Below are 60,753 nucleotides of genomic sequence, written 5' to 3' on the forward strand. Positions count from 1 at the left end.
TGTCACTGCTTCTACTTTTTCCCCTTCTGTCTGCCATGAAGCGATGGGACTGGATGCCATGATCATTTTTTGAATGTTGAGTTTTAAGCCAACTTTTTCACTCTCCTCTTTCACTTTCCTCAAGAGGCTCTTTAGTTCCTTTACTTCTTATAACTGCATGCAAACCTACAATTATCACAAAATAAAAAGGTTTTTAAATGGGTGAATTAAATCTCAATAAAGCTGTTAAAAAATGCACAACAGAAAATGGGAAGGTGTGTTGATTGTCACCATAGGAGGGGAGCACTTTTAGCAACTAATGGATGAGATTCCCATATTGCATAGGAAAGAATTTCACAACGAAGAATCAGACAGCCTCCCCCACTGAACATGCTGCCAGATATTCAGAGAGATAACACACAGTTGTCCGACTCTTTGTGACCCCATGGACTGCAGCCCGTCAGGCTTCCCTGTCCATCACCAACTCCCAGAACTTGCTCAAACTCATGTCCATTGAGTCAGTGATGTCATCCAACCATCTCATCCTCTGTTATCCCCTTCTCCTCCCACCTTCAATCTTTCCCAGCATCAGGGTCTTTTCCAATGAGTCAGTTCTTTGCATCAGGTGGCCAAAGTATTGGAGTTTCAGCTTCAACATCAGTCCTTCCAATGGATATTCAGGACTGATTTCCTTTAGGATGGACTGGTTGCATCTCCTTGCAGTCCAAGGGACTCTTAAGAGTCTTCTCCAACACCACAGTTCAAAAGCGTCAATTCTTCAGTGCTCAGTTTTATTTATAACACACATACACACACAAACATAAAAACAGTAACAACATGTAAATAACACACACACAAACATAAAAACAGTAACATGTATACTTATCTGAACCTAGACCTTAATCCCATTTACAAATAACTGCAAAGGTAATTTCTGTATGGTTTTAATATACTCTGAATTTTCCAGGAATGCAAATATCCTATTAAAAGAGGAGAGATTATTGTTTTATTTGGAACTTTGCCAAGAATTGTTCATCATTCCAGAAAATTAGCAGTGGCAGTGCTTCAAATAATATTTGAGTCACCAATACATTCCATTAGCCTCCACTTAATATAGTCATTTGCAATATATATGCACATATATAATTATATAAATGCATTTATTATACATACACATTCATGATATATATTTTTGCATGATATATTTTGAAATGTCAAAATAAAAGAAAAAAACATTGACTACATTTGGTTAAATATGTTCTGTGAAATCATTATAAATAGATGCAAGCATCTGACTACATCTTTTTGTATAGTATAGATATGCCGGTGTGCCTGCATATTGTAATACATATTATTTTCTAATAAATTCATTTTATTTCTCCTCTATATTGCCATTAGGGCATACATAGATTATTATAGAGATTATTTTTTGTTTTTGTAGATGATATTATCTATGAATTTCATGCCAGGATAGTAAAGGAGATATTACAAAATATCTGTCTTGAAAAGGGGGTGTTGGGACAGAGGGGAGAACTACTGGTCTAATTTCTATTCAATGAGAGGTCTGCGGAGAATCCTTAGGAAAATTCTTTCTTTGCTTAAAAAAGAGAGGGACTCTGCACGACTTTCCCTCACTCTTTCAGAAGTTCTAGGACAACATGATGCTTTTGTATGAGGCACTCATCTTGCAACCAGGTGGCAACAAGTCTGAGAAATAAAAAACAAAACAAATTGCTGAGGAGCATGGGACCAAAACAAGGAAAGAGCCTGGGTTTTTGATGGTGTCATTGATCTGTTGCACTAATCTTCGAACAGCCACCCGTGGATAATTGTAGGTCTGTATTGTTTAAGCCAGTGTTAGTTGGGTATTCTCTTGCATGCAACTTAAAGTATATATCTAACCAGGATATGAGAATACAGTAAATGGGCAATTACAACGGAGTGTAATAAAGAGATCTAATTGAACTATGGGAAGATAGGGAAGCATTTCATCACATTCCCAACCCAAATTGGGGGTTGCAGGGCTGTGACTATTTCCTGTAGGAAATATTTGGACCAAGACCTGAAGTATGAGTATGGGGTTAGCAGGATAGGGCACAGTAGGGTGTTTCATAAAGAGGGAACAGCAAGTGAGATACTACAGAGTCACATAGAAGTGATTCTGCCTAAAGGAAGTTTTCCAAAAAGGGTATTAACAATAGGTATGAGATACAAGATCAAGTCCTGACTCAGTCACTTGATAACTAACCACTGACCATTCCTAAGTTTTTGGTTTCATCATTATGAAAATGATGATTATGGTAGTACTCATGTCCTAGGCTCTTTTTGAGAGGATAACTGTCATAATCACCTATACAGGAAATGTTCAAATCTAGACTTGGGTGATGGCAGGAGAAATGGTTAGAAAGGTACATAAATGTGTGCCAAGTCGCTTCAGTCGTGTCCGACTCTTTGCAACTCAATGGACTGTAGCCCATCATGCTCCTCTGTCCATGGAATTCTCCAGGCAAGAATACTGGAGTGGGTTGCCATTTCCTCCTCCAGGGAAGCCCATAATAACATGTTAATCTAAAATGGCTGGGTACAGAAAGCCCAGAGTCAGCTTTTAAGCTGTACGTTTGTGCTAAGTAGCTTCAATCGTGTCTCTTTGAGACCTATGGACTCTAGCCCTCCATGCTCCTCTGTCCCTGGGGTTCTCCAGGCAAGAATACTGGAGTGGGTTGTCATGCCCTCTTCCAGGGGATCTTCCAAACCCAGGAATGGAATCCACATCTCTTATATCTCCTGCATTGGCAGGCAGTTTCTTTACCACTAGCTCCACCTGGGAAGCCCCCACATAAATAGAGGACACATAAAGGGGTCTACTTCCACAGGGCTTGTTGCATCAGTGATTAAATGTAGAGGGTACAGTATCAAGAATGATGTGTATCTGGCACAGGTAACTGAGTGGTTGATGTGCCATTCACTGATACAGGCAATACAAAAGGAGCAGTGGAGTTTAAGGAGGAAATGATGAGTTCCATTTTGGCGATTTTGAGTCTGGGTGCCTGTGGGAGGTGGAGGCATGTAGTAGGTACTAAAATATACACCTCTGGGCTCAGGCGCTGTGTTTAAGTTGCAGGTAGACAGGGAAGCAACAGTATACAATCACTGAAGTCAAAGGAGAAGATGGGACGTGCTAGGGAAGAGAAGGAGGGGCCTAAAGAGGAGACTGAGCTGGAGCACCCTTAAAGGATAGGAAGAAAAAAATAACAGTAAGAATAGGCGTCTGAGATCACAAAAGCTGACCGAAGAATATTTCTCAACAAGGGGAGAGGTCAAGTAAAGATTGAGAAACGTGAGATTAGCAAATGGAGTTGTGGCTGACTTTAACCAGAGGTGTTTCTAGGGGGTGAAAGGCAGATTGGAGAGGGATAAGGAGTGGGAGGGCAACGGCAAGCACAAACAGCTCTTTCCGTAAAGTTGGCTGCCAACGGGAGATAAGACAAGATAAGACAAGAACGTAGGGACTTGAGGAGCTGAGGCAGAGGAGGGATAGAGACTTAAGCATGTAGGTGCCACTAGGAAGAAGTCAGTAGAATGGGAGAAATTGAAGCTACAAGAATGTAAGGAAAACTCACTCAACAATTAGTTGAGCGCTTCTTACGTGCCTATCAGTCCTACCACCCTCTCCAGAGACCTACAAGCTACACATGTGACAGATTTAACCTAAAGCTTTATCTTCAGGAGAAAGCGGTTCTCCTTGTTGTTTTTCTTAAGAGTCCCAATTCCGACCTTCCTCCTCCTCCACACATACACCCCACCGGATACCCTGTAGGAGCCCATACACCGCTGGACTTCACAACCTTAACTGGACACTTGAGGCTACAACTATGTAACAGATCTTTAAGACTGCAGAGCCAGTGACGCCTACGCCACCGCCTCTCCAGCCTTTCGCCCCAAATCGCGCGAACAGAAGCTACTGCGCAGACTAGCCTTCCGCCTCGCTCCGCCCCCTTCTCTTTGTTTCCACGTCCTAGGATCTCGCGAGAGTTGGGAGGCAAATCCCGCGAGCTGAGACCTGGGGCCGGCTCTGCGGCTCTCGCGGTGTTTGCGCGAGACTGCTCTTTTCCTTCCTCCCTTGCCGGTCCGCTTGCCTTCCAACCCCCTCTTCCCCGCCCGGCCTCCCCCTCCTTCCCCCGCGGGCCCCCACCCCGCAGGGATAATATGGTCTCCGGCGATGGACGCCCCAAGTGCAGGTTAGTTTCAGTCCGCCAACTGGATCTGGCAGTGGAGACGCGCGCTACCCGGGCTCCGAGTTCTTTGCTTCTGTCGCCCAGAGTCGCTTGGCCGGCGCGGGGGCCCTCCGGGCTCAGGTCCTGCTCCCCAGGGGCCTGCCTGCTGGGCCGCACTCTCTGCGCCTAGGCCGCGAGAGCCCGGCCTCGGAGCCCTCGCCCCTCAGCGTGACCCCGCCGGGGACGTCTGCTCCGCCTCTGGCTTTGACCCTTGGCGTCCTGAGCTTGTTGGCGCCGCTGTTGGCTGCCAGCGCTTCCCGATATTCCTTAGTGGCCCTAGGGTCAAGGAAAGGCCCACCATCTTCTCCCAGCCCTCCCCCGCCCCCATTTGTAAGAGATGAGGATGGGGGCCAGTGTCTCATCGCTTGGGTCTCACGCAGCTAGTTGTTTATTCCGCTGTCCAGGCTCAAGCCCCTCCCTCTCTCTTTGCCTCTAGTAGCAGGGTCGGGGGTGGTCAAGGCCGAACACTGGTCAGCCGGTTCTCTGACCATTAATTATTGCAGAGCTGGGTCTCCTCCCCCACCATCCACCTTCCTCTCTTCCCCCTCAACAGAAAAAGAAAAACATGATGTACTCTCAGAAAGTGGGCTGTGCTTATCACATCTCATTTCAGACCAAGGTCCTAACAGTGTTGGGGGTCCTGCCCACCCACCGCAGTGAGTCTGCACAAAAGATCTCAAGGTTCTGTAACCTCAAGGGTGCCTCTCTGCCACTTCCCCCAAGAACCTTAGAAGCAGGGGTACATTCAAATGAGACCCGTGGGTCCTCGTAGTTAAGCTTCAATTCGTGCATAACCAGAAAGACGGGTCTTTTAGGGAAAATCTGCTATTTTACCCAGATATTTTGTTGTTCACTTTTACCTTTAGGCTTAAAGCCTATTAGGGTCTTATCTGATAAGTTGTTTGGTTTGCTTTTGATTTTGTTCATGTTGTTGAATGCTGTGTAAACGTCTATCTTTTGATTATTTTAAAAAAATCAGTTCTAACATAATTGTGGTGTTCTCAAATTGCCCTGTTTATATTTATGCAATTTTCAGGACATGTCTTCACAAACGTGTGTATACATCATTTAAATCATTCTTACTGTCCCTTTCCAGGTATTCTTTATTATCGCGTTTCAGGAGTTAATTATTTTGCCAGTTTTTATTTGACAGAGTCATGGTTTAGAGTTGTACTGTCCAGTAAAGTGGACACTAGGCACATGTGACTATTTAAATTAATTAAATAAAATTTGAAAGGATTCCTCTGTCACTGTAACCACGTTTTAAGTGGTCAGTGGCCCCATGTGTCTTATGACTACCTTATTGAACAGCTCAGATACAGAACATTTGTGCCATTGGAGAAAATTCTGTTGGACAAATCTGGTTTCTAGGTGTTTTCACTTTGAATAAGGCACTTTGTAACAGTGTATAATGAAAGGTTTTTTCTTTTTTTTTCTTGCCAGGATATGCCTTTGAGTACCTTATTGAAACATTAAATGACAGTTCACATAAGAAGTTCTTCAATGTTCCTAGACTTGGAGGCACCAAGTATGGTAATGTTGCTTACATTTTCTTGGGTTTATTTAGTTTCTAATAATAAAAATGCATTTGTCAAGCTGAGTTGAAGAAATTTAAGTTTATTCCCACCATGTCATAGTAGGCACACCTACACATATCTCTAACATTGGGACAGCTTTCGTGAGAGAAGGATGTAAGCCCATACCGTAGCTTCTTATTTTCAAATCTTAAGTTAGTTTCGTAATGATTTTTTCTTTCCCTGAAGAAACTACTAATACATTTTTAAAAGCAATAAAAACCTGACTGATGATATTCTAGAGCTATTAAATGTATATTTTAATTTTTCAAGTGAACAGTTCCAACAGTTCTTTATCTAGTGTCCTTCTATTAGGAATCATCAATAGGGCCCACTGATTTGAGTTGTTGACCAGGGCATGGTTTGCCCAGGCTTGTGCACCAGCCCTCTTGGCAGACCTTTGCAGGCTCCTGATCAGGGTCAAACCTTTCACTGAAGCCTCAGAAGAGTGAATTTGGCGGAACCCCATAGTATTGGATGAAGCCTTGACTTTATTGACAGCTGAGTAACTTTCTCAACCAGGCCACTAAAGGGAAGACATGTTTGAAAGAGTAATTTAGATTATTCTTTTCTGACTTTTCAGTGAAAAGAGAAATTAAATGCCAAATCTGTTGTAGTTTTGGAAAGTTTTCTTTAACCTTGGGATTTTTTGTTTTTGTTTTTTCCCTTCTTGTGTTGGTTAAGAAGATTGCTTTTGATTTTTCTGTAGGTTTTATACTCTAGACTAGCAGTATTTTCTTGTGTATTCTGAGAAGATTTAGATATTTTAGAGTGTATTTTGGAGAAGATGCCTGTCTGAGAATTAGGTTGCCATTTAAAAATAAACATTTCATCAAAATCTTTTACTCTGCATATTTAGTTGCTGTGATTTGAGAGGTTATCTTTTCTTAGTGCCATGTGTTGTTCATTCACATTTATTTTATCTCTTCACTGATGAGTTTGTATTAATTTTGAAAAGGGAACAGCTAAGTTGATTATATACAAGAAAGATCTTTTTTTTTCCACTGTACTTATCTCAAATATCTGGGCTTCCCTTGTGGTTCAGCTGGTGAATCCACCTGCAATGTGGGAGACCTGGGTTCGATCCCTGGGTTGGGAGGATCCCCTGGAGAAGGGAAACGCTACCCACTCCAGTATTCTGATCTGGGCTGAAGAATTCCATGGACTGTAGTCCATGGGGTCAAAAAGAGTTGGACATGACTGAGTGACTTTCACTTATCTCAAATATCTAGTGATTCTGGCCTGGAAATTTGTTAACCCACATTTTATAGCTTAGTAAAGTAAAAAAACATATGTGGGGATGTTTTTAGTTTTGAGTATAAGTTCTTTCTATGGATAATTTGTGGAAATGTGCCTCCTTGAAGATAGCCTGTATTTCCCAAATGCAGGAAATCAAAACAACTATAAAATACATTGAGAGAATGATCAATAGTGTAAGAGCTATATTATCTCTGGAAAATAAGCTGTTGTGAGCATCTACATAATTGAATTCCAGAGTACCAGGGTTTTTATAACCATGATAAATATAATAATAGAACGCCTGTATATATAAATGCCTTTAAAACAGAAATTTGGGTTTTATTTCTCTGGGGTTAAGATATTGTTGTTGTTTTTTTTAATAGAATGGTTACTATGAGAGGTTTATTGTATAGTTACCAAAATAATTTCTTAATGAGTGTTTAATAGGGAATAAAATTTGGAAGAATCGATATTGAAAGAAAGGAGAACCTTGAGTAGAAAAACAGAAAAATCCTTGTTGGATTTTTGTGGAGGGACCAAATTGAATGGCCTCCCAGACCTGTGCTTAAGAGACATTGCTTTGGTGATCACCCGGAGAAGGCAATGGCAACGCACTCCAGTACTCTTGCCTGGAAAATCCCATGGATGGAGGAGCCTGGTAGGCTGCAGTCCATGGGGTCGCTAAGAGTTGTACTCGATTGAGCGACTTCACTTTCACTTTGGTGATCACGACAGTTCCCGACCACTGTCTTCTCTGCTTCCCACGTTCCGATACCTACCAGGCTGAGAATCATGGTTGTAATGAGTAACTTAATGAAGGGAAAACGTTCTGGCTCTCTTATGTGCTGGGGAGAAAAGATAGTCTAGAACACTCTTCTAAGCTCCCTGCTAACTGTATCAGGAATGCCTGCAGCTGCAAGAACCAGAATCCTCCTTTACAGTGACTCTAACAAATAGGGGTTTATTTTTCTCATCTAATAAGAAGTCTAGGTGTGGACATACTGGGACTGTATAGCACCAACATCAGCAGGGACTTAGGCTTTTCTCTTTTTTTCTGTTTGCTTTCATTTTGGGGGTTGCAAATAGCTGTTGTACCTCCAGGCATTATATACATATTATAAGCAGGTGGAAGGGCAAAACAGGAAGAAAAACCCTCCCCAGGAGCTTATCTCCTTGGCCAAAATTTTCTTACCTCTCTCAACTTTAAAGCCTGAAAGATTTCGTTTTCTGACTTTTGCAATAGAGAAAGACAAGGGAAAAGTGGTTGGGAGTGAGTGGTGAGTGAACTAGCCTAGGCTATCTGACTCACGAACAATGCTTTATTAAGTCTGTTCTTAGATAGAATACAACACAGATTATTTGATTTTTGCTTTTTTTATTGCCATTTTACCTTTTTGCTTCTCTAGTTTATACTCAACGGATCCTTATGGAAGGGCTTCCTTGGGTGGCTCAGTGGTAAAGAATCTGCCTGCCAGTGCAAGAGATTCAGGTTGGATCCCTGGGTCGGGAAGATCCCCATTAGAAGGAAGTGGCAACCCACTCCAGTATGCTTGAGTGGAAAATCCCATTGTCAGAGGAGCCTGGCAGGTTAGTCCTGCCAGGACTAGCAAACGGGGTTGCAAACGAGTTGGACACAACTTGGCGACTACCTTACAGTAGTGGAATATGCACGTCATGCATATTGATCACATTTTAAACTTACATAATCTCACTAGTGGCAAAATGCTGTTTTAACCATCTGGAGCTGTTTACCTGGCACTCGAGTGCACTGACTACAACCTTAGAAATTTTGAGTGACTTTCTTAAGTAGATCTCTGAATTTGAAAATATACCTGTTTCCCAGGAACAGAGAAATCACTGTTGCTTGGAATGGCAGAGGGATTACAGAGGCCAGTTAACACTTGGGGGATTTAGAATGACTGGCAAGCATAATGGAAGACATAAATGAAAATGAGTGAGGAGGAGGGCAGTGAAGACAGTGGCCTGGCTCTAGTGAAACATATTTTAGCAAGTGGCTGTTATTGGGCAAAAGGGCTTTCAGGCTGGTATAAAGCCTCAGGCTGCCTTCTTTATCTCATATTATCTCATTCATCTTTCTCTTTTCCTTCCTAATTGCTTCCTTTTTAACCGTAGTACTGCTCAATCCTGTAGTGGAGCTAGGACTTGGTTTTCCAAATCCTACCTTATAATCTCCAAAAGAAAATCTGTATTTAATTTTTTAGGAGAGTTTTTATTGATTATAAGAAGTTAGGTTGGGATTGAAAATCACAGACAGAAACATTATAAGCAGTGTAGAGACAGTTTCATTTTTATGTGCATATATAAATATATGTAAATGTGCTACTTTAACAAAAATACAGTGTATATTGTTTTATAATCTTTTTTAATTTAATATATCATGAACATCTTTGTTTGTCATTGAATACAAGTATCCCTTGCTCTCTCAATCTGTGTGGTTTATGAACCAGGGAGTGTGAGTTTTGAGTAAAAAGGGTTATATACACTTTTCTACAGCTTCTCAGGGCTGCACAGTATTGTCTATATGAAAGCCTCATGGTTTAGTTACCAGATCTTTGAATATTGAAGTTGTTACCATCTTTTCTGTATTTATAAACAAAGCTGTGTGTGAGGTAGTTAAGTTTTGATGCCAGCTCATTATATAGCATTATTGGATTGACATTATTGTTTCCTCCATCCCCATCAGGTACTTTTCTTTTTCACTTGTACTGTATATGTACTGTCTCTTCCAGTCATTGCCCGTCAGTCAGTATAAGGAACAAAAACTCACTTAACTCAGCATTCAAGAAAGAAGATGCTGTTGCAGTTTCCAGACATCCAATGGCAAAGGAAGAAAGCTCAGTCAGGCCTCATGGGAACTAGAATTTCTAAGCCAGAGGCTGTTTGTTCTGTCATGTGGAAATTGCCTGTTCTCTTTACCCTTGTTTCTTTTTAAATGTCTGCTCTCTAGTCTTCTCTCTCTGTAGCCCACTTTACTTACTGGTATTGTGTAATAGACAGTATTGCCCATGCCCTCTCTGTATGTTATGCTGGGCTTACCTGCCCGCTACGCCTATATCCCTAAATGACTTTTTCACCTATTGTTTTAAGGGCTTCCCTGGTGGCTCAGATGGTAAAGCGTCTGCCTGCAGTGCGGGAGACCCGGGTTTGATCCCTGGGCTGGGAAGATCCCCTGGAGAAGGAAATGGCAACCCACTCCAGTACTCTTGCCTGGAAAATTCCATGGACTGAGAGGCTCCTCAGAGCCTGGTAGGCTACAGTCCATGGGGTCGCAAAGTGTCGGACACAGCTGAGCGACTACAGTTAACCTATAGTTTGACTGGGCAAATCAGACATCTGTTGCTGGTCAGTTATCTTACTGACAGAAGCACAAATCCTTGTTTTCTAATCTTGTCTCTTCCATGGACTCTGGAAAGGGCAGTAAGTTGGGTAAGCAATGAAATAGTTTGCTTATAATGTTTATACACAAGGCATAACTTGCTAAGGCTTACCTTTACCTAATGTGATTCAGGAGAAGGCGATGGCACCCCACTCCAGTACTCTTGCCTGGAAACTCCCATGGACGGAGGAACCTGGTAGGCTGCAGTCCATGGGGTCGCTAAGAGTCGGACACGACTGAGCGACTTCACTTTCATTTTTTCACTTTCATGCATTGGAGAAGGAAATGGCACCCCACTCCAGTACTCTTGCCTGGAAACTCCCATGGATGGAGGAGCCTGGTAGGCTGCAATCCATGGGGTCGCTAAGAGTCGGACACGACTGAGCGACTTCACTTTCACTTTTTCACTTTTATGCATTGGAGAAGGAAATGGCAACCCACTCCAGTGTTCTTGCCTGGAGAATCCCAGGGACGGGGGAGCTTGGTGGGCTGCCGTCTATGGGGTCACACAGAGTCGGACACGACTGAAGCGACTTAGCACAATGTGATTCTATTCCATCTATAACCATGCATTCACCAGCCTTCCATATTTTGTCCAGTGGTCTGTTGGTTTTAACTGTGCTTTTGTAGATAGTTTCTGTTCTAGATTGGGTCCTTTTGGTAGCAGAGAACAGACACCCACTAGCTCAAGTGATGAAAGATTTATTCTGATATTACAGAGCTCCCAGGCAATGAAAGGTGGCTGTATCTCAAGAAAATGGGCAGTGGGCCTGGAATTAAGAGAGCTCTTTAATGTTCCTCTCAGTGCTTCCTGACCCCTCTCCACTCTTCTGCTCCCTCTGCTTCACTGCAGACAAGCTGCCTCTGCTTGCTACACTGATACCTGGCCACAAATGGCAGCCTCTGTCTCTAGCTTAGTGCTTAACAACTTTCTGGTTCAGTCTGTGTCCTGACTGCAAATTCCTGAGAGAGGAATCTAATTGTCCTAGTGTATTTTTTCCACTAGGCCATTGGTCATTGACCTGCCAAGGGGTTGGCTCTTGCTTCAGTGCTATAGCCAGGGAGGTAATGGGACACTGAGCACTCTCCATTCCACAGCTGGCAGTTTGGACAGGCACCATGAAGTCCGCCTGTTGTGTTAGCAGATAGTGCAAGATCACATGCTTACCAGGAGCAGATGAGAAGAGTGAGTTTGCTTGTACCTTTGTCAATAATAGATACTGTTTTGTTTGGTTTTCTCTACCTTTGTCAGTGAGTGCCAAGGAAAAATCTTAAAGAAGCAGGAATCTGTTTTCTCTTTCCGCCTTCTTAGGTGCTCCATAGCAAAATTAAAACAACAGCAGCAAAGGTCAGAGTTGTTTATTGGAAATCAATCCCATCCAGCCTGGTACTGGTTAGGGAGAGAGAAACAATACCTTGACTAATGAGACATGGGGGTGAGTTAATCCTGTTGCAAAATCATTGTTGTTGAACCACCTCTTAGACCTGGGGTTACAGGGCCTTCTAAAACAGTTTCTTAATCTTTTCTCTAGGCTCCTGGCCTTGAACAGGGATTTTAGGTTTAGCCTAAAGCTACTCAAGCAGGTTCTTACCAGTCCCCTTACTCTCTTAGTCTGGACTCCAAAGATACCCTCCATGAGGCTTTAGGCAGGCCTAGAGTGTTTGAGTAATTTCTCCTTGCTTCAGTCTTCAGTATATTACTCTTTCATGTTTAGTTTACCTAAAGCCTATTGTTAATACTGGTATCTTCTATGGGTAATTTCTCCATCTACTGTTTAAACCTGGAATGATCACTTTTGAGATAACAAAACCCTTTTACATTATCTGTCTTCACCACATTGCTTTGTGGTTGGCAGGGGAGATAGTTTTATGCAGATAAAGAAATTAGACTAAAAATCTGAATAAATTGCCTAAGATCACATATCTTCTAAGTGAGAAGATTTAGTCTTAGACTTGTATCTTCTGATTTCAGACCAGTGTCCACCCCCCCTTAATACCATTCTGTTTCCCAATTTAATGGCATTAATAAAGTGCTAGTTAGTGTTTATTATTTACTGTGTTCACTCTAGGATAAGTTCTGTTATTATCCACTTGGCCAAGATACTGCTCCTAAGTATTACGTAATAAGCGGTGGAGGAGAAATTTGAACAGAGACCTGTGAATCCAAAGCCTGTGTGTGTAAAACTGCTGTGCTGGGGGTTGTATGCTCGCGCTTACAGGACTGTAGAGGCACCATATACAAGCGGAGTGGCTCTGGCTGTAATTGTGTTACACTGGAGAGCAGATGCCCTATATAAAGGAGTAAATGCTACTCAGTTCCAGCAAAAATGTGAGATTGGAGTTATAAAATTTTCTCTTTATCTTAAGGAGCCAGAAATTTGGGTTTTCCTGTTTAAAAAAATCTCTAATATTTCAATGTTGGCAGTTGAACTTTAAAATGTTAAAACTCTATGTAAAACAAAACGTATCTGTAGGCCAGTTTCTGAGCCCAGCACTGAGAGATGCATTACATTGCCTAATCTTGGTAGCAGCCACTTAACCTTCAGTGGTAAGATCTGCAGTCCTGGAGATGCTTTTCATCAGCCGCCTCCCATGTAAAACAGCAGGCCTCAGCATCTTTTTTTTAAAGGTTGAACCACCTCTTAGATCTTCTACTGAGTAATTGATCAAAAGAATATCTGTTGTTATCAGTTCATTTCAGAAGTATGATAACACGCATTGTTGTACTTTTTCAGTTTAAGTCACCAGCTTGTTCTGGTTCCCCAGGTGTCTTTTTGATTACCTATCCTTAAAGGATTAGCTTTCCAGATTGATAGGATTCTAGAAATTCCTGGTTAGAACAGGTGGCATTAATCCAGCCCAGTTTTCTGCTTGGTGCATGTATCTCTCAACAACCCTGTTTAATTCATTCAGTTAGCATGGAGTACTGACATGTTCCTGGCGAGTGAAAGATGGCTAAGATGGTATCTTTGTGCTTAAGAAAGCACACAGTTTAGTAATGGAAAGGGAAATTTAATATAAATAATTATTAACTGTGATGCAAGAGTAACTGTAAGATGTTCGGAAATGCTGTATTATATGTTACTGTAAGGCTGACAGAGAATACCCAAGGAACAGCAGATTGGAAGCGAGTCAGAGATCACTGGAGAAGTTGTGGTTTAACTCATTAGATAGCAGAGACGTTTGCTGCTTTGGTCAGGCTGGAGCTGGTCTGGAGTTGCTGCACAAGCAGTAGGCCATCCTCAATCAGGCAGGGGACCGGGCAAGCCGCATCTGGTGGTGTGGAGATGTGTATGGATAACAGATGCTGGTGGGGGCAAGAGTCCTTCAGAGTCATGGGACACATGGGGGCTTGCAGAAGAAGCAGCTGCTCATTGTGTGACCCTGCAGGCAGCTTTCAGGGAGGGTGCAGGCAGTGGCAAGACAAAGGCTGTTCTGTGCGGAGTTTCTTGATCCAGGTACTGGCACAGGCAGGAGTCTTTCAGAGTGCGTAGCTGCCTGGGAGCTCTCGGTGCCCATGTTAAAGGGGGGCTGTGGTGATACTAATAAAGATGTATGTCTGCATTTTTTATATATTGTATAATAAAATGTGTCTGCATTTGACAGATCTGTATAACTCAGTGAAACTTTATTTCTCAAAGATCTTCAGTGCACATAGTGAGTAGACGTTGATGGGACTAGATAAGAGACAGGCAGGCTTACTTCATTCATTTTTGAAAAAAGGTCTGCCAGATATCCATGTTTGAATAACCAGAGTTTGTCAGTTGTTGTTTCAAGTAAAAATAGCATTCTTTGGGAAAACTGGCTAATATAACTTGTAATTCAGTCACACAAGTGTTTTTCCCTCAAGCAACTGTTGTACTTTGGTTTTGAGCAGAAATGCTTTTATACACTTCATTGTTGTCACACAGAATATTGAGACTTGACCTCAGTGATTGAGATTTAATACAGTTAATACTTTCTCTGCTTCATCAAGGACATTCTTAAGTGAACCTGGTATTTTGTATGAAAGTGAACAATACAGTGAAAATGAAGAATACAGTGAGTACAAGTACAGTTGGTGCCATTGCTCTGAGTCCTGTAAGGCACCAGCAGTTTTATCCACCATTGTTTTTGAACCTTCAGTACATATGTCAAAATGGTGGGAAAAGCAAATAACTTAAGGATGATGCCTAGATGCTTTGGCATAAGCATGTGGGTGGATGGTGGTGCTGGTCACTGAGCTTTGGAACACAGAAGATGATAGTGATATGGGACAGGGCAGAGGGAAGATCACTGAGTCCTGTTTAGGTACTAGTGAGCTTGGGCACATACCAGTATTCAAGTAAAGATGTGTGTGAGGCAGTTAGCTGCATGGTTCTAGAGCTCAGGAGACAGACCTAGACTGCAGAAGAATATTTTGGTATTACTGTGGAGAGGGTATGTTGAAGCCACAGGATCAATTGAAGCTCCTAAGAGGAGACAGTATGGAGTGAGAAAAGAAGTGAGCCTAGATATGAACTCTGAAAAACTCCTACATTTGAAGATCAGGTAAAGGAAAGATTGAAGGCAAAAGGAGAAGGGGGCATCAGAGGATGAGCCGGTTAGTTAGCATCACTGACTCAATGGACATGAATTTGAGCAAACTCCGAGAGATAGTAGACAGAGGAGCCATGGCATGGGGTCCGTGGGGTCGCTAAGAGTTGGACATGACTTAGTGACTTAACGACAAAGGAGTAGAGGTCGGCCAGGAAACCAAAACAGGGCTGCCAGAAAATGTTAAGAACTGTAAAGGAGCGAACAGTTTGCTCTCCTTGCAAGTTAAACTGACAGTTTCCTAAATGCTGGCAGAAGACACAAAACTGTTGGATCAGAGACAATGGATAGTTTATTACCCATAGCAAAGCGGTGTGCTTGGTACCAGCATTTGTTGAAGAGGGTCAGGTAAAACCTGCACACGAGGTTGTGTTAACGAAGAAGAAATCTGACTTAGGGAACCCAAATCTTTCACAACGGACGGTAGCATGCCTGCCCTTTGCTCCAATAAGAGACACTGTGTTTATCTCCCAAGGCTAGTCATTATATTAACATCTTTTTAAAGACAGTCTGGAACAAAGCCAGTCATCGCTTCTGCTTGCAAGTCGTGCAGAAATGTGAGATAGGAGACATGGAGAATGGTATTGTGAAAGTCAGTAGAAAAAGAATGTTTCAAAGAGGAGGAAATTGTTAGCTCCGTTGAATATTGTAGAGAAGATATTGTAATTCTAGTTAGAAATCTTTCATTGATATTTGAGAAATCAGATTGGTCTGATTTTTAGAAGTATAAAATTGGTCTGAAGTTTAGAAGTATGAGATGAAATGTGTAGGAAAGTGGACATTGGGAATATGAGGGACTCAAAAAACTTGGTTGAGAGTTTGAAGAAAGCAGTACTTGGAAACTGTGTGTGTACTTGTGTACACAAGTTTGTGTGAAACTAGAGCTAGGAACTTTAAATGATGATGGGAAAAATCCAGCTGAAGGATAGAAAAGGAGAGGAAAGGTGAGAAAATTGTTAGACTCATCTCAGATGAGTCCTAATATGTAACTGGGAATTGCATACAGAGCTCCTATAGTAAGTTGGCATTTGGTAGGAGGAGGTCCACAGCTGCCTTCTTAATTGGGAAAAGGATAAATCCAGAGGTATCTAGGCTTATGTGTAAAGTAGGAAGAAGCCGAGGTAGCTAGTCTCTGCTATTAGGGCTCTGGAGTATCCACCTATAGATATACTTTAAGAATTAAATGAGGTAATGTATATAAAACACCTTGATACATACGCCATCAGATCAGATCAGATCAGTCGCTCAGTCGTGTCCGACTCTTTGCGACCCCATGAATCACAGCACGCCAGGCCTCCCTGTCCATCACCAACTCCCGGAGTTCACTGAGACTCACGTCCATCGAGTCAGTGATGCCATCCAGCCATCTCATCCTCTGCCGTCCCCTTCTCCTCCTGCCCCCAATCCCTCCCAGCATCAGAGTCTTTTCCAATGAGTCAGCTCTTCGCATGAGGTGGCCAAAGTACTGGAGTTTCAGCTTCAGCATCATTCCTTGCAAAGAAATCCCAGGGCTGATCTCCTTCAGAATGGATTGGTTGGATCTCCTTGCAGTCCAAGGGACTCTCAAGAGTCTTCTCCAACACCACAGTTCAAAAGCATCAATTCTTCGGTGCTCAGCCTTCTTCACACTCCAACTCTCACATCCATACATGACCACAGGAAAAACCATAGCCTTGACTAGACGAACCTTTGTTGGCAAAGTAATGTCTCTGCTTTTGAATATGCTATCTAGGTTGGTCATAACTTTCCTTCCAAGGAGTAAGTGTCTTTTAATTTCATGGCTGCAGTCACCATCTGCAGTGATTTTGGAGCCCAGAAAAATAAAGTCTGACACTGTTTCCACTGTTTCCCCATCTATTTCCCATGAAGTGGTGGGACTGGATGCCATGATCTTCGTTTTCTGAATGTTGAGCTTTAAGCCAACTTTTTCACTCTCCAGTTTCACTTTCATCAAGAGGCTTTTGAGTTCCTCTTCACTTTCTGCCATAAGGGTGGTGTCATCTGCATATCTGAGGTTATTGATATTTCTCCCGGCAATCTTGATTCCAGCTTATGTTTCTTCCAGTCCAGCGTTTCTCATGATGTACTCTGTATATAAGTTAAATAAACAGGGTGACAATATACAGCCATAGTAGATCTTAAATGAATAACTATAGATGTTACTGTCTAAAAAGTTGAAGAAAATTGTATTGGTTTTCTGTTACTGCATAATACATTTTAAATCAAAAGGCTTTGTGGTTAAAGCATTAAGTAAACATTATCCCACAGTTTCTATGGGTCAGGAATTAAAAATTGTCTTAGTTGAATAGTTCTGGCTCAGGATCTTTCATGAAGTTACAGCTAGGTGTTAGTTGGGGCAGCAGTTATCTAAAGGCCTGATGGGCTAGAGGACCCGCTTTTAATGCAGCCCATTCACATGACTGGCAAGTTGGGCTTACTGTTGGCACAGAGGCCTCAGTTTTATTCCACATGAGCCTCTCCTCAGTGCTGCTTGATTGTCCTTAAAACAGACTGTCAGTTTCTCCCAGAGTGAGCCATCCGAGAGAAGAAGGCTGATGCTGAAATACTTGTAACCTAGCATTAGAAGTCATGCACTGTCATGAACCTAGCGGTTATCATATATACTAAGGGAGGTGAGTCAGACAGAGAAAGACAAGTACAGAATGTTACCGCTTGTATATGAAATCTAAAAGAATGATACAAATGAACGTATTTACAAAACAAAAATAGACTCACAGACATAGAAAACAAACTTAGGGTTACCAGTGGGGTAGGGGACGGGGGAGGGATAAATCAGGAGTTTAGTATTAGCAGATATATACTGCTATTTATAAAACAGATAAACAACAGGGACCTACTGTATAGCATAGGTAACTAGATTCAGTATTTTACAATAAACCATAATGGTGTGTGTGTGTATCTGAGTCATTTTGCTGTATACCAGGAACTAACTCAACATTGTAAATCAACTGTACTTCAATGCAAGAAAGAAAGAAAACCCCACTGTCGTCTCTGCCATACTCTTGGTAACACAAACAGCTGATTTTCAGTGTAGGTTGTGTGAGAACATGAATGCTGAGAGGTGAAGATTACTGGTATCATCTTGGAGGCTGGTAACTGCAGAGAGAAATAAGAAATAAATTGTTTTGTTTGTGGGAGAAGGTGTTTGTTTGCATCTTTCCTTGCTGTGGGCCTCTAGTAGTTATCATGAAATTAGACAGATCTGCAAGTTAGTACTCCTTAATGACAAAATGTCCACACTTAGCACACTCTTTATTTGATAATTGCTTTTTACTTTAATGCTAGTTTTCAAATGGGAGAGTTAAAAAACAGTAAGACCACTGAAACTATAACCAAAAGAGTAGCTCTGCCCCAAATTTTTATTCTGCAGAGAATACTATTTTTAATCCTTTTGGTCATTTCTTTTCATAATTTCCTCCATATTATTAAATACCCTTGCCTATATAGCTGTTTCTTGATCTTTCAGTTTTAGACTTTACTAACTTTTTGCTGTGGAAAATGAGAATTTCGCACTTTTCTTCTGCATATATACCACGTACTTCTTCCTAATATAGTTACAGTTTTGGTTAAAACAATATTCAGTCAGTTCAGTTCAGTTCAGTCGCTCAGTCATGTCTGACTCTTTGCAACCCCATAAATCGCAGCACGCCAGGCTTCCCTGTCCATCACCAACTCCTGGAGTTCACTCAAACTCATGTCCATCGAGTCGGTGATGCCATCCAGCCATCTCATCCTCTGTCGTCCCCTTCTCCTCCTGCCACCAATCCCTCCCAGCATCAGGGTCTTTTCCAATGAGTCAACTCTTTGCATCAGGTGGCCAAAGTATTGGAGTTTCAGCTTCAGCATCAGTCCTTCCATTGACCACCCAGGACTGATCTCCTTTAGGATGGACTGGTTGGATCTCCTTGCAGTCCAAGGGACTCTCAGGAGTCTTCTCCAACACCACAGTTCAAAGCATCAATTCTTCAGCGTTCAGCTTTCTTCACAGTCCAACTCCCACATCATACATGACCGTCCAGCCTTGACTAGACGGACCTTTGTTGGCAAAGTAATGTCTCTGCTTTTTAATATGCTATCTAGGTTAGTCATAACTTTCCTTCCAAGGAGTAAGCGTCTTTTAATTTCATGGCTGCAGTCACCATCTGCAGTGATTTTGGTACTTATAACTATAAATATTCTCAACCAGTCCATGTAGTAAATGACGATTGTATCTCGTTTCTCCTACAACTTTGTGTATTTTTTTTTCTGGAATTAATGATTGTCCTTTTTTGTTTGCTTAGTTTTCTGTGTCCTTATCGATAATTCATCTCCATGCTCTCCAGAAGAACTAAACTCCTGGTATAACCAAGTAATCTATCAGTTAGTTTTTTTCCCCATCTCTTGGCAGCATACCATCTGGACTTCATTTTCTGCTGCATTTGAGGCTGACCGCACTGTGGCTGGCTTACAGTATTGCCCTAGAAGTGTCTCTGCTCTTTCTTATGTTAGACTGTTTCCTAAATTCCATGATTTTTTATTCTCCACTTCCTTATTTTATAGACCATATCCTGATAGCTTCCTATATAAGGGTGCCTGAGAAGTACGTTTTTGAGAACTTGACTAATTTTTTTTTTAATTTGTCACTGCTTGGCTGTTTTTCTTTTTTAAAACTTTTTATTTTGTATTGGAGTATGTATAGCTGATTAACAATGTTGTGATAGTTTCAGGTGGATAGCAAAGGGACTCAGCCATACATAGACGTGTATCCACTCTCCCCCAAACTCCCCTCCCATCCAGGCTGCCACATAACATTGAGCAGAGTTTCCTGTGCTGTACAGAGACCTTGCCTAATTAATTGATAGTTTATCTATTTACAGATTTCTAGGCTGAAAGTTATTTTCACTTGGGATTTTGAAGGGATTTTGCCTTCTAGTTTTTCACATTCCGCTTTTATTGCAGGCTATCCTGATTCCTAGTCTTTGTTTCTGATCGCCTTTTCCTTTTGTGGGCATTTAGTTTCGGCTTTCTCTGTTCTGCTCAGTCTGCTGCTGCTGCTAAGTCGCTTCAGTAGTGTCCAACTCTGTGCGACCCCATAGACGGCGGCCCACCAGGCTCCCCCGTCCCTGGGATTCTCCAGGCAAGAACACTGGAGTGGGTTGCCATTTCCTTCTCCAATGCATGAAAGGGAAAAGTGAAAGTGAAGTCGCTCAGTTGTGTCTTGACTCTTCGCGACCCCATGGTCTGCAGCCTACCAGGCTCCTCCGTCCATGGGATTTTCCAGGCAAGAGTACTGGAGTGGGATGCCTTTGCCTTCTCCATCTGCTCAGTCTATTACCAGTCAATTAAGGACCATCTTCCAAAATTTTTGTTAGCTTTGCTTCTGTTTCTTTGTTCTTGTGGGTTTATAATTTTCTTTACTGTTAACCCTAGTGGATTTCAGGAGAGAGTGGAGATAATTACTGGTGTTTATTTTTACCGTATTTTGCTAGTAATCTTGGAGAAGGCAATGGCACCCCACTCCAGTACTCTTGCCTGGAAAATCCCATGGATGGAGGAGCCTGGAAGGCTGCAGTCCATGGGGTCACTGAGGGTCGGACACAACTGAGCGACTTCACTTTCACTTTTCACTTTCATGCATTGGAGAAGGAAATGGCAACCCACTCCAGTGTTCTTGCCTGGAGAATCCCAGGGATGGGGGAGCCTGGTGGGCCGCCATCTATGGGGTCGCACAGAGTCGGACATGACTGAAGCGACTTAGCAGCAGCAGCTAGAAATCTGACAAAATGCTTTTTATGAAGATACTTGATACAAAAAAGCTTCCTGAGGAGATGATTTTTCCAGAATAATTAACCAAAGTTAATTTTGTGTGTTGGCTTCTGTGATAAATTTTACTTCTTGTTATTTCCAAATGTTCTGTTGTAAAAATGTCCCCTCTGTAATTCCTCTTGGTTTGGTGGCGGCGGGGTGGGGGTGGGGGTGGGGCTTCGTTATTTTTGATTGAGGAAAAATGGAAATGAATATTTGTTAAGTACTTACTATTTGTCATATGTTTGTTAGAGGGTTTTACATGTACTAGATAGATGATGAAGTAAGGTGAATTCTTCACATCTGCTATGTAGCTGGCATCCCCATTTTAAATGAGAAAATGCATCAATTTGAGTCACTTTCCAAAAGTCATACCTATTGCAGATAGCAAATAGTGGCTTTGAATTTAGTATTTCTGATTATGTAGTCCTTTATCCTCTTTACTTACAACTTTATTATGCTTTAATGTGTGTGTGTTAAAATTTTCAAGCATAAAAGTAGGGAGAAAATAGCATAATAATCCACCGTGTGTTTGTCAGTTGTCAACATTTGTCAATCTTTTGTTTCAAATATTCCACCATTTTTAAAAATCTGTAAATGTACTCCAGTATGTATTTCTGATGTACAAAAGGACTTGTAACTAACAAAATTAACAATAATTCTTTATTATGCTCTAAAATCCAGTCCATATTCACATTTCTCTGGTTTAATGTAAATTCCCTGGTATAAATATATTCTTATATAAGTATATAAGTATATTCTTATATATTTATATAAGAAATATGTAAATGTTGGTTTATTCACACAGTATCCAAATAGGGTCCTCACATGGCACTTGGTCTTTGAGTTTCTTAAATCTCTTTTAATAAAAATATTCATCCTCTCTCTTTTTTCTGTGCCATTTTTATGTTGAAAAAAACAGGTTCTTTGTTCTGTAGAATGTACTACATTGTAGATTTGATTGCTTCTTCATGGTTTCATTTTATTGTCGTACTATTTCCCATGTTTATTGGTAACTGGATGTTTGATTAGATTCATGTTTGTATTATTTTTGCAAAGAATATTTCATAGTTGGGGGCTTGTACTTCTTGTTAAATCAAGAGGCATTTAACATCTATAATGTCCTACTTTTGGTGATGTTGAGTTGGGTGTAATTGTTCTCAGCTTGATCCATCCATTATAAGTTCCCCATTCATATATTACCTCATGATTTTATCATCCACTTATGATCCTTGTATAGATCTATTATTTCATTAGATGCTTCACATTGGTGATTTTTCTAATTATATCACTGCCCTTCTACATTTATTAGCTGTAATTCTTCTATTACAAGAAACTTCATCTTCTTAACTATTTTGTTACTTGAAATCAGGAAAGATGGGGTTGACGATTTATTTTCCCCTCTTTGTCAGTTTTCAGAGTATTCTCTGTAACAAAAGAGTCATTATGAACTAAGGGCTATTTATATATTTGATATATTTTAATGTGTTACAGTCATTACTCATTTTATTGCTCAGATTCACCCATTAGTGTCCCTGTTAGCTTTTGATAACTTCTTTGGTTTCTGATACCAAATGTTCCAGGCTCATTTTGTGCATGTCCTTTCCCCAATATGGAACCAATAATTTATGCAAGGAACTCTTTTTTTTATAATGGGAAATAGTATTTAGAAACAGCAGGCTGAGTTGCTAGCGGTTCATTACTATTGGATTGTCATCATTTTAGGCATTTTCATTGATCAGAGGTAAGCAGTACATGTCTTTTTAAAGAAAAAAATCATGAATTTGTACTGATGATACAAATTAAAATGTAAGGTTTTTTCTTTTTTTTTTTTTAACTTAGCTACTCTGATTTTACACTTGTGTCATTACTCTTAAATCTTGGTTCCAACCATAGTAAAAATGGTAAAAAGAAAGTAACTTTTTTTTCTTTTTTTTAGAAAGTAACTTTTTACTTTCTTCTCTTATATATGAGAATTTCAAAATTGCAGATAACAATACTAATGACTGAATATAATTTTTTCTTTATGGATGTTTTTGCCCCTAGTATATGTTCCACAACGAAATACTGTGCAACCAAAATACTGTGTTGAATACATACTGAGTTTTTTTTAGTTTATCTTTTCACTGTTCTTTCTGGGGGGGGGGGTGTATGTACATTATTACATTTTTAATAGATAATATTTTAAATTAGATATAATACACTTAAATTATATAATTTTTAATTTTATATTTAACACAATCATATTCTTATACTTGCTTTTTTACTCTTACTGTAAAGGTATATATTATAAACATGGTTTTGCATTAATTTTCTCTTAATGAATATATAGTCTGGAGATCACTTCTTAGCATTTAGAGATTATCATTCCTTTAAACAGCTGCATAGTAATCCATTGTGTGGGTTACCGTGGCTTAGCATAATTCCTTAATTTCATACTGATTCAGTCTTTCCTTTCAGTACTAAGGAAATACTTTCAAGTGGCAAAATCTGTTGTGAGAATTTAATATGATCAAAATTTTTTTAAATATTGAAATTTATTTCTCGCTAGTATTCTTAAACTAGTAATCAAGAGTTAAATGACAATTTTCGTGAAATGAATTTTGCTCACTTAAGCACCCTGATTTATTTTTAAACCTTAACTATTTTTGATAAAGATTCTTTTAAATTTATTACAGACTATTTAACAATTTTTTAACAGAAATGTTTTCATTATTGTATTCATTCTAATTATCTGTGCTTTTCAGTTTTTCTGTGTCTTTCCTGAATTAAGTATTTGTCAATCTTATATGCCCAAGTTAGTGCAGCTCTTGTGTAAAGGTTTTCTTTAATTAATTAATTTTCCAGTTATTTTATTAAAGTATAGGTGAAGGCTTTATATCTGCTTTTTCAGGGTCTCAGCTTACATACAGGAAAGTCAGATTTATAGAAAGCCTCATATTAACAAGAATGGTGTTTTACTTCCTGTTTACTGGACTAAAAACTTTTTTTATATTGAAGTATAGTTGATTTCCAGTATTTTGTTGGTTTCAGGTATACACAATTTTATATATATGATTCAGTTTTATATGTTTCAGATTATATTCCATTGTAGTTTATTATATGATATTGAATATTATAATTCCCTGTACTCTACAGCAAATCGTTATTTCTTATTGACTAAAATTTTTTAAATTGAGAAACAGTACATCTGTGTCTTTATCTGACATTTTGCTATTATAATTTTTACAATATGTAGTTAAGATTATTCCCTTATTAATAGTAATATTTTCTCTTGAATCAGATGTTCTGCCTTACTCGATACGGGTCCTCTTGGAAGCTGCTGTGCGAAATTGTGATGGCTTTTTAATGAAAAAGGAAGATGTTATGAACATTTTAGACTGGAAAACCAAACAGAGCAATGTTGAAGTGCCCTTTTTCCCTGCCCGTGTTCTTCTTCAAGATTTTACGTGAGTAGTAGGTTTATTTTTCATGATGAATTTTCAGAGCGTTTTCTTCCTGGAATCATACTCCTAGATGTCTCTTAATTATGAAGATTCATTTATAAATTTTAAAATTTCCCTTCTCTAAACTAAAGCTTCAGCAATACGTGAACCATGAACTTCCAGATGTTTAAGCTGGTTTTAGAAACGGCAGAGGAACCAGAGATCAAATTGCCAACATCTGTTGGATCATCGAAAAAGCAAGAGAGTTCCAGAAAAACATCTATTTCTGCTTTTATTAACTATGCCAAAGCCTTTGACTGTGTGGATCACAATAAACTGTGGGAAATTCTGAAAGAGATGGGAATACCAGACCCTGACCTGCCTCTTGAGAAATCTGTATGCAGGTCAGGAAGCAACAGTTAGAACTGGACATGGAACAACAGACTGGTTCCAAATAGGAAAAGGAGTACGTCAGGCTGTATATTGTCACCCTGCTTATTTAACTTATATGCAGAGTACATCATGAGAAATGCTGGACTGGAAGAAGCACAAGCTGGAATCAAGATTGCTGGGAGAAATATCAATAACCTCAGATATGCAGATGACACCACCCTTATGGCAGAAAGTGAAGAGGAACTAAAAAGCCTTTTGATGAAAGTGAAGAGGAGAATGAAAAAGTTGGCTTAAAGCTCAACATTCAGAAAACTTAAGATCATGGCATCTGGTCCCATCTCTTCATGACAAATAGATGGGGAAACTTTATTTTTCTGGGTTCCAAAATCACTGCAGATGGTGATTGCAGCCATGAAATTAAAAGACGCTTACTCCTTGGAAGGAAGGTTAAGACCAACCTAGATAGCATATTCAAAAGCAGAGACATTACTTTGCCAACAAAGGTTCGTCTAGTCAAGGCTATGGTTTTTCCTGTGGTCATGTATGGATGTGAGAGTTGGAGTGTGAAGAAAGCTGAGCACCGAAGAATTGATGCTTTTGAAGTGTGGTGTTGGAGAAGACTCTTGAGAGTCCCTTGGACTGCAAGGAGATCCAACCAGTCCATTCTAAAGGAGATCAGTCCTGGGTGTTCATTGGAAGGACTGATGCTGAAGCTGAAACTCCAATACTTTGTCCACCTGATGCAAAGAGTAGACTCATTGGAAGAGACCCTGATGCTGGGAGGGATTGGGCGCAGGAGGAAAAGGGAACGACAGAGGATGAGATGGCTGGATGGCATCACTGACTCGACGCACATGAGTTTGGGTAAACTCTGGGAGTTGGTGATGAACAAGGAGGCTTGGCGTGTTGCGATTCATGGGGTCGCAGAGTCGGACACGACTGAGCCACTGAACTGAACTGAAACTAAAGCAGTTTGTCTCACTTGTGAAGTAAGTCAGACAGAGCAGGAGGAGTATCGTATGACATCCCTTATAAGTGGAATCTAAGAAGAAATGAACAAATGAACTTAGAAGCAGACTCAACAGACTTAGAGAACAAATTTACAGTTGCTGAGGGGAAGAGAGAGTAAGTTTGGGATGGACACGTGCACACTGCATATTTGAAATGGATAATCAGTAAGGACCTACTGTATAGCACATGGAACTCTGCCCAATGTTATGTGCAACCTGGATGAGGGAAGTTTGGGGGAATGGATACACACATACACACGCACACATATATCCCTTCACTGTTCACTCCATTGTTAATCGGCTATATTCCAATGCTAAATTAAAAGTTTTTTCAAAAAATTAGAAGCTTTTTTTCCTGTAGCCATTTATTTTAAAAACTGCTTCTACCCAACTGCCTACTTGTCATCCCAATAAGCTACTTGTCATAGCCAATAGGCTTCTCAGACTTAACGTCATTGCCCAGCCCCCTCACTTACTCCTTTTCAAGTTTTTTCTATCATAGTGAATAATGCTGTTTAGAGCAAAAATCTAGAAGTTAACCTTGCTTCCACTCTTCCCTTCATACATAATCCAGTCTATCAGCAGGTTCTCTGAGCTCTACCTTTGAAGTACACATGTCCTGAATCCAAATGCTTTTTACCATCTACACCTCCATTCTGATTCTAACCCCATTCTCACTTACCTGGACTATGACTATAATAGTCTCTGAACAAGTATCCCCGCTTCCACAGTTGGATTGGATAGTTTTATCTTTTCGCAGTAGATGAAGTGACTTGGTTAAAAAATGTTGATAAAGGTCATATCATTCCTCCATTCTCCAGTAGGCTTCCATCACACTTAGAACAAAATCTGAAGTCTTTACTATAGCTTGAAAGACTTTGCCTAATTTGGGTGTCCAAGAATTATTTATTGGAAGACTTAACCATTAGCTGAGTTTTGAAGAAGGCGTAGGAGTTGGCTAAACAAATAAGAACATTTTCTTTACCCACTCACCTATATCTGGTTAGTATGTTACTTCTCTGTGTACCCTGTGTATGCTGCTACTGTAGAACTTAAAATATTCTTCTGTAATTGCTACTGTATCTTTCCTACAAATTCCTTGAGAACCGTTACTCTCCCTTATTTATTTAGCCTTGTACTATTGGTGTCTAGCACCTCAAAGTCATTTGGTAAATGCTTGTTATATAGTTGGCTGGAGATACGTATGCAGATACAGATCTATCTATAGATTGCTATGTTTAGTGAATAACTTTGGAGACAAGGCACTGGGAGTGAAGAGGCTGGAGCTGGGGAAAAGGGACGGGATATCTTAAAACTTAAGACAAGAAAAAGGACTCACGTCAGCAGTTTCCTTGAAGTTACCTTATGCCTCTAAGAATCATCTGTTGTATTACCTTTGGCACATTACCTTTTAGCACCCAAGTTCTCAGATAAAATTTAATATTTTCATGAAACTAAGCTACATATAACTTTGGATACATTATCAAACATGAATGCAAACTAAAAAGGGATACTTTTTAAATTTAAAAATGAATAAATGCATATTGGTCACTTGAGCACATATAAAAGAAGACTTAGAAGTTAATTATTCCTTATTTTTTAGTGGAATACCGGCAATGGTGGATTTTGCTGCTATGAGGGAGGCAGTGAAAACTCTTGGAGGTGACCCTAAGAAAGTCCATCCTGCCTGTCCGACAGATCTCACGGTTGACCATTCCTTGCAAATTGACTTCAACAAATGGTACTTTAATACTGATATTTATAAAAACAGACATGCAAGTTGACTGCCAGCCAGTCCACTAGGAGTATATGGTATAGAGGAAAGGGAATAGAGATAATTTGTGCCAGAGTAAAGTTTGCCCTAATATACAAAAAGAAAAACTGGTGAAAATTGATGGATTGGTGAAATTTATATTTAACTAAGTCTGAGTTTAAAGTGATTTTCCTATTTGTGTATTTTGCTGCCATTTTTATAGAAATGTATAAGCCTAGAACCTGCTTTTCAAAGAGTGGGTATCTGAAAAAAGCCTTCATTTCCTTTTTGTTTTTTAATTTCCCTTCAAGAGAGACTCTAAAGATATGCGTGATGGATGTCTTTAATTATATTAAATTGGTGATTGGAAACACTGAGCTTACTACAGTTGTATTTTCCTTCCACTGAAATAAATTTTCTTACATTTAAATGATCCTTTTGATCAAAATCAAACTAGAGAAGACATGATTATGTTTTCATGCACCAGCTTATTTAGTTTCCCTGGAGTAATGGAATAAGACAATTTATTAAAGCTTTTGCTGTAGGTTAACTCTGGCTCCCAGATTCTTTTAAGTTGTTAGATGGGGGGGAAGATCAATTTTGCTACTTGCCAAAAGTTATTGTAGAAAAATGATTTTAATGGGCACTTAGAATTATTTTTTTAATCGTCGTAAATTAACTCCCCTCCTTCTTTTTGTAATCTGAGATTTGCTTTTAAAACCTGATTTAAATGATACTGTAACCTTTGAATAACATTCAGTTGTTACTTCCAGATAGCATTGCTGGTGTGTGCTTTTTGAAGAGCTAAATTTCTGTCACTTTTAAATGGTTTTATTTTGTCTCCTTTTTTTTTTTTGAAATGATAGTGCAATACAGAATGCTCCAAATCCTGGAGGTGGTGACCTACAGAAAGCAGGAAAGCTCTCTCCACTTAGAGTGCAGCCTAAGAAGCTTCCCTGCAGAGGCCAGACTACCTGCCGAGGATCGTGTGATTCTGGAGAACTAGGCCGAAACTCAGGAAAATTTTCTTCGCAGATTGAAAACACACCCATCCTATGTCCTTTTCATTTGCAACCAGTGCCTGAGTATGACATGTTTTTTAAAATATTTGTTAGTGCCAAGTTATTTTTCAGTTCTCCTTCTCCTCCTGATCCCAGTTACATTGCCTTCATATTTCTTGTGCTTCCTGTTGTACTGAAAGAAGCAAAAATAATTAAAATGGTAGTCTTCAAATACCATAATCTATTTGTTTCTTCAGAAGAAAACTTTTAAGAATTTTCTATAAATATATTTGATTTTTGTAACTAATGTAGGCAGAGAAATATCTTAAACTGAGTTTTTTATTTTAGTGAATTTATACCATTCATTCACATGCTCATTATTCATTCACATTTCTTTTGTAGAAATCCCTACTTATATTTTTTAGCTTTATTTTCCTTCTAGGAGATTTCTTATTCTTTCTTATTGCATTGGGACCTCTGTGTTAAGAATATTCTCATTATCACATGTCACAGACTTACTGAGCTGTTTTAGAAAAGCAGTTTCCTAAATGGTACTATGGAAAGTAGTAAACCAGCCTGGAAAAGAATCCTTTTCTTAAGAGTTGGTTAAATTTCCTACTATGTAATTTTTTCAAAGTAATAAAAGCTCTGTGATATGTTTTCGTATACTATAAAGTTTCCAAAGTCTTCAAGAGAGTTATGTTGTTTGTCCCATTGTTATTATACTATCACATCTTTTAAAGGTTAGTTAAAAATAACTTAGACTTTTTCAGGTTTAAAAAATTTAGCAAATTTAAGGTATAGGTTAAGGATATTATGAATGCATATTTCATCATAAGTGCCAAATAGTAACATTTAAGTCATTTGTCCCTAAACTAGATCTTTCAAGTTGTAGGTGGTTCTCAGTTTTGTACTCAGTATTGTTATAAAACCTTGGGTTATAAGTGACCTCAGATGCTCTTCCTAAGAATTGAGTATAGTCTGTGGGTCCTTTGCTATGTCAATTCTGTGTAAGTACTCTATTCCTCTTACCTAATTTTCCTGGTTTTTAGGGACTTGTTGAACTTTTGAGATTGATGTCTCTTGTTTAGAAATTAATTTTCGGAAAAGGAAAATTTATTGATTCAAAATACCATTGATTTTTCTTGGTTATCTTTTGTAAATGGTATGAAGCCCTAAGGTGGTATGTTTTTATTTCTAAAAATCCAATCTGGTATAACATTTCTGTTTAATTTTAACTCTAAATTGCAAAATATTTAAACTAGATATTGTCTCGCTGTATGAAAATAGTAACTCTTTTCACGTGCTTTAATGCATCAATGAAGTATTGTAGACAAAAAATGGAGGGGTAGTGAATTCAGAGCATACATCTGGCACTTGAAATCACTGCTTAATTTGGAGTCAGGTTATGAGCTAATAAATGTTTGTCAAGTACTTTGTAGCTTTCATGTACTATGGAAAGGTAAAATAATTGGAATGGCTCTAGAAAGCTTTGTTCCCTGAGGTCCTAAGAAAAATCTCATTAAGATCTGCTATGGCTTCAGATGATCACTCAGCAATGAATTATTAATCTTATTTTAAAAAAAGTTGACAATTAAACAACTATAATTATCTGGACCCTGGAGGACATGTATAATTTAGGTTATATTGATATTCTAGTCAAAACTTAAATCACCAGCTGGCAGATGAAATAAACAACTTAAAGCTGTTAGAAATCATTTTTTTAAAATATCCATTAGATAAAAATAGCTTCCTAAAAATGGCAGTATGTTTACTGCTTGGCAGTGAATTGTTTTTATCTCTTAGTTTAAATAATTTATATAAAATATAATCCATGTAAACTAAACTACAACTTTACATAAAGTAGAACCTTCCATTTGTGGTGGGATGAATACAAGATTTTTGCCCAAAACTCTTTTTAAACTTATAAAATGATGTTGTTTGTCACTGCCGCATAGTGATAATTAACAATCATCTCCTAGTTAAAGTGGTAAAAGTGTCAAGTGGGTGGAAACATACATGCTTATTGTATATTCATTAAGGTAACTACTCTCCTTTTTCCTTGCACTAGAAAATCCAACAAAGCTTACCATGCTACTTTTAATATTTTAGCCAAATCTCACAGTAATGCATATTAAGTACAGTTTGGGACACTGGTGTGGACGTGACTTAAATATTAAGCCCTTGCAATAGCTTTCTGGTCTTATTTAAAGCAGAACTTCATTGTTGAAAAGAAAATAACTGATTCTGAAAAGTCTAGTAAGTTACTATTCCTAGAATTTTAAAAACGTGTTTGTATGTAAGTGTATAAGAATGAAGACTTAGAAACAAGACAGCTCTTTTCTATAATACATCCATTTAATGCCAGTTTTTTTTCTTTTTAGACCTGAAACAGTATTAAAAAATCAAGAAGTAGAATTTGGCAGAAATCGAGAGAGGCTTCAATTTTTCAAGGTATAAATGATTTGGGGGAAATTTTTAAATAGAAGTTTATAAAATATTGAAAGGTACAATTTTTTAATATCTTTAGACCAGAAAATTTTAAATATTAGCAGTAGAACCCTTTTTTGCCTTTTTCCTTCAAGTAAAATCTTAATCAGAAACCCTAGTATATAATAAAATATTAAAAACAGTGGCTCTAGTTCAGGGGAGCCTGCAGAGTCTTCTACTTGAGCCTTCCCCGTTTTCTATCCCTCAAAATCCTTGGAACATAGTTGAAAGCTGCTGTTTATCTGGACTGTTAGAACATTATTCTTTGACTTTATTTTGTTTGAATAATCTGCAAAATGAATACATGTAGGTTTAGTATCTGCATATTTGTTTTTATGTATTGTAAACTTTGACCGTAATGAACATTGGTAAAATATTTTCCATTTCAGTATTTATTAATATGTTAATTGTGAACTGAATTCAGATATATGCTAACAGTTGATTTCTTAAATTTGAATAAAATATAGTGGAGTTCAAGAGTTTTTAAGAATGTGGCTGTGATCCCTCCTGGAACCGGAACGGCTCATCAAGTAAACTTAGAGTATTTGTCGAGAGTGGTTTTTGAAGAGAAGGACCTCCTCTTCCCAGACAGTGTTGTTGGCACAGATTCTCATATAACCATGGTGAATGGTTTGGGGATTCTGGGGTGGGGTAAGTAATGACTAAATACATTTAATTCTTTTGAGAGAGGATGTCAGGAACATTATAAAAGAACGTAAATAGCAGGGTCTTTATAGCCTATTTGAGGCTGTTTTTTCACCTATAACAGTTAACAACAAAAATTAAATGTAAATTCAAGCATTTGTGGACAGTGTGGCGTAAGAGAGAATTTATGAAAAGAAAAGTGCACGGTGACCAGCACAGCACTGCCGTTTGTGGTGTGATTAGTGATGGTGGTCGGGAAGATGCCCTGGAGAAAAGAATGGCAAGCCATTCCAGTATCTTTGCCTAGAGAATCCCATGGCCAGAGGAGCCTCGTGGGCTACAGTACAAGGGGTGGCAAAGAGCTGGACAGGACTGAGCGAGACACACTTTCACTTTTCTAATGATGATGATGTCTGTGAAGGCGATGTGGCTACTCCTTTGTTTAAAGTCCTTCAAGTGGCTTTTCCTGGCCTTCTTTATAAATACTAATTTCTTCACGTTTTTAATAGGGTCCTTGGCAACATGGTGCCCCTAGCCATATACCCAAACACATCTTAAAGGCTTGTTTATTTCTCTGAGTAGGCTGTGCTCTTACACCTCATGGCTTTGTGCCAGCGTTCCCTTTTTCAGAGTGCATTTACTCTTTTACAGGGTTTTTAAATTGTTGGCTTTTAGCTTCTTGAGATTGAGGGGGGCTGGGTTCTATTCATATCTGTATCTTGAGCATAGTACAGTAACTAGCATTGTAGACACTAAGTGTGTTCTGAATTTAAAATAATGGTAAAAGTAAAATTTTTTCAACCTTGTGAGTGAAGTCATTCTTTTGAGAGGACTTGAGTTTTATATCTACAATGATAGCATTATAGCAGTTCTGTGTAAGGTACTGTGTTAAGACAAACTCGTGAGACACTAGAGATTTAGATGTTGAAAAGATGACTTATCTTTCAGTGCACCATACTCATATACCTGTGTTTATTACATTAGGGGTTGGAGGCATTGAAACAGAAGCAGTTATGCTTGGCCTGCCAGTTTCTCTTACTTTACCAGAGGTGGTTGGATGTGAATTAACTGGTTCATCGAATCCTTTTGTTACGTCCATAGATGTTGTTCTTGGCATTACAAAGGTAAGCTAAAATTTTACTAGCTGTATAACTCAGTAGACATGCTTTTGTTTGTAAGTAGAAGAGCCCACGTGAGCAGGTATTTCAGTTTATCACCTTACCCTCAGCACTCGGGTGCTGGTATTGGCTTTGTCATGTAGTTGTCACCATAGTAACACTTTATATTGGTAAGTACAGAGCAGTTTGTTGTGTCATCGTTCCCTTGAAGTGTTAACTCATTTCTTCTTCGTTACAAGCCTACGAGATTGCACTGTTAGTACCCTCATTTTAATTCTGAGACACGGTAAGGATTAGTGACTTAACCAGAGGGTCATAGGGTTGAATATTAAGTATAGAACAAGAATTCTAATCCAGGCAGTCAGGTTCTTAAGTCCATGCTCTTAACCATTATGCCTTATTATTGCCTCAGTAAATACTTGTTGCCTAGTTGAATTTTAAAAAATCACACTTAGGAAATGTCGAATTGCATCTCCTTTAATATTTAATTGAATCATTTGTCTTCTGGAAACTATTACTGTATTAGATAATACTAAAATCTATGGGTAAAAGTGTGGTAGTGTCAAATTTTTCTGTTGACTGTTTTAACATTTTTATAAAGTCACTTTGCCCTACACCTGAAACTAACACATTATAAATCAACTGTATTTCAATAAAAAAAGAAACTATAGAAACTTTTTCTCTGAATTTTTAAAATGTTGGCTGCATGCATTTAATACATGTAATCTAGGGTTTCTTAAAGACAATAATTTGTAACTCTCCACCCTAAATTTCATTTTCACTAACTTTATTGTTATGATTAAGTCCCATTTCATTAAATGAAGGAACCTGGCAAATGTTCCAAATAGAATTTGTATTTGGATCCCAGAGTCTCAGCATTTTTGGTTCGATTTCTGGGCTGAAGGCTTTTAGAATACTCCGAAGGGAAAGAAAATGGTATTGCCTCCTTCTCACCATTTAATATTGATCCTTCTTCCCTAATTAGAAAAAAAATTGACATCTTGCAGAAATGATTGATTCAGTGTATGATAACAAAAGATCAAGAAGTTAAATTGAGAATTGAAGATTATTCCTAGAGGAAAGGAATAGCCCATTATGTTTTTAGAAAAATCAATTCTTTTCCTTCGTATATCCTGAAAACTAATGCTGCTTTTTAGATTCCTCTGGCTGTATTTTTTCTTAACAGTGTTATACATCTACTTTAGACATTTTTGCTTATTGATAATGAAAGTTAAATCTCTATGTGTGCGTACCTTTTTGAATATTTTGTCCCTTTTTTGAGGTCCTGTTCTAGTCATATCTTTATAGAATTAATCATTGTTTTTCAAAATGTATATTGTGGTACCTCATAAATTTGGTGAAAGCAGCATTTGACTTGGTATTTCTAATCTATATTGCTCTTATCATCAAAAATAAAACAGTGAAAATAAACATCTTTCTTTTAGGGTTGAGTTTCTGCATCTATAAAAAAGTTAGAATTAAATGATCCTTAGTACTTCTAAAATGTTAGAACTTAATATTATTCATAGATTGAATGTTGTTTCATACTTAGTCATTGTCCTGGGCACACTCCCTCTGCCATTCTGCAACCATTTTACAATGCAGAAAAGGTGGGTAGCTGTTTTGGTTACTTGGTAATAAAAATAATTTTAGAAGGAATTAAGTTTGAAGCTATATGTTAAATTCTATCAAAATGAAATTTACCTATAATTAATGATGCTGTAAATATTTGGACCAGTATTTGGAATTTGAAGAATCTTTATAGTAGTATATAATTTTTAAAACTTAAATATACAGTTTCATCAGTATATCAGTATTTCACTAAATCTAAGATGCTTTCATTGGCTAGAATCTAAGGAAAAAAGAAGACTGCCAGTTAGCAGATATATAATAGAGTCTATGGTATACCCTGATACCAGAGACATTTTGAATTTTCAAGCGCTTTTTTATCCTACTAGTAACTTTGGACCACTCTTCTATTGACTATTTGCTTTTAGCTGGAAACTGGAGTGAGTTGATGTTTCATAAAAATAACAGAGGACCTCTTTCCTTCACTGTCACTAGTAATGGGTTAAAAATAGATTTTATGGTTTTCAGAGAATCCATGCTAATTTTGTATGTTTCTGTCTATCTCTATATAGCATCTCAGGCAAGTAGGAGTGGCTGGAAAGTTTGTTGAGTTTTTTGGAAGTGGAGTTTCACAATTATCTATAGTAGATCGAACTACAATAGCAAACATGTGTCCAGAGTATGGTGCTATCCTCAGCTTTTTCCCTGTTGACAATGTGACATTAAAACATTTAGAACATACAGGTAAGATGTAAGATGACTAGGAAATATTTTACAATAAATTACTACCTTGTACATGTTATTTAATATTCATAATATGATCTTATTTTGAAATAGCAAGTTTGAAATAAACTGCATCAGATGTGCTTAAAGAGTGTTGTATCCTCAAACTAGTCCACTGTGACCCATTACAACAATTTAGAGAAATTATTCAAACTGCTGCTCTTTGCTTCACTTTTTCCCCATAATAATGGATACCTTCACCCTGTTAGTGATCAGACGTTGCAGTTTAATGTAAGTCATGCTTTCCCACATTCACCGTTGTTGTCTTCTACATCCAGGAAGAGAGAAGTCACAAGACAAGATTATTTGAGAACCAGTGCTCTCTCTAAAGAATAAGCAACACTTAATTTTGTGTAAAACAGCATAGGGTTACAGGTTCCAAATTCTTATTGTAGCCTTATTGGCAACTCTGACCACTCTTCTGTTGACCATTTAATATAGAAAATACGTACAAAATGAGAATGTGTTGGTTTTATAAGACCCCTGTTCTTTAAAAGTCAGTCTCTGTATTTTTCAAGAGGTCATTACTAAACTATTGATACTAATCTCTAATCATTAAGTATGTTGGGGAGATATGTTCTAGTATTCAGTTTGGGGGTAGATTATTTTAAGTTTTGAATCAAATGGCAAATGGATGGTTGGTCATTTGAAACCTTGGAGGGAATGGTCCTCATAGAATACAGAGTTTTCTCTAAACTGTTCTTTGGGTTGTAGAGTGGTTTAAGAGAGAAATGCCTCATTCTTCACATTAATATGAGTTAATGTAGTAATGACTATTACTGAGTAACAAATTGTCCTAAAACTAGTGGCTTAAAACAGCAATGATCATTTATTGCTATACAGTTTCAGTGGATCAGTAATTCAGACAGGGCACAGCCAGGATGGCTTGTCTCTGCTTCATGATGTCTGGAGCCTCAGCTGTAAGACTTAAAAAGCCAGGGCCAGGAATCCTGAAGGCTTGTTCACGTGCATGTCTGGCTGTGAATGCTAGCTGTCAGCTGGGAACTTGGCCCGGACTGTCAGCCAGAACACCCATATGTGGTTTCTGCATGTAATCTGGGCTTTCTCTCATGGTGACTTTTCAAGGGTTAGTAACCCGAGAGAGGAGGGTTGGGGGAGAGAGAGAGGGTGCATTAGGCTGCTAGAAATCACATTGCCTGCATTTGGGGAATGAACATATTTTCTTCCTCTGTCACATTGTAAGAGAACATATATCTTGGGATATAAATTGTTGTGGCAGTAATTGGCAAATATAATCTACCACAGTTACTTTTCATCAGGCTTACGGATAACTACCAAAATGTTTAATCGGAAGCTTTTATTCTTAACATCTAAATTATTTTAACTTTTGGAAGATGTTGTTAAATCTCTCTGCTCTTTAAAACTATTCTTTCATTTACTTGATTTCATTTTGACTGGTACACTAGTGTTGTTTGTTGTTTAGGGAAAGTAATGAATTTCATCTTTCATGGTGGTTAGTAAGTAATTTATTAGGTTCAATTTCATTACTGGTTTTTCTCTTGCAAACGATATTTTTGTGAGTATTATATAACTGGCTCAGTGTTTTTTACCTTGTCTGTGATGAGCAGCTCTTTTTAAAAAATATTTATTTGGCTGTGCTGGATCTTAGTTACAGCATGCAGGATCTTGAGTTGCAGCGTGTGGGATCTAGTTCCCTGACCAGGGATCAAACCTGGGCCCCCTACATCGGGAGCACAGAGTTTTAGCTACTGGACCACCAAAGTGATTGAGTAACTTTTAAAAGGGGGTTCTGGTATGTATTTTATAAAGTAGAGTTTTTATGAAGAGCAAAATTTTTGCTATTGTTATTATCAATTTATAATATCAATATTGTAATTGTAATATTATAAATTTGTAAAGAAATCTTTTCTGAGTGCTTAGTTATGAGTAACATCTGTTTCTTACTCATTGAAGTTCAGCATCCTTATTCCCAAAGATTCAGAAATTCCTGACAGGATGTTTGTTGTTTTAATCATCTTTTTAGGTTTTGACAAAGCCAAACTCGAGTCAATGGAAGCATACCTTAAAGCTGTGAAATTGTTTCGAAATGAGCAAGATAATTTAGGAGAACCTGAATATTCCCAGGTATCTACAAAATAACCCACCTAATAGTAGTTAAGACTGTAAATTCTAGAGCCTGTCCTCCTGGGTTTGAATCCCAGCTCTAAGACTTACCAGCTATGCAACCCTGGGTACTTTTTTAGCTTCTTTGCCTCAGTTCCTCATCTCTGAAATATGAGGATAGTATCTGCCTCAGGATTTTTAAGAGGTTAAATGCAAATTCATTATAACAGTTTTAAGAACATAGTAAGTACTCAATAAATGATAACAATTATTATCTAATAAGAAGATAGTTATGTAGCCTTTAATGTTAAATATATCTTTATAGTCTAAGCAAATGTTTCTCTGTTGGAAACTTCTATTGAGGTAGGTAGAATTTACTTGCAGGAAAGTTTTAATAAAATTCACTTTCTAAAAGTGTGTCAGGGATCTAAATCAGGTTGGTGTTATCATTGGTATGGTTAACTATTAAGCTCTTTTTTGTTGGGAAATCCATTTTCTCTCTTAGCTTTAATTTCTTCATAGCTTGTGTCCCTGCTTCCTAGCTTGTATCTATTAAATTGTATGATTATTTGCCTGTCTTTCTGTTGCCAGAATACAAGTAGGCTCCATGAGGACAGGAACGTCACCTGTTTTGTTTGGCACTCTATCCCTAGCTCCTAAAAAAATGCCTGGCACATAAATGCCGGATGTTCAGTAACAGGTGAATTAGTGAATATATATAGATATATTGAATGCTGGATAGAACCCATCGGAATTGAATTTGTGGGACATTTGGGTAAATCTTTGAACTTCTTTGATTATTTTCTGGTCCCTTTCTGCTCTGTTTATTGAATCTAGTGCTTTGTCCACATTTTTTTTAGAGAGATAATTAAAGGAAAAATTTTGGTGGTATAGTGAAATGGGATAAATTTGCCTATTAAAAAACTTGAGCATATTATAAGAAATAGAATTAAAATTCATCAGAATGTTCATTTCAAGAGAAATTCACATACTAAAGGCACAGACTAGGATCACCTGGGTTGGTGAAACAAAGGTGTAAAAAAAGCAGATGTTTCAGTTGTGATGAACCAGAATAAACAGGGCTGTTAAATAATGATGAAAGCCATGGTGAAGAGAAATTTAATTTGAATTTATTATACCAAATGAAATGTATATTGGAAAATGGTAGAAATACCAGGAGAAATTAAACAGAAACCTAGCTGGGAGGTGGGATTTTTATAAAATATGACTTTAAAAAAAAAAAAAAAAAGGAATAAAAGGATGGTCTGCAGGGGCCTGGCTAGCTAGATGCATTAGAACCAGGATTAGCAAACCCCCTTTTCTGCTATGTCCCCCCAGACCCCTCTGTAGACCAGACTTAACATCATGCAAGCTGAGAACAGAAAAATGTTTACCAAGGCTACCCATGTTATCACAGAGTAGGCAAAGGGCGAATTTGGACATCAGAAGCAATAAAGTGACAGCTGGCACAAGCATCTACTTTTATCACCAGGCATCTGTGAAGACAGTCTTACCTTTGTCGGGGGAAAAACATTTGAGAAACAAAATGTTTTATGTAGACTATACAGTTGGTGTTGTGGTAGTTTGCGTACTGGTCTAGTCTTTTAGCAAATTTTTATACGTTTCATAAATTAGGTTTTAATGTATTTATTTCTTGGGAGTGTATGTCATCATTGAAAGATTACATTAAAACGAATATGAATATACTCATTCTGCATCAGAAAGTAGCACTCAAGTTGGAATCTGTACTTAAGAATTCTAATTCCTTTTCTCCTTCTTCTCTCTCATTTTCTAGGTGATCCAGATTAATCTGAATTCAATAGTTCCATCTGTCAGTGGTCCAAAAAGACCTCAGGATAGAGTTGCTTTGACAGATATGAAAAGTGATTTCCAAGCTTGCTTAAATGAAAAGGTAGATTACCTTATTTGTCAGTACACCTTGTGCTAAGTAAGTAGCCAGGAACTAGCAAGATGATCTATGAACTCAATCTACTGCTATATTTTTACATATTATGGCACACACCAGCAGCTCACTCTTCCTCTGTCCAAAATGTAAGTCAGTCAGACATCTCATGAGATTGTTCCCAGATTCACTGTGAGGACCAGAGGTTGCTTGGGAATATTTAAATAAAAATTTCAGTTAATTAAAAACTGAGTTTCTTAGTCACTATAGCCTCATTTTAAGTTGAATAGCTTCATGTAGCCATGGGTCTTGTATTGGACAGCATAACAATTGAATATTTATATCATCACAGAAAGTTCTGTTGGGCAGCAGTGGTCTAGACTTTCTGTGATTTCCCAGACTAGGAAAAAACTACCGTATTGTTGCAATGACTGTCTTTAAATCTGGTAAAGTAACTGGATGCCAAGTGACCTCTTTGACTTTTGGGGTTTGTACTCTCTGTCTTAAGAATCACGGATTTAATCTTGTCACTTTCTCTATTCTGAGAACTAATAGCCGGCTTTATTTTCAGAGCCTTTTGTAATTTCTTTATTTTCTTCCTTTTTTTTTGGTGGAAAATCTTAAACTTTACAGGAATAAAATAGTGTAATGAATTCCCATGTACCTCCCTTAAACAATTACCATCTTACCTCATCTGTTCTACACACCTGTAGACATAAGGATCTTTTGAAGCAAATCTTCAAGGCCATTTTCAAACAAAGAAAAAATGTTTACCATCTTTTGAGAATTCCTGTTAATTAGAATAAATAAAGAACAGCAAAGCCAAGTAAAACCTGGGTCCTGAGTAGCTGGCTGGACTCACTCAGTAGATAAAAGCTTAGGAGTACCACCAGACTCTTGTCACAATTATTCAAATTCGTGCTTCAACTGAATTATAACTACTGAAAGTCATGGCCTTCAGCATCACTCCCAAATAGTCAGAACTTATCAGATGTCAAGGATCTGCCATATTTTCTACCCATCTTTTTTTTCTATACATATCAAGAATATTTAGTTTATATATTTATGTGCAAATTTGTGTAGGTTGGATTTAAAGGCTTCCAAATTGCAGCTGAAAAGCAAAATGATATCGTCTCTATTCATTATGAAGGAAGTGACTATAAGCTGGCTCACGGATCTGTGGTCATTGCTGCCGTCATCAGTTGTACCAATAATTGCAATCCATCTGTCATGCTTGCTGCAGGTAGGTTGTGGTTTATATCCATACAGTTTTCTGTTATGTTCATATTCTGTTTCTTAGATGAGGCATAAGTATAGGTGTCTTGATTTTGTTTTCTTGAAGATGCTTTTCTTTTTTTATAATTTTTATTTATTCTTTTGGCTGTGCTGGGTCTTCGTTGCTGCGTGTAGACTCTATCTAGTTGCAGTGAGCAGGGACTACTCTAGTTGCAATGCTCAGGCTTCTCACTGCAGTGGCTTCTCTTGTGGAGCATGGTCTCCAGAGCACAGGCTGAGTAGTTGTGGTGCACAGGCTTAGTTGCCCTGCAGCATGTGGAATCTTCCAGGACCAGGGATCAACCCCATGTCTTCTGCATTGGCAGCTGGATTCTTAACCACTGGACCACCAGGGAAGTCCTCTGTGTTTGATTTTGAGAGCCTTTCTGAGGTTTTAATTAGGTCTAAAGGAGGCTAAGATTGATTTATGTTATTAATTATATTTTTATTACAAAGAAGGTAAATTTTCAAAATTGTAACTTAGATATCTGAGTTTTAGGTTATATCTGCTTTTTCTATCAGTTTAGAAGTATATTTAATTAGTAAATCTCTTGATAATCTATTAGACATTTACCATAGCAGTGTGCTAGATTCCACTGAGATATAAAGGAAGTAAAAGATCATTGTCAAGGAATATACATGAAATCAACTATATACATAGAACAGTTCACAAATTTTGTAAAATCAAGTATAATAAATGTTAAATTGCCATTTCTTCATTATGATTATAGCATTTAAAATCGTTCATTTAATGGACCATTAAATCATGATACACGTTAATATCATGTGTACATGATATTATTATATATTCTTCCATTTGTGTGCATGATGCCTTGATATCCAACTATATCTTAACAATGTATAACATAAAGGCACTAGTATATCTACCACAACTTTTGTTTAAATGAAATAAATCAGTAGAATAAAATGGACAGGATAATGACAGTAATTTTGTGAATTTCAGACTTTCACCCTAACCTATATTGGAGGTTACCTGTAAAATGAACCCTTTCTTACTTCATACTTTAATATGAGGGAAAGAGGGAGAGAAACTTTGCCATAATAAATTATTGTTTATTTACTGTTGCAGGCCTTTTGGCTAAAAAAGCTGTTGAAGCTGGTCTACAGGTTAAACCTTACATAAGAACAAGTTTATCTCCAGGCAGTGGGATGGTTACACATTACCTCAGTTCAAGTGGAGTATTACCGTATCTTAGTAAGCTTGGGTAAGTGATGGTTACCACTTTTTAATATTAGTATTCAGCAGTGATTGAAGCTACTTGTTAGGGCTTTTTGTATGCAAAAAGAAGATTGGAAAAAACACTTAGGGTTCTACTTGTTGCCTTGCCATAGCCTGAAAATCCTTGAGGCTGTATCATGCAGCATTTACTGGGTGTATTTAGTCAACAAGGCAGTGTGTTAGCTACAGAGAAGTAGATGTGATCTCTAGTTTAAGGATAGAAACACAAGACAGACAAGTAAAGCCAAGTAACAATGACAGGATAAGGGATGGTAACAGTACTGCATGATTTCTGTGAGTCATGTAGATCAGTTTTCAGAACTGAGTGAAATCTAATAGGTTGCATTATTAATGAGTAAATTGTCTTAATTGTGGTTTTGTGAGATTATTTGATCCATTAAGCATAGGTTAAGTTGTCCCTGAACATTGGAGAAAATAACTTTTCTTATATTTCTTAAGCACTTCAAAAAAATAATTGATGCTAGCAATGTTTTCACTGGGTATCAAGAAACATATTGTCTTACATAAATCAATTCTTTTGCAAAACTGATAGGGTTTTAGGTTTTTTTCTTTGTTTAGAAGAGTAGCTGGAAGTAATTTTGAGGATTATACATACAGTTTTTCAGTTATTGGTGCAAATGTAATTGCAGTTTTTACATTGTTGAAATTTGCCATTCGATATTGGAATACATTCTTAAATAAATATGGTTATGTTATACATCATTTAATGTGCATTTCTTGCTTCATTTTTTTTCTAATGACTTGTACTTGCTGTTTATATTTATTTTGGACTGTGGAAATGATGTTAGACAAAAAGCAAATTCAAATGATTTTCTTATTCGAATTCAAAATGGATTATAGAGCAGTGGAGACAGCTCTCAATATCAACAATGCATTTGGCCCAGTAACTGCTAATGAACATACAGTGGAGTGATAGTTCAAGAAGTTTTGTAAAGGAGACAAGAGCCTTGAAGATGAGGAACAGAAGTTGATAGTGACCAACTGAGTGCAAGTCATCAGAGCTGATCCTCTTACAACTACACCAGAAGTTGCCAAAAAAATCAGCATCGACCATTGTACAGTCATTGAGCATTTTAAGCAAGTTGGAAAGGTGATAAAGCTAGGCTAAGTGGGTACCTCATGCTGCTGCTGCTGCTAAGTCGCTTCAGTCGTGTCCAACTCTGTACGACCCCATAGACGCAGCCCACCAGGCCCTGCCATCCCTGGGATTCTCCAGGCAAGAACACTGGAGTGGGTTGCCATTTCCTTCTCCAATGCGTGAAAGTGAAGTTGCTCAGTCGTGTCCGACTCTTAGCGACCCCATGGACTGCAGCCCACCAGGCTCCTCCGTCCATGGGATTTTCCAGGCAAGAGTACTGGAGTGGGGTGCCATTGCCTTCTCCTGGGTACCTCATGAGCTGACTGCAAATCAAAAATATTGTCATTTTGAAGGTCATCTTCTCTTATTCTACACAACAGCGAACCATTTCTCGATTGGATTATGACGTGTGACGAAAAGTGGATTTTATACGATAGCCAGTGACACCCAGCTCAGTGGTTGGACCAAGAAGAAGCTCCAAAGCTCTTTCCAAAGCCAAATTTGCACTGGAAAAAAAGATCATGGTCACTAGTGGTCTGCTGCCCATCATATCCACTACAGCTTGCTGAATCTTGGTGAAACCATTACATCAGAGAAGTATGCTCAGCAAATCAATAAGATGTACTGAAAACTGCAACGCCTGCAGCTGGCATTGGTCAACAGAAGAGGCCCAATTCTCCACAACAACATCCTGTCACATGCTTCAAAAGTTGAGCCAATAGGATTATGAAGTTTTGCCTCATCAGCCATTTTCACCTGACCTCTTGCCAACTGACTGCCACTTCTTCAAACATCTTGACAACTTTTTACAGGGAAAATGCTTCCAGTTCGTCAAATCCTGAAACATGGATTTTTACCCTGCAGGAATAAGCCAACTTATTTCTCATAGGCAAAAATATGTTGGTATAATTGTTCCTGTTTTGATTTTAATAAAGATGTGTTTAAGCCTAGTTGTAATGATTTAAAATTCACAGTCTGAAACTGCAGTTACTTTTGCGCCAACCTAATATCATCGTGGAATTTTTGTCAGGGACTTTCCTTGGGTTTAGTTGGTTGAGAATTAGAAAATCACTCCTATCAGAGTACCCAATTTCAGTGCCTCTTTGGGTCCTTTGGTCAAATTTTTGCAGCCAGGTTCTCTTGATATTTGACAGTTAAACCTCTTTGTAGGGAAGTATAATATTCATTTTTTGAATGGTCACGTTATATTCCTAGCAGGTAATATTTGAGGAATTTTCTTGTGTAGTGTGATAAGTTCTGTGTCAGATTTAGTTAACCAAATCTAACTAGGGCGAGTCCTAAGTATCAGCTCTTTAGAAGTTTGCATTCAGTACAGACAGCATGCCTGAGTCTGATTTGATTATTCAGGAGCTCTGAAATGAACATGTTGATGAAGGTTCATGTGTTGTTAATATTCTCTTCAACAATCTTATTATAGTGATGCAAATGAAAGATAAGACTGGTCCTTTCTTTACCAGAAAATGTTGTGATTTTTCTATCCAGTCACATTGTATTTTTTGAAATGCAGATTTGAAATCATTGGCTATGGATGTTCAACATGTGTGGGAAATACAGCACCCTTATCAGAAGCAGTTTTAAGTGCAGTAAAACAGGTAAACTATGTGGATCACTAGGACATCCAAATGGTTTTCCTTAACTATATTTCACTGTTAAATTATCACATATACATATTGCTGTATTTATATTTCTATAGTCTTTGCATCTCTTGAGAAAAGTAACTTATCAATCATAAAATGATTCTTTGAAATCATTTTTAGATCCTTGAAATAATTCCTTCCTAGTTTACAGGACTGATGGTTCTGTGCCTAATAATTAGAAATATACTTTTGGTTATCTTTTCCTCAGAAATATAATATTTTGAGATTGCTTATATGTGAGTATCCACATTTGTACCATCTCTTGAATATATTTATTTGTGTGTGTGTTTTTCTTTTTTAGGGTGATTTGGTTACTTGTGGGGTTTTATCTGGAAATAAAAATTTTGAAGGTCGTCTTTGTGATTGTGTTCGTGCCAATTATCTTGCCTCTCCACCCTTAGTGGTAGCTTATGCCATAGCAGGCACAGTGAATATAGATTTCCAGACAGAGCCTTTAGGTATGTTTTCCTTTGTATGTATGCATATATACCCTGCACATACTTTTTTCCCCAAAAGTTATATTTTTGAAATGTTTCCTAGACCATTCATTCTTTGAACTATTTTAAGAAATCTTATCACAATGCATGCATTATTAATTTTTGATTCATATGAAGAATATAAAATGTACAAGTAATCAGTTTTTTTAGCTGTTTATGCCTGAAGCACTCTGTTGAATAATATACTTGGTTTCTATATGTCTGAAAAGATGTGAACATTTTGATGTAATTACTTTTTATACTGAATTTCACATTAAAAAATTTTAACCAGGTACTGACCCTACTGGCAAGAACATTTACCTGCATGATATTTGGCCTAGTCGAGAAGAAGTTCATCAGATAGAGGAAGAACATGTTGTATTATCCATGTTTAAAGCATTAAAAGAGAAGATAGAGGTAAGACTCACTTGTTTCTTAAATAGTTTAGTGAAGTGGCTGCTGCTGCTGCTAAGTCACATCAGTCGTGTCTGACTCTGTGCAACCCCACAGATGGCAGCCCAACAGGCTCCTCTGTCCCTGGGGTTCTCCAGGCAAGAATACTGGAGTGGGTTGCCATTTCCTTCTCCAGTGCATGAAAGTGAAAAGTGAAAGTGAAATCGCTCAGTTGTGTCTGACTCTTAGCGACCCCATGGACTGTAGTCTTCCAGGCTCCTCCATTCATGGGATTCTCTAGGCAAGAGTACTGGAGTGGGTTGCCATTGCCTTCTCCGTAGTGAAGTGGCAGTGTGTGTTTATTTTATGCATCTTTCTGAATAGGATCAAAATTAAAATTATATTATTTTGAATACACAGTTTTTAATGAATGATGGTCATTTTGTATCTGAAATCTCTAATATCTAAGAGACTTAGAGTATCAGAATTGATTTTATTTACTTATGAGAAATGTATCAACCATTTATATTTGGCATCCTGAACATGGACACACTTCATAGAAACTGCCCTTGTTTATTGTTCCCATTTACATGATTCAAAATTCAAAAGAAATACAAGCAGACAGTGAAGTCTCCTCCCACCCATTCCTTAGCCATCTCGTTTACCTCCTTAAAGGCAACAAGTTTATGTCAGTTTCTCAAGCATTGTTTCAGAGATGTTTTGTGTATCTACGAGCAAATACATATGTTCATACTTTTTAAAAAGAACTTAGAATATAAATATGAGAGCAAAAATGATATTTAGTCAGTTAACAAATATTTATTGAGCCCCTACTATGTGCCAGGCACTTTTCTAGCTGTTTGCAGTGTATCAGTGAAGAAAACACAAAGTTCTGAAGGGGAGAGGCAGGTAATAAACTGTAGACAGAATAATTAGGTAAATAATACAGTATGTTAGAAAGTAATCAGTGCTGCAGAGAATTAAAGAGCAGGGTAAAAAGAACCAATTGTGTAAAATTCAGAAAGTAGATTGCAGTTTTTTATAGGATAGTTGAAAACATGGTATTGGAGCAAAGTTTTTAAGAGGTAAACAGTTAGTCATATATCTAAACAAAGAATGGGACTAAGCAGATAAAGAGAGGGACCAGTGTAAAAGGCCTTAGGGAGGGAACCGTAGTGAAGGCAGTGTGACTAGAACATAGGAATTAGGAGAGATGGTGATAGGAAATGATGTCCAGATTACATAGGGAATTATAGGCCATTATTAAAATTTAGTCTTTTACTCTGAAGAGAGATGGGTAGTCATTGGAAAGTGTGGAACAGCTGTGTCATAATCAAAAAAGATTGCTGTCTTGAAATTGAAAATATCTTGGGGCAGGAGGGTTGGGTGATGAAAAGGATAGAATCAGGAGAACCTGTTGTATGTAGTAGTCCAAAATAAAAAATGGTAATAGCATGGAACATTTTGGGTAACAAATGGAGGTGGTGAATGGTGAAGTTGTGAATATAGTTTGAAGGCAGGGCTAATAATACAGTGATATAGGACAAATATTTTGAAAAACACAAGTTTTTCTCCATGATAATATTCTTAAAGATTGAAAGTATACCCCCAAAACACACTTAATCTCTTTAGCAACATGTTTAGATCTTTCTAAATTCTTTGGATTTTCTGGAGTTCTCTGAAGTCTTTCACATTCATGTTGTATTGAAATTTATTTCTTTGGGTATTCCTGAAAATCTGATGTGCTGGCATTTGATGAGCAGATTTTATCCATTCTGTCCAAAGATGTCATAATTTTATAGAATGCACCATCTTGGCTTTCTTTGCAAATGGATGAGGCCTGTTTTCTTTTTTTCGTTCTAGCTTAAGTACTGTTTTAATTTTCTTGATTGTTTTCATAACCCTCATTTTCTGACTCCATTTTATCTTTCTTTTGGTTTATCAATGAAAACCATATTCACAGATGGGAAATAAGCGGTGGAATTCTTTAGAAGCACCAGATTCAGTTTTGTTTCCATGGGATTTAAAATCTACTTATATCAGATGTCCTTCATTTTTTGATAAGCTTGTAAGTACTGCTTTACTGTTTAATCTTTAAAAAATTGTTAGGAAGTTGAAAAAACCTCATGAAGAGTTAATCGCCTTCAACATTTTTTACCTTTTAGACCAAAGAGCCAGTTGCACTCCAGCCTATTGAAAATGCCCATGTCTTATTATACCTGGGAGACTCTATCACAACAGATCATATATCACCTGCTGGAAGCATCGCTAGGAGTAGTGCTGCTGCTAAGTATTTGACAAACAGAGGGTATGTGTATATGGTTATAGACTGTTTTTGTTTTATCTTCCTTATTAATTAAGAGACTTTTACTGGGTCATGTTCCTTTATTCAGAAAATTACATGCTATCATGGGTGTCTGATTGTCAGTGTATTTGACCTAAGCAATAACTGGAATACCTGTTGTATTTGCTTTTGCTTGTAACTTTAGAAATTGAAGTTCCTATCTTAAATTGAGCCCTTGTCCTCAAGTAAACAAATGATTGGAAACAAGGTTTTTCTTTTTCAGAGCTACTTTGTTGAAAAGTCGAATTGGTTTCACCTACCAAATAAAGCCTGATGGTTCTAACCATCTTCCATTGTTGGACTGCACAGTTTAAATGTGTATTGGGGGCTATAAAAATATACATGCATAGGCTAGGCTTGATCTTCTTGAGCTGAAAAATTTCACAAGAATAATAAATGTGAATGTAAAAATCGTTTACATAGGATATATAAATCCAAAACTAGAAACATTTTGTTTCATTTCTACATGGTTAATAACATAAGAGTTGCTCCCTCTTCAAAGAATTATTTTGACACCAGAGATAAAGTTTTGGTAAAGGTAGAACTTGTGGTACCACTGCCTGATCAGCTTTTTGATGCCTGAGCTATGCAAACGACAATTTTCATTGAAAATATCTTAATAAAAATCAGTGCTACATTTGACAGCTTGATTTGACATGTAATACGGCATAGCTCTTATTATAATTTCATTAGTCCTATTGTGAAATCTGTGTTTGAATTTCTAGTTAATTGTAGTTTGGTGTGAATTAAAACACTTTTTGGTAGAAATAGCTAATAGCAACTCTGGTGTGATTTAGTGAAAACAAATCAGATTGTTTTACATACGGCTTTTTATATGGTGAGAAATAAAAATTTTCTTTCTCCCAAATATTTTTTAATAGGTTGTAATTTCCATCTTGGTCATAATTGTGATATAGATTCCATCTCCCCCCACCCCCCAAAAAAAGTCAATTTTTATATTTTTTGTAATTGCTGGTATGGATTTCTTAGCATAGTTAATACAGTAGTTGTCAGTTTGAATTTTTATTTTTAAAAGACACTCAAACCCCCCACCACCAATGTTTAAATGCACATCCTGAGGTAAGATATTTAAATTAGAAGAACAGTTGTTGTCTTAACATAAAAGAGGAAATTAAAGATAGATGGAAGTTGCTTGTTTGTTGCTGAGATGCTTGTGCCTAGTTTTCTCTTGTCCTTAAAAGTTCATTTATATAGTGACCAATCCAGTAGCAAAAAACACCCACAGCACACAGATTATGCTGTCTAAATACCAATTCTTAGTACAAGCAACCAGTTCTTCTTGGAGAAATGGTTGATTCCAGATTTGGCACTGGAAAATGTACAAGATGATTCTGTGTCTTAAACCAAGAAAGAGCAAGAGCTATGAAAAACTACCAGGCTTTCTGTCAAAAGGTCTCAGGACCCAGCTTGAAATCTGTCACTGCTCAAAGATGGGATATATTGAGCATCAATAAAGAATAACTGGAGTGGATTGAAACATAATGAATATGTTTAAATCCATGAGTTCATAATGATACTAGAAGAAAAAAAATTAAAAAACACCAAGTTACTTTTGGAAGATGATGAGGAACCATCTCATTATTTAACAATAAAGGCTTTTCTGTATGGAATGTATTTCAGTATAACCAAATCATTGATGAAGGAAAGTTTGTCTTTATAGAGGTTTTTCAGCTTAAAAAATGAAGGAATAATAGAAGTACAACATCATCATTTTGCAGTCCCTAATGCAGTCTAGATGATGATGATCAGTCACTGGTAGCATTTCAGAAAGAAAAGGGGGTATCATGGAAGCAATGGAAGTAAGATCTATAAAGCATCATTGCAAAAATATAAACCCTGACTCTTAGCAGGTCACTAGATTTGACATCTGGTTAACAAGAAATACAGGAGGGAAAACAACATCTGAAATGATAGTGTGGCGATGTAGTCAGTGCAGGCTAGATATAGGAATGTGCTACAAATGACCTAATGTCTTTACATAAAGTATATAAGGGGACAAAGAGGGAGAAGGAACATACAGATTATAAAAAAGTCTTGAGAAAACTGAAGGAATTTATAAAACATACCTGGATCTGATTTGAGCAAACCAACAGCTAAAAAGGAAAACCAGGGAGATTTGAGTATTTACTGGCTAGCTGATACTAAGAAGTTTAGAGGTTTTGTTTATTTGTATCAAGGTAGTATTTTTAAGTCCATATCTTTTAGAGAAACAGACTGAAACATATCCAGTTAAAATGTGATATCTTGATAAAAAAGTGTTTTTTTAAATGTTTGACAGTTAAATAATGTGATTATTTTCCATCTAATAAAAACTAACACTCTTGCAGCCTTACCCCTCGTGAATTCAACTCTTACGGAGCCCGAAGAGGTAACGATGCTGTAATGACAAGAGGCACTTTTGCAAATATCAAGCTTTTTAATAAGTTTATTGGAAAACCAGCTCCCAAAACAATTCATTTTCCATCAGGACAGACGGTAAGGATATATACAGAGTGTTTAAGCAGTTGCTACCTAGATTAAAATTTGTATTAAAATTTTTATGTTTGTTTTAATCTACAGCTGGATGTATTTGAGGCTGCAGAGCTGTACCAGAAGGAAGGTATCCCACTGATTATTTTAGCAGGGAAGAAATATGGTTCAGGAAATTCAAGAGATTGGGCTGCCAAAGGACCATACCTACTGGTATTGCTTCTTAAATTTTATCTTAAAGTTCAAAGAGTTTTAAATATTCCTTTTTGTCAGTAACATTCTATCAAAGTTTATTTTGTTTATTTAGACTTTTTATTTTTATGTCTACTTGGATCTCATTTACAGGGTTTTTTTTTAGGTGATCTTCTATACATTGTACTAGTTGCTTTAAAAAATTTTAGATTTTTTTTATGTATTTTATTATTTATTTTTAGCTGCACTGGATCTTAGTTGTTGTGCATGCTTTTTGCTAGTTGTGGCAAATGGGGGGTACTCTAGTTGCTGTGTGTGGGCTTCTTATTGTGGTGGCTTTTCTTTTTGCAGGACTCTAGGGCTTATGTCAGAGAAGGCAATAGCACCCCACTCCAGTACTCTTGCCTGGAAAATCCCATGGACGGAGGAGCCTTGTAGGCCGCAGTCCATGGGGTCGCTAGGAGTCGGACACGACTGAGTGACTTCACTTTCACTTTTCCCTTTCATGCATTGGAGAAGGAAATGACAGCCCACTCCAGTGTTCTTGCCTGGAGAATCCCTATTGGGTCTATTGGGTCGCACAGAGTCAGACACGACTGCAGCGACTCAGCAGCAGGGCTTATGTAGCTGCAGCATGAGGACTCGAGAGCGTAGGCTCAGCACTGGTGGTGCACAGGCTTTGTTGCCCCGTGGCATGTGGAATCTTCCCAGACCAAGGATTGAACCTGTGTCCCCTGCATTAGCAGGTGGATTCTTAACCATTGAACCTTCAGGGAAGTCCCTAATTGCATCTAGTACTCTGAATTTGATTAAACCTATATCAGTCTTATTTGTGAAAATAAATATAATAGAGGGAAAGGAGATTCTGTCTCAGATTACTGCTTTATAATAATAATTATACCTATTGGTAGTTTTACTTGCCCCTTTTTCATTTAATTTTCTCTGATTTGCTCCATGAAGGGTTAACAGACTTAGAGATAGTCAGCCAAAATTTACTTTTGTTTTCAAATAGAAGATGATGGTCCCTGGCTATCAGCTAAAAGACCTCTCTCTTGAGACCATTTCTTTGTTGAGCAAATAGGGGATCTGCTGGGGAGAATAGTTGTGTGATATGTGCTTTCTGCCATTCCTTATTTGTGTTTCTCTTTACAGTTGTATTTGTGAAAAAGGCTGGTCAAGATACAGCCTTCTTAGCTATCATAATCATACAAATGTCATTTGGTTTTAATCTTTAACCTCTCCCTCCTTAAAATGTGGATACTCTTAAGGAGTTGCAGGAATAAGCCTAATTCTTTCATCTTTGTAAAATAATAATTTTAAGTACCAACATAATTCAGAAATAGTCCAGTTTTGGTTCTTAACCATTGCAGTAAAGCAGTTATCACAATAAAGCAAGTTGCACAAGTTTTTCTGTTTCCCAGTGCATATAAAAATTATGTTTACACTATACTGTGGTCTACTAAGTGTGTAACAGCATTGAATCAAAAAAACTATACATTTAATTAAAAAATACTTTAATGATAACGCTGACCATCATCTGAGCCTTCAGCAAGTCGTTTGGTAACATCAAAGATCACTTATCACAGATCAGTACAACAAATAAAGTAATAATGAAAATATTTGTAGTATAAGAATTATCAAAACGTGACAAAGACAAGTGAGCAGATGCTCTTGGAAAAATGGAACCTGTAGACTTGATTGACATAGAGTTGCCACAAAACTTCAATTTGTAAAAAAAAGAAAAAGAACAACAAAAAAACACTACGGGGAAAGCTCGGTAAGAAGGTGGTATCTCCTGTATCACAAATATTAATTATAAGTTCTCTTTTTCTGGAGTTGTTTAGCACCCCCCCCTTTTTTTTTTAATATTTCAGGCTTTCCTCATATAGTTGTTGATCCTTGGCTGTCTATTCAGTTAGATGTTTAAAAAAAAAAAAAATGATTACAAGCTGAAAAAAATGATTACAAGCTGGGATTGTGGGCTAGGTTTTGTTAGTGGGCCTTACTTGAGAGAGCCCTGTATATCAGTATCTGTAAATATTTTCTCTTGAGGCCATGCAGTTTCTTCATGGAAGGAGACCCACTGAAGAAACAGACTTACTCCTGCCCCGAGTCTGATAATATTCTCACCTGGCCTTCCTGTGAGCCTGGTGTTCCTCCTCAGTGGAGAGCATCCCTGCTCTACAGGGTGGTGCACTCCCAAAGGGTGACACAAAACCTTACTCTGTATGTGTAAAGTACACACATATATATACATAAACAGATACACAGTATCTTTGTGACATTAAATTTTGGGAGGTGGGCAGATAGGAGAAAGATGTGTTTAAAAGGGAAATGTCTTAAAAAAGAAAAAAAGGCTCCTTAGGAGGATAATAATGGAAAAAAGGAGAGATACACAAGTCTTCAGCTTCTTTTCTCCAGAGAATAACCCCCACTCTTGCTGAGTGGGGACTGAGCTGGAGATCTTACTTCGTTTTATAGACTTCTCACTAGTATCCCAGTATTCTGAGAACCTTATGCCTCTGAGCCTCAAGCCATTTCTAGGTTCTTTGTTGCAGAGTGACTCAAACCTTAGATTGGGTATCACTCTAATTTCAGTTTGTCAGTCTGTAGTCTCAACATTCTCTGCTAAGTCAGTCACCCATCTCTGTTTTCTAAATATTTACAGAATTTGCACATCCTGTTTGTTGCTGTGGATTTATACTTCTTTATTCCCTTACTTTAATGGCAGTTTAAGAGGGAGTGTTGATAAACACATATGTTAGATCTACCATAATTAAACAGAAATCCGCTTTAGCCCTTTTTGAGTTTCAAGCAACTGCCCCCAGTTATGGAGAACACTTAGTATGTGATAGGCACTGGCGGTACTTAATCCTGGAGTGGCAGAGGGGCAGTTAGAGTTAAGGAGCTACTTAGAGATACAGGAAAATAATCTGTAAAAGGTTTCTTTAAATACTTTGATATAACATTGACCTTCATATGGGGTAGTGGGTTTGAAGTTTTTACAGAAAAGCCAAAAGTAGAGTTTTTTCCCTTTTAAAATTGTGTAGTAGAATGAAGGAAATAAAATGCATGTTTGTTACAGGGTGTGAAAGCTGTTTTGGCTGAAAGTTATGAAAAAATTCACAAAGATCATTTGATTGGAATTGGCATAGCTCCACTTCAGTTCCTTCCAGGAGAAAGTGCAGATTCCCTGGGCCTCTCTGGCAGAGAAACATTTTCTTTAACATTTCCTGAAGAACTGTCTCCTGGAGTTACATTAAATATAAAGGTATACCTAAATTTCTCAAATATATGATCATGTACAGTACTATATGTTTAACTAGATGGTTGTAAACAGTAATAAACAATGTCTGTAAATTACATATTAATGTCAGCTAGTAAACAAATTGTAGTTTAAGAAGGCTTTATTTTGTTGGTACTTAAACCTGTGTTAATATAGTTGGTCTCTGAAGAAAAGTAGAAAATGTATATACTTAGTCCAGAAAAAAGAAAACATGAACTTCCAGTTACATGTTTCAACTTCCTCTTCCTTGTTATCAGCTCTCTCTGATAATGTAATTTTTAGTCCAGGCATGTACACCACTTCATTAGAAGCCAGAGTTTGAATGTTCATGGTTAGAGTATCACAGACTTTACAACTAAGAAAAAAGGAAAACGAGTAGCAGATATTATATGCAGTGAATATTTGATTTTTAACAAAATGAATATGAGTAATTAGTATAACATCCCTAACTAGTAAGTCAAAATCTGAATGATTTAATACTTTAAATGATAACAGTACTTGTTCTTTAGAATTAGGGATGAAATATTTGTTTTTCTACTTAGCTGTCAAGCTTGTAATTGGGTATCTTATTTGTTTCTCAAGCAAGAGAAATGTTTCTCAGACAGAATATGTGATGAGTATAGTCATTGAATAGGAAGACAAATAGTCTTAACTACTAAGTAACATTACAAGATTTTACCACTCATGTGAGATGTTTTTGTTTGTTTAAAGACAAGCACTGGAAAAGTATTCAGCGTGATTGCTTCGTTTGAAAATGATGTGGAGATAACATTGTACAAACATGGAGGATTATTAAACTTTGTGGCACGGAAATTCTCATAGTATCTACTCACCATGAATACCTTTCATAACTGGTGACTGCAAACAAAGCCTTTTGTGCTGGACCCAGGAATCCTTACCATGGAGCTGCAGATAGTCCCAGTATGCCCACTTATCTCATCCATGGATGTAAATGATGATGAATCAACGTAGTGACTGAAATGAAATCTTGATTTTAAATAATATACGAATGGTGCTAATAACATTGCTAAAATCATTGTGTGAAGTGTGTTGTGGAAGAGGCCTATAAGTAAGGGGGAATATTTTATCAGACCATTTTGTAAATAAAGGCAGAATTTGAACTTGTGTTGAAGATTCTTATATGAATAACCTTCCTGAAGTCTCCTGTTTAGTTTTGCACCTATAAAACTGTATACTGCTGTTTGTTGGTTTAAGAGTAGCGGATGGAAATTTAAGAAGCCAGATAATTCTAAAATTGTGGAAAGTGAAATCTGATTTATAAATGGACTTTGAGATATGTTCATTCCTTTCCAGAATTGAGCTGGACGTAGTGGCATTCTTAGTTTGTAATATAAGCCAGGGTTTTCCTAAGTCTCAGTCAAAGGATAGAACTTGCCCCAGACACAATCATTCTGTCCAATCCAGTCGAGGTTTCCTCCACATCTGAAGATGGACTGTTATAGAATACAGTTGATTGTGCAGCACCATGTATTAGCCGTGAAAATATGTACCACATATGCAGCCCTTATTTTTTCAGTAATTTGCTCCTGTGACCCTGGCAAGTCTCAGATGGCATTATGTTAATTGGATTAGATTACTTTGCTCACTTTATGTGATACTGTAACTTCTATGACCTATATTTTAGGTATCATTAACCAAAATTCCACACTCATTTACAGTTGCTAAGGAGAACTTTATTTAATCATTAAACACTAACATGATTTCCTCTAGATTTTTAAATTTTCCACCCTAAATTATATGGTTGTTCAACCCTAAACATTTTTTAAATGTTGGTTTCTTCTTAATTATATAAATCAATTTCCTGTCATTTTGAATCATCATTTCACCTGGGATGCATGATACTATTAATTATATATGCTTTTGCTGACCGTTAGGATAAAACATTTAAATTATTGCTGTCTGAATACCATATTTTCTCTATATGCATGTTTGTTTACCACATCACATGTTCTGTTAACAAAAAGTTTGGTGACTTTTAAGAAAAGGTTGGATAATTAGTTCCAAAAGTCCTATACCTTTTTTAAAAAATTAAGAAGTTAAAGTTAGCAGGCAGAAGGTTCATTGTAGTGATTTCCGCCCCCCACCCCCACATGGAGATCATCATATGACCTAGTTAAGTTACTGCAATTCAGAATTAGCTTACATTGCACAAAATAAATTGTTTTAAGCTAAAATGCTGAAACTACCAAACCAGTGGGTAAAGACCACTGAGAACTTTGCACATAATCAGTCATACAATCTTTCGAAAATATTCTGTGTTTAGACAATTAGATGGACTAGAGTTTGGTAAAACGATTTCCCTTTTATTTAAAAATTTTATAAGTATTTTCTTTGGTACTTTCAAGTCATATTGTGTTCTTGATATTTTATTATGCTGTGTATTTGTCAGTGCATGTGTTTTTAATTTACATGAAAACATGAATTAAGGTTGGAGAATTTACAAGTTGAAAGTTAAAATATCAGTTATAGGCTTTTGAGGAGATGAGAATCCAGATTGTGTGTGGGGAAAACATCTGTATTATTTCTAAGCCATTCTGTAATACAATGTGTAGCCTGTGGTCAGAGGCCTGGGCATCACCATAAACAGCAGATCCAGGAAATGAAGAGATGATAAAGTTAGCCAGCTATGAATTAAGCATTTACATTTCCAGTCTACCTAGTCCAGTAAAAATACAAGCAGATCTTTATTTCAGGAGAAAAAAAAAGGTTCTCTTAAAATCTCTTGTTAATATACAGTGAACCAAAAAACTTGATAAGCAGTGGCTATCAATTGGGGAGAGACTTGTGGGTGTATGACCCTGAGTGCACCTGTAATTCTTCCTCCAGCCAAATTGTGTTTGCAAAAATGTGGCACCTCTTGGTTTTTATTGTTTTTCATATCTCCTTTATTGACTATATCTGGATAATTTTGTGTTTTTAAAAAAATACACAGATATTGTGGGAAGAAATATAATAGGCCCATGAAATAAGCAAATTAGTGCTATGAACTTAAAAGTGAAATTTCAAAGGTCATGATCAACAACAGCATTTTTGTCATATTTTAAAAAACATTATGCTACATACCATTGCACTATTATATGCCTTTGGTTTTTCTAATTGGTGAAAATGTCATCCAGTCACTGAATGCCATTAATATACCTAAAAAGTTTCGGAGATAGGAGTTGTTATTTCCTATTGTATCTCCAAGCTGACATTGGAATGAGAGGTATTAGAATCCCTTTAGCAAAGTGCTCAGTTTTTCACTGGGAATCAAACTTCATTGGTACTAAAGGACAAAAAGCAGAGCTAAGACCTAAATCAAAATTCTAGTTGCTTACAACTAGGGAAACAGTGTTGTGTGCATTCACCCGCTCAGTGTTCAGTGACAGGATGAGGAGAAATTATTTGACTAATGTTTTTCTATAGTTGAATTAAAAGACATCGTTCTTTTGCCTTTAGGTTTAGGAGAAAGTGCTAAGATACTGGATGTTGACCCTATCTTAGTTTGATTTGGAATACTAAAAGAGAGGGGAAGGAGGTGGACTTAGTCTTCTTTAGTGACTTTTTTCCTGAAGTGTGATAGTGCCGATGTTTATCAGTTTTACACATAGTATGTCATTATGAAACCATATATCTCACTTAAGTAACTATAAATCATTGTCTATTATTTAAAGCCAACAAAACAGTATAACAGTTTTAAGTTCAGTAATGTTAAGTATTGTATAGAAATATATTGGAGGCAAAGTTCAGTTGATGACAATTGTGTATATGTTACTGATGCTGTAAATTATTTTTAATAAAGAAAATTGTATTATCACATATTTGACTCTTGTTATAAAATACTTTGTGATAATTGAAAATAAAATACCGTAACTTAAGAAATAGGATGCCATCCAGAAATTTCTCTTCAAACATGTTATCTAGCTGTTCAGATATGACTTATTCCCAGTATAACTGGTAAATGAGAAGGAAAGCCAAGATAAAGCTTGCAATAGGGATCACCTTGAGGAAACAATTAAGTTGAAGTTGATTCAAAGGTCATTCTAATAGGTACTTTGATTCATAAAATCACATTTTACAGTTGAAGAGACATCTCTCACCCAAAGCAGGATCCTTTGTACAAATAATACCATGTAACTGGGCAATCCTTTCTTGAACATTCAAGAGATGGGAGACTGTCTACTGCACTTGGTAGCCCACTGACTCAGTTTTGATGGTTAAATTTTATTTCAAGCTGAACTCACCTCCTTGTAGCTTATACCTACTGATTCTAGTTCTCCCTAATTTGTCTTTGCCTCTTAAAGTGCTTTAGTACAACTATATATAAAATACAGATTTAATGAATAAGTTAGACCCTCCACAAATTGCTCTGAACATAACCTTCATACTAGAGATCTTTTTTTAATGGTAATTTATGTTAAAGTGAACATTTAGGACTAAATTCATCTCATGCTACAAAGTTGTGTATTACTGGAGGAAAGGGCCTTTTCTTGATAGGTGCAGGATGGAAGTGCCATGTTTGTATGAGCCTCCATGCTTTAGATCTAGCTGATGGTGTCACTTCCTCCTTCCACTGGCTATTCATCAGCACTGATGAAGCACCCATGAAGTGAGTCATCTGGAGCAGGGAACCAGGACCATGAGTCTCTATGATAAATGTTTTGTAAATATGGTCAGCTGCCCATTGATCTAAAAATACTGCCCTTCTCCTCAACAGCAAACTAAATGAGTCAAGTTTGTTAAAACTTGATATTCATAAATTAAAACTGGTACATTATTAGGAGTTTTCTAAGGACTCCAGTATCCTAAGAAATTTGTTTGCTCAGTACCAAGACAGGCACGTGGTGTAGTTTGAATACCCAGAGTTCAAGGAGGCCTAGTGCAACACCAGTGTTGTGCTTTGTTAATTTATGGTTTCCACTTGATGCCAGTTTTTTAATTATAAAATAATTTAGCTTCAGCTTGTTTTGATTTGATGTGAGTTTAGCTCATAAGTTTTCCAAAATATCAGATTATAAAGCTTGTGGTTTATATACTTGAAAAATGGAGCATTTATTGCAGAAGCAGATGTGTGTCTAATCCCCACAAAACTTGCTTGTATACTGACAACTGTGTTGTAAAGTAAAAGTAAAAGTAAAGTAAAGTAAAAACAAAAACAAAAAACAAAAAAACCTGGACTAATAGAATTTTGTGTTCACGTGATGGCACTAGGTTTTAGCATTTTAGACAATGTAGGTATATAGGTGTGTCATAAGACTAGTGGGCCATTTTATAGGATATCGTAATATAAAATCATATATATAATCTCACCCTGCACATTGTTCATTTTGTTTCACTCCAGTTTTTTTCACTGAATTTTTTGAGAGCCACTACCTAAGTGTCCTAGTGGCCAGGTGGAACAGGAAAAAAATTGTTGGTACAACAGTGATAATGACATTTCTTGCCTACCGGATTGGAGCTATCATGGTAGCCAATTTTGGCATTATTAAAAAAAAAAAAAGCATGTATTAAGAGCCTTAGAAATGGTCATTCTCTCATACCCAGTGTATGAATGACCAGTGTATCTTAAAGACTCATAAAGGACGAAAGATTTATGTGTAAGAATATTATTATTAAAGACAAGGAAATCTTGTTTAAAGTGAAAAAGGCAAGTGACAAAATGTATTTCTAAAAAAGGTTCAGTGAGTGGAAAGATGCTTGCCAGAGGAAGTAATTGTGGATCTAGAGTCCCGTCTCCATTTCTCACCATACCTTCCAGATTTGATCTTCATTCCCATCTCTTAATCCTAAGAAAAGTAGAAACAACAAACATTGCGGCACTATTTACAACCGCTAGGATACGGAAGCAACCTAGATGTCCATCTAAAGATGAATGGATAAAGAAGCTGTGGTACATATATACACTGAAATACTACTCAACCATAAAAAGGAATGCATTTGAGTGAGTCCTAATGAGGTGGATGAACCTAGAGCCTATTATACAGAGTGAAGTAAGTCAAAGAGAAAAATTTTGTCTATTAACTCATATATGGAATCTAGAAACATGGTACTGATGAACCTATTTGCAGAGCAGCAGTGCAGATGCACAGAGAGAACAAACATGCACAAGGGTGATGGGGAGGAAGGAGAGGGTGAGATGAATGGAGAGAGGCTCTGTAACAACCTAGAGGGGTGGGAAAGGGTGAAGGAAGGTTCAAGAGGGAGGGGACAATAGGTACACCTATAGCTAATTCATACCAATGTAAGGCAGAAATCAAGCCAATATTGTAAAGCAATTATCCTTCAATTAAAAGTAAAAAAAAAAAAACAAAAAAACCTGGACTAATAGAGGTGGAATAGTGAGAGGGTGGAGAGAATTCAGGATCTGCCTGAGGAAAGAGCATACAGAGATGCCTAAGAGGACCAATGGAGTCAAATTCTGGCTACAGATAATGGAAATCAAATCTTTAACACCCTAAAGGAAAGCAACATAGTAAGAATTCCACCCTGGGGCATAAAAAAGCCCCGGTACTTGAAAGTTAGAACTGAAGCAGATAAGAGGAGATCTCTCAATATGTGGTTGATGGAAGTTTGGGAAACATCAATCAATCAAGGTGACTAAACATGCCGACTATGCTATATCCTGAGGGGGGTGGGGGTTGGGCATAGTGAGAGAGCGAGATGCGCAGGGATTAAAACAGACCGACTTGCAGTAATGAGTGATGTCTAGAATTCTCCTCCAATAAAGAGTGCTCTGTACTATCAGAGAGGTTCTCCTTGGCTGCAGACGTATATGAAACTTGCTACCTGAGCCTGATGCCCTTGACAATTAAGATCTGGCAACTAACCTGGCTGTTAATGCCAGGATTCCCAAGATGGGCTTCTCTGGTGGCTTGAAACGGAAAAGAATGTGCCTGCAATGCGGAGACCTGGCTTCAATCCCAGGTTTGGGAAGATCCTTGGAGAAGGGAATGGCAACCCACTCCAGTATTCTTGCCTGGAGAATTCTATGGACAGAGGAGCCTGGTGGGCTACAGTCGCAAAGAATCCGACACAACTGAGTGACTAACACTTTGATCCGAAGGCAGCGTTCTGATAGTCATGTGGTTTCTGCGCTTCCTCGCAGAGAGAGAATCGACTCCCCAGTTCAGGATTCTGACCCAATTACCAGTTCATTTTCTCAGTGTAAATGAATCACTTATCAGACCAGACCTGAACTGTGGTCATCGCAGCCCCCTGAGGGGCCTGTTAGAGGGGCCTTCACACTTCCTTTACATCTATTATATTGAATTTAATGGCTCGA

General features: G+C 37.5%; 1 protein-coding gene across 1 annotated transcript; it reads left to right on the top strand.

Moving 5' to 3' along the window:
* Positions 1-4,070: 4,070 nt before the first annotated feature.
* Positions 4,071-57,290, top strand: IREB2 (iron responsive element binding protein 2). The gene is made up of 22 exons (XM_055556744.1): positions 4,071-4,217; positions 5,697-5,786; positions 24,127-24,292; positions 27,275-27,412; positions 28,291-28,509; positions 30,810-30,879; positions 31,383-31,566; positions 32,545-32,684; positions 34,820-34,991; positions 37,036-37,136; positions 38,911-39,027; positions 40,102-40,261; positions 41,384-41,519; positions 44,161-44,245; positions 44,592-44,748; positions 45,059-45,183; positions 47,123-47,227; positions 47,325-47,467; positions 49,852-49,999; positions 50,084-50,206; positions 53,271-53,456; positions 54,183-57,290. Exons 1-22 carry the CDS (start codon positions 4,199-4,201, stop codon positions 54,291-54,293), a joined length of 2,895 nt encoding a protein of 964 aa, XP_055412719.1. The 5' UTR covers positions 4,071-4,198; the 3' UTR covers positions 54,294-57,290.
* Positions 57,291-60,753: the final 3,463 nt, after the last annotated feature.

The sequence above is a fragment of the Bubalus kerabau genome, chromosome 19 (assembly GCF_029407905.1).
Source record: "Bubalus kerabau isolate K-KA32 ecotype Philippines breed swamp buffalo chromosome 19, PCC_UOA_SB_1v2, whole genome shotgun sequence".
NCBI classification, from domain to species: Eukaryota; Metazoa; Chordata; class Mammalia; order Artiodactyla; family Bovidae; genus Bubalus; species Bubalus kerabau.

Coding starts and splice junctions, on each gene's coding strand:
- IREB2 (XM_055556744.1), top strand. Junction 5,787..24,126: donor ACTTGGAGGCACCAAGTATG/GTAATGTTGCTT, acceptor CTCTTGAATCAG/ATGTTCTGCCTTACTCGATA. Junction 44,246..44,591: donor TTTTAAGTGCAGTAAAACAG/GTAAACTATGTG, acceptor TTTCTTTTTTAG/GGTGATTTGGTTACTTGTGG.